Source organism: Osmerus mordax, chromosome 4 (genome assembly GCF_038355195.1).
Source record: "Osmerus mordax isolate fOsmMor3 chromosome 4, fOsmMor3.pri, whole genome shotgun sequence".
In the NCBI taxonomy this organism is placed as follows: domain Eukaryota; kingdom Metazoa; phylum Chordata; class Actinopteri; order Osmeriformes; family Osmeridae; genus Osmerus; species Osmerus mordax.
The window spans coordinates 9,947,496-10,008,443 of NC_090053.1; the positions used below are offsets into that span (position 1 = coordinate 9,947,496).

The window sequence follows — 60,948 nt, forward strand, 5'->3', positions numbered from 1 at the left end:
TTTTCCAGGAACAAAAGCTCACAATCATCTATTCTTGTACACAGCTAATATCTTTTTCTTTTTTTCTTACTTTCTTGAGCTAATACAACCATGGATCTACTAGAGCATATTTCAATCTCTGCTTTCCACACTCAGCTCCAAGAACACCTTTAGAAACATTACTTTGAATTGTGTCAAGATCACATTTTCGGCATCAGCAGAAAGAAGTGGCGTTGGAAAAGCAGCTCGTGCCACATTGTTTAACATTAATTACTCAGATGAGAAGTTATGCAGACAATTCCTCCCCGAGTCACGTTGTGCCATGCCTTTCATATCAGCATCTGGACTAAATTGGTGCTGTGCAGTAAAGCCACAGCTGCTCTGCCTGTTAGGGCAATAAATTATCCCAATTAGGAAGCAAACACAGAGTCTGTCTGACACTCGTGCCGTTCGCTCTGACCCACAGACTGGGACGTGTTGGAATGAGGCTGCCATGGCGTTACGGAGCTTCTTCCAAACACCTGATCCCTTCCTCTTTCTACCCAACCTTCAGTTCCACAGAAGGTCAAATTTGACGTGGACAGGGAGAAATAGATCACAGTTGCAGAATATTCATTTGAGAACATTTAAATGCAAGACCTTGTGCCATGGTGTGTAACCAATTTAAAGTACGTTGGGTAATTTCCAGGGATGATTAATCGCCTTTAGATGACTGATTATTTCTATTTTCTGTTGGACCGAGCTGGACTAGAAACTTTTGCGAAACTCCACAGTTAGTTTGCTATTAAAATACCCATTACTCTTCCAATGACACTATTCCCAAACAATATATATTGTCAATAATGAGGCTAGGTCTTTCGAAGACAGAAAAACTTTAAGCGGATAAAATGTAGCCAAAATACTTGAAACAGTCTGCAGATTGAAATTCACATTATGGTTCTTACCCAGGAGGCCTAACCTCTCAGCTGGTCTCCTTTTGAGCCTGAGTAGTCTAAATGCTGTAGGCTGAGTAAAGGGCGTCCATCCTGAGTGCTCTCCCAACCCCCAACCCGCACATCTCACCCCTCCACATACTCCTTAGTCTCTCTACTGTCTGTGAACACGCCAGCGAGCCAGTGCAAGTCCGACAAGAAAAATGAAGTGTGCCACTTCCTGTGGCCTCGAGTGTCTCTCTGAATAATGAGAGGGCGTCTCGGACCCCCAAACCCTCGCTTTTCATCCTGATTTCCCTCCATTCTCCCCCGTAAAGACCCAATCTGTAAAGCGAAAGACAGGGATGAGGGCCTCTGGGTTTGTGGTCATCTTAGGGAGAAAGTGTTTTTCTAAAACCTGTCTGCCTGAATCTGAACAATGAACGAGAATGAACAGGATATAAAGTGTTTATTTTGTAGGTCAAATTTGCAGTCTGAAAAACGCAGTCCTGCATGTTTCTTTCTTTTTTCCAAGCCGATAAACGGGAGTGTGTAGAGAAGAACTACAAAATAGAACTTGCTTTGTGCTCAATTTCCTGTCCTCGTTTGCAGCGTGACCAGTGCGTGTGACCCTTCTCTATGACATGCCGGCTCCGCCTAGTTGCATTTGTGAGTAACAGGGTCTCTTTGCCTATTGTGATAGTAGTCTCATGGTTATGGATCAAGCGGTCTGTGTGATGGTTATAGGGCCAAGGGAACCAAAATGGAGTCCATTAGATTGCACTGTATGGTAATAACAATGACGAGAAAGGACGTCCCATATATGTGAGAGTGATGGTTCCAGGGGACTGAATGGAGTCCATTATACATTACTGCATGGTAATGGTAATGGTGAGAGGGGGCATCCTCTGTGTTCTGAGGATGATGCCTGGGGAATAGTGTTATCCTCTATCTTATGGTGATAGTGTTATAGCAGAGGAGGAGGGGAGCCCTTTCCGTGTGTTATGATAACGGCACTGAGTGCTGACCCGTGTGCAGGAAGCGCGAACATCCGGCCGAAGGAAAAAAAGCGAGGCCGCATGCGCGTGTGCTCGCATAAGATTAACCCGCGCCGAGCGGCAGCTGAGGGTCGGAGCTGGCGGATTAGTTAGCTGTCGGCTTGTCGCTTCGCCGCCCATGTGATGTATGTTTATGGCCCATCATTGCAAGCCAATTACTCTGCCTCGCTGTGGGAGTGCCGCCCCAATGTCACATCACCACCGTCAGTGTCTCTGTGGGGAGAGAGAGGCAGTACGACAGTCAGGAGTGTCTGGGCATCCTTTGCAAATCCAGCTTTTCCAATGGGCTCCTGAGATTGGATTGTGCCGTGAGCCACTGAGTGGTGGAGCCTGGTGGACACCGCAGCTGCTGCGGGAGATGAGGGACTTGTTTATTGAACATTGTGCGATAGTGCAAACAAGTAGACTTTATTGCACACTCACTTGCACACAAAAGAATGTGTGTGTGTGTCATCGATGTGCATACTGCAGGATTGGGAGCACTCGTGTGCATATCACACACGCACACACACGCACACACACGCACACACAGACACCAGTTTACACGAAGGTGCGCTACACGTCAAAGTACAGCACAGAAAAATGTGTTTGCCCGGTGTTTGAAATAACCCTGTCATGCTGATCGCTACGTTTTCTTATCTACCTAGATGTTATTGAGGAGTATGGATCCAGCCCATGATCATCTGCAGCTCCAGCAAACATTCTCCCAGACATCTGTCTAACTTCTCAACCAAGGTAACTACTGCCCTGTCATGCATGTACAGAATTGCCTTTGTTTCAAATGTTTGGCTCTTCCTACAGTTCTTCTTATTGATAGCTCTAATGCTCACACTGTATCAGATGGTCAACGTGAAGTCTCACGGTGATATCACACTGTGGAAGGGGAACGCACTCAGAACTGTCGTCTCACGGCCACATTGTGCACATTTATGCTCCCCAACAATGTCTTCTGTACAGAATGGGACCGTTATCCAAGTGCTGTTCTTCGTCTGGTCGTTCCCTGCGGAACAATGCATGTTCTCTGTGAGAATGCAGACACTCCAAGTTGCAAAGGGGAGGTTGTGTCCTCAGCCCTTCAGCCACACACTGTGACAGATTCCAAACCACAAAGCTGTGTTTGTGTTGGCGAGCTGAAGGGGCGTGCTTGCCCGGAGGGGTTTATCAAGAGGATAAATATTGATTGCCAACATTTACACTTTGTTGGTGTCAATGCTTTTCACACTTCTTTGGTACAGATGGTACAGTTACCAAGCAGAACAACTGTATACAGGCCTTCCTATTGACTTTGTGCTGCTTTGCTATTCAGGATAGCAAGTAGCAACTTGTTCCGCAAAATAGTTGACAAACGGAAGTGTTCTGGATAATTGCCGTATTTCAAATGTACAGTTGCTCTTCTTGTCAGCTCGATGCACCAGCCCCAGTATTTATATCTGTGACTAAAGATTACATAAACTCTGGTAGTGAGTGGTAGTCTACACACTTAAACTATAAAGCATAGCAACTCTCTTCTTCTGTCAAGCAGCTCTCCTTGTGCACGCCGACTGATAAGTGAAGCACTCAAATGAATTAGACATTTGACATTCGAAGCGAGGGAGAACTTTAAACGAAATTCAGTCGAGACGGAGGTGATCCACGCCAGATCTGCATCTGCTGGAACCGCAGTCTGACGTGGGCCTTTCATTAAACATTCATGCAAACAGCTGTTCTTTCTACAGGACAGCATGAACCGAAAGCTGTGTGCTCAGATTCCAAATCAGGGAAAACGGAGGAGGAAAGAGGCTTGAAAGAAGATCACAGGCATACTCGTCCCAGCTGCCCCAGCTGTGCATAGCAAAGTGAGTGTCCGTCAAGGAGAGTTTGCGATAACCATCGTTGTCAGGACGACTTTTATGTAGATCTCCTCACGTGGAGCTTGAGATGGATGGATAAAATGACTTCTCGACTGAGCTTTAACTACCTCTTGAGTGGTTCAATGATATGGTGCTGTGGCAAGTCATCTTTCGTGCTGTTCTATTAAATGCAATACGAAATTATCACAACATGACTATAAAGCATATCTGTAGACGTTGAAGAAGTTAAGTGTAACAACCGTCTTGTTCAAATTAATTCCGTGGTGTTTCCACGAGAAATACACAAGGATTTTGTCATTCCCCGTAGTGTTGTCATGAATATGACATGATGTGTGCCATAGCGGTTTATGACTAAAGACTGAAACCCCCTGATGGCGCATAAAAGCCAGTCTGATTGATATAGGTTCAGCAAATATGAAGTCAATACAGGCGAGGCAGGCAGTGTAGTGGTCGCTCTCTCTCTCACTCTCTGGGTCTCCCCCCCTCATGCATCCTGATCCTGATCTCTTCCTAGGCTTTTAGGCAGACGACGTATGGGTGAAAGAAGGGGCTTGATTAAATGTCCAGATCAATGCTGCGTGGAAATAGATTGGACATGCACAGTGCTGGGGAAAAGGACTCCTCTATTTTCCACCGTCCATATAAATATACTGCAGATGATCTCTTAAGAGAGTAACATGATAGCGTTCTCTCCTCCATTGAGAAGCGCAGATGACCCTCCCATACCGAAGCGTCAGAGTTGCCATTTGAACGCTAATGTGACAACTGCGATTGCCAATTTACGGCACACACAAAAAGTGCTGGCCCGTCGAATCAATGGACGGGTCGTCAAAATGAAAAACACAAACAATATGGTCGGTCAAAACCAAATGCCATTTTAGATTTCACCTCAGAAAACAGGTACTAAAATGTGCGATGTGAATAATTGCTTTGCTGAAGTCCGTAGAGTCTGTCCGGCTGAAAGAAAAAAAATGTGCATAGTCTCATTAGCATAGTCACACCTTTCATCGGCTGCCTGCCATGCAAAATAATGCAGTGGCAAACTATTCCTTATGGAAATCATAGTAATAAGCAGATGATCCCCTTTAGAAATAACAGCTGGCTGTGATTTTCTAATGGAATAGCCTCATCACAGGCTGTCCCTTCTCATCCATCCCCAGCCACTATCTTCATATCCTTTGATGGCAAAACCTTTTTCACCACTACCTCTCTCCACATTATGATACAATTTATGGAACATACTGTTTAGGTGAAGTGCACTTACCACAGTACCTAAGGGGACATCCTCTCTTTTATGTGTTCGTTTTCCCAAACTTTTCACTCTCTCTATGAAACCCAAGAGGAGACACTGGCAGTTTGTAATTCATTTAAAATGTTACGCAACTAAACCTATTTGCTTGGAAATTAAATTAGTGTGTTAGTAGTTTGTGGTGATAGATTGGAGGAAAATTCTAATATTCTAAGAAAATTTGAATAAAAAAGGCTTTTCAGGCACTCCATTACTCTTTATAAAGCTTTTCAACTTGCAGTTCATTTTGAATGCGCTCATGGGATCTGCGTGACTCAAATGACCAGAAGAACACATTGGGATCTACATTTTAGTTAGCAATACATAACATGATTTCAGAAACACAACAGAATTTTATGGAAACTTGGAACACTGTTAGATGGCCCCAAGATTCACCTAAGCTATTAAAAACTGAGATCAAAAACAGAAAGAACAAGTGTCTCAATCTCTCAATAGCGCTTAAACCCTTGATCTATGGGTTTAGCATCCCGAGTATGTTTTTTCCTCCTAACCAAGGCATTTAAAACTTCTCCAGTATTGGGATGTATAGAGAATAAGTAAAACAATATACCTGATAGCATCATCCCTCCAAACAAATGGACTCTGCTCTTGTGTCAAGCAAGGGAGAGAGATAGAGAGTAAGTAGGGGGGGGGGGCAGTGAGATTAATGTAGATCATCTGTCATAACCTGGCTTCAGATCAAAAGAGAGCCTTGGCAGGAACCGAACCCACTGGAGCCTCTTTTATATGCCAAGCACCAGCTTCTCTGAGGTAGACTGGCACACAAGGGCCTGGCTCCAGGCATGTGTGTGTCTGTGTGTGTGTGGGTGAATGTGTGTGGGTGTGTGAGTGTGTGGAGGTGGAAGGGTGTGGGTACGTGCTCCATGCCCCAAGGCAAAAATGTGGTACCAGAATTTCTGAGAAAAGAATGGAGAGTGTGTGATGCACAGACACTAATGGTGTGAGGGGGTGGTGTGGGAATTAAAGTCCATGGAAGGCAAATCGAGGATAGGCAAGTCCACCATAAGAAATAGGTATTGCCTTTATCCAGTCTTACTACCTTGTTAGCATCTTAAATTATCAAATGCGTTTAAAGTGCATCTACAAGAAAGCTCCAACAGCATACATTTTTATATTGTAATATATTAGTTATCAAATAATTAAACCCAGGCTACCAGATTAACTCAAATTGTGGATTAATGGGATTTGTCCTGGTTTTGTGCAAGTCCTTTGGAAAGACTAATATATTTTACACAGTGTTCTTCTCGCTATCCTACTGAAGTGAGCTGTAGTAAAAAAAAATATATTACAGCAACCGAACACGCACCTCTATTCAATAGGTTCCTTACAGTACAGAATGTGCGCACTCCTTCAAAATCAAGGTCAAGCCCATTTCCAAAGTACTGATTCAGCAAACTTGATAAGATATGTACAGTGGAGGTGCCAGTTCCAACCTTTAGAGATTAAGTTGACATTAAAAGGGGGGAAAGGGGGGACACACCAAACTACCTAGTTCCTCATCTGATGCAAATGTCCTCTCTCACCTCTATCAGCCAAAGTAATTATGGAGGACCGCTGTGACATATCCGGCTGCAATATAGGGTGGGGAGTGCCTAGTAATAGGTCATAGAAATACACCCATCTCTCTGGGGTAGGGAGGGAGACAATTATCTTTGCCGGTGGAAAGCCTCGGCACAGGGGAGAGTATTCCTCGACACCCTAATATTCCTACCTCCATTTCAAAGTCCTCCTCAAGTTAAAGTATCGTCTACGCTGTTCACAGCCTTGAGGGACTCAGGTTGAGAAAGTGACATGGCTGTGAGCATGCCTGAGGCTGTATGGTTGCGTTGGTTGTTGCTGTGTGTTCTCTCCGTTTTGGCTGCGGGAGCTCCATCAATTTATTGTTAAACAGATGCCCCATCTCTGCATTGTAGATGCCATTATCTTGTATGATAAGGCTGGTGATATTGAGTTTTGTTGGATCATTGAAAGGGTGGGTATTTTGCTCACAACGCTGCAGCTTTAATTTTTTCAACCCAGTAAACACATAGCAAAGCGATTGCCTCTTCTCATTTTTCCATATTGGAATGCCACTTTCCATCCTTGGGAATGAGCAGAGATGTTGCATGGGTTTTTATTTTCCCACAGCTTAAGTGCCATTTCCTGCAGTCGAGTTGATGGCACGCAGGGGATAGTTTGTGTGCAGGAGTAGGTTCATTTCAGTCGTAGAGCTCGACCCATCTGCCTGGAGTCAATGGGCTGCAATACCAGAGTGGCTTACGTTAACCTATGGCTTTTTGCAGTGGCTGGTGGGTTAGCACCCACAGCGTATTGGCCAATTGGGCTCTCAGCCCAGTAGCGTGGCCCCACAGAGTGCCCTTTGCTGCTCATTGAGACACAGAGGGCCCCAGGGCCAAACTGTCAGATTATCCTCAGCACTCCGTGATGCCAGGTCACAGCAGTCACAAAGTTAGTTGCTGTGCTTAGACTCTAACCAGCAGCGGACACTGTACTAAATTGTCTTCCTTGTGAAGTAAAAACAGGAAAAAAAGGCATTTGGGGTATTTTATCAAAATGTTAGTTGAAATCGTCCCATTGCTTAAAGTGGAGAAATAATATATTCCAGGCTTGCAATTACCTTTTCAGTGAAACAAGTGAGGTTGAGAAATATGCATTTGTTACTGTAAGTGTAAAATTAGATATTCCTTGTGAACTGTAATAAAGGCTCCCAATCGTGGTAAATTTGACAATTAATGGTCTCATATATCATTCAGATGATGTGCATTTAACAGTTGTTTTTTGCACAAATCTTTGGATCTTAATTTGGTTTCAAGGATCTTACCCGCATGCAAATGCAGGGTAATTAAGATAATTAAAGCTTTGATGCTCCACATATTGTAATCTCATGCTCAGCAATAGAGAGGATTTGCAAAAGGTATTGCATCGCTTTTTAATGGTCTCTTCACAGCCATTTTAATTGATCTTAGTGAACATTTTGAGAGTCGGTATTCACTTCTGGTGTTGGAAGAGGGAAATTATTCTCAATGTGTATTGACCATGATCTCCATTTAAAAAATGTGCAATATGCTGCTGTTTGATAGCTGATTCAACTAGGGATCCTCTGATTGTATGTCACACAGTATCTAGGTGATTTTGAACCAATGAACTCTTTGTTAGGAATGTTAGGAATTTTACTGTTGTCAAAACAGTTGTTTTTCAAGGACAATCTAAAACCACTACAGATGAACCAATCCATCATTAAAAATCATACTGGCGTTGACATTGATTAGCACCAAATCCAACTTTCTTTCCAGTCAGTGAAAACCAATACAGTATGCGGATCCCTGGTGCGTGACAGCTTCGGTCAAATATCTAACAAGGTAGTGCTCTGGTTGTATGTGGAACAGATGTGTGTAGATTGCGTGTCTCTACATCTACAGTACATCTAAAACATTTCCGTTTTCCTAGTGAAACCCATCTATTGTGTGCTGGGTAGCCTATGTAAGCTTATTGACCATGCCTACGCTATATTAACAGTGCTCCCATATAAATAGATTTTTCTTCAAGTATTTGCTATATGCTTCTTTATCTTGAGATCATAAAACTAAAAATCTTATTTCCATTCCCACGAAAGACTTCCAAACATGACAGCTATTTCATAGTAAGGAGTAGTGTGTTCTGCAGACCAACAAAATGTCTGCATCTGCATTATGCATGATGCATGTGAGAGAGAGAGAACGTAATAGAGAGAGAGAGAGAGAGAGAGAGAGAGAGCTGGCTGAGCTTTTATCATCCTTAAATGTACCAAAATGAGTCTTGGGGAAAAAAGAAGCTGTGTGGCTTTTGAAGAATTAATAAGCCTGTCTCATTTGGAGTCTAGCGTCTCAGACAGCCTCTGGAAGCCCCAGTTTCACATTTTCTTGACAGCATCTTTGATGATAGCTGATAACGTACAGCGACTCCCAGGCAGCAGAGCATCCGACAGTGCCTGCAGAGTCAGTGGAGACTGGCTCCACTAATCCTGACGGAGCTTTCTTTTCTGGCCCTCTTCCAACTAAGCAAAACCCATCAATGTCTAGGCATAGTTCTATTCTCCAAACAGAGGTTATCACACACGTTAAGAATTGCCTCAACAAAACATCAGTGACAGTCACTAGGTCATCTTCAAAGTTTCTTTATTTTTAAAGGGACACTAGGTCAGTAGCCTGCCAACTTAGATGGATTTTTTTTATATAATATGAAACTGCTTAACAGGGTGACTGTATAAAGAATTCTGTGTAGTTTCTCAATCCCCGTTGCAGTAAGACTCATTCATGTCCTCGTAATGTGTCCAGTTGTTGCATAAACTGTTTTATTGTGAGTAGGTTGTCTGAAAAATGTAATATGTGCATGTGTATCAATACATTGTAAAGTATAACATTCTACATCAATATCCTGTACTGCACCTAGTTTTTAATTGCAACCTATCCAAGTTATTGAAGAAAATGCCTTCCTTTCTAAAATTGTTGTGCGATACAGGGATATTTGCAGCCTAGAAACAACCCTCCTAGAATGGGGACCCTTCACCAAGCATAGATGTTACATAGATATCAGACCTCGACAGGGAGCATAGTAGAGCTGGCTTGTGACCCTGTTTTAATATGATGCCTCAGGCATATCCAGTGCTCCAATAACATGCACTCATCCATTGACATGGTTACCTTGACAGCAGTGTAGATGCTCAGACAAACAAAAAACGCATTGGGACTGTAAAGAGAATTCCGCCCCAAGAAGAAGATAAGGGAATAACTTTAAACACAAACCAGATGAATACCACTGTCACCTTATGCAATGTGGCATGTTCTTAATCCAAGATCAGTTAAGTTCTGTCCAGCAAAACCTGTGGACATGTTTTCTTTATCAATACTCGGTTGTGAAAAAAGAACCCTGCTTAATGGACATGCAATGAAAGTACAGTGTTTTCTACCTTTTCTTGGGTGTTTACTGAGATCACATGCCTATTAAGAGGTCTCCCCCACAACACATGGCTGAAGGACTGTGTGACAGGAAGGCTGCAAATAAGCCTGAATGAAACAGAACCTTAAACAGGTTACCAACATTCAGGACAAAATTAGAATTGATTTGCTGAGAAAAGGGAGCTGCAATGACAGAGAACTACTGCCATGAATTTGCAATCCTGCCGTCTTTGAGGAAACCTCTGTGACAGAACGGGGCTCTCATTACTCTCTCAGACAGGCCTTCAGCCTGTAGCAGATTGAAAACCAGACAGACATCAGGCTGTATTAAGATTCAGACCCTCCACAATGCTGGCAACAAATGATTGAACTGAGTAGAGGGGGTTTCTTGTAAACAGCCTCTGCACTCCAAAGAATGATTGTAAACAAGCCATTGCACTCCAAAAGGATTCGAGTTATATGACTGTTGAGGTAGGAGAAATGAGACCAAACGACAAACTTATGAGTTGCATCTACAAATGTTATGTCTAATAGGTAACAACCACTTGTTTTTGGCTTGATATCTGGTCTTATTGATGCTGGAAAGTGATGTTCAAATGTCACCACAAAAGTGTCAGTGTAGAATTTGGTTTCACACTGTGTATGGGCACAAAGCTGAGGCTTAGAGTCGCCTTTTCAATACGAGGGAAGTTTTTAATACATCTTCCCCTACATGGTTAATAGGACAGTGGTTTGAAAATGAAAGACAGAACCCCACCATGGGAGCTTTTGTGTGAAGCTGCAGGGAGGTGGTGGAATCTAAACTGAAGTGACACTTAGTGCCTTGGCCGAGGCTAAGGGAAAATTAGCTTTTCCGAGGGAAGGGGGAACCTTTGAATAAGCAGTTTGACAGGTTGAGCAGTCAGAGGAGATGGGAAGCGCTTGTAGTTCTTCAGCGGTGCCGAGAGGTCAGGAGTGTTGGCTATGTGGCCGTTTTGGCTGTGCAGTGGCGGTTGTGCTGTGACACCCTGTCAAACGTCTCTACAGTAACATCTCAGAGCAAACACAGCAGGGTTGTGGTGGTTGAGCTAATTTTCCAGGAACCCAATCATGTTCTACTTTTGTGCCTTGACATGTTGTTTCCCATAATAGGGATGTAGAAGCCAGATGGATTAGGACCGTTTCTTAACTACAAAATTACAGGTTCTTCCACAGGTCTCAATAGATACTTAAATGCTTAAAGGTGATGTGGGCAAGTTTTGCGAAGCTAGCTATTTTAGCTTCTATTCCAAACAATTCAACCCATAATATCTCACCTCCTCCCTTCAAAGCCACAAACACATGAACTGCTGATAGACTAGTCTAGTTAGTCCACGAGGGAGAGAGAGAGCTTTTGAGAGAGCGGCATCTTTTTTTCGACTAATTACTCCATGTCACATTCATATGTAAGAACACACACAACACTATCATAATGAATATAAACATGGCTAACGTTAGTACTCACTACTTTTGTCTTTTAACTTTGAAATCTGGAACTGGATTTATCGCCTGATCTTTATCCGCCATTCTAGCACCTCTAGCTTGGTTTAGAATACCTCTGCCTAGCCTGGTTGAAAACTACAGTAATGCGCAATGAGTGCAGGGGCAGACTGCGCACAGGTAGGTAGGTAGACTGACAGGTAGCCCATCCAATCATTAGTCTCGGAACGGTCTTATTGATTTGTTGTCTTTATTCCTGCGACGACCACAGATGTTGGATTGATTTCATATTACTGTCAAACCAGATAACTGCAGCATTTGTTTTATTACCATATGCATTATTCTTTTCCATTTGTGAACTGTTGCAATTATTTGTGCATGTCCAATTCGCAGTATTATGTCTAAAATGTATTCAGAAGAGAACCAACTCTTATTCACAGCTTAAGTCTCCAGGATAATTAAGTAATTATCATCGATATAACCGCCAGTGCCAGAAAGTGGTTTTGTTAGGAACGAAAAAGGTAAATCAATTGATGTAATTGGGTCACCGTTTCCATTGGAGGCTGGACACAAACAAGATAATTGTGCTTTAGTTGAGCTGCTAAACAATGTTTCCGCTGGACCCAGACTCTGAGATTCGATAAGCAAAACCAGTCTGTTTGCTGACCTCTTCCAAACTAGGAGATGGCAAAGTGGAAGTTGTCGTCATTATTTATAAAGTCTCTTTTATGATGCACCCTTGACAGGAGGTCCCTTGACATAAATCTGCTGGCGACGCTGATAGGTATCATAACACAATTCATGACGCTCAGGTAACACTTGAATTTAGTTTAGATGTTTTCATCTTTATATTTTGATGATGGGCAGTGTGCGATTTATGTTCTCATTAACTGCTGGGACAGCCAACTCCTTCATGCTGTTATGCTGACTTGTGAAGACGAGACAAAATTAGCAAGAACAATAGAACACAGTTGCAAAGGATATTTAATTAGAGCATATTTTCATGTATGGTTGAGATATAAGCTTGTCACCATTTCAGCCAAATCAACCGAAACTGTTGAACATGAGTTATTGTCTGTGACCAATTTTTATAGTGTATTTCTTCTTTTGATAGTCACTTGGACACCAAATTGCATTTTAGTTTGTTCCAAATCAAATAAGCCACTATAAAAGCAAGGGCCATGGCTCAGGCATTTAATAGCACAATTAAACAATGGCAGAGTATCTATTGAGCAATTAACCTTTGGTAAGCCAATTATTATTTAGCACTTCATGACAAAAGTTAGGCCCTGGAGGAGCCATGTCCAGGTTTAATAGTTAAAGGTTCTTATGCACAATAAAAGATTGGAATGTAAAGCCATTTTAGTGGACGATTAGTAGAAACTGTGTGCTTCACAGCAAGTATTGATTAATTGGTATTGAACTGTGACACTGTCTGGATTGAGGAAAGTACAAATGGATGAAGGGGGTGTCTTAGGCCTGGTGATGAGTTGGAAAGGGATAAGGCACAGATCCTCAGATGGTCCCAGGCAGAATGTGAATGTGCTTACTCAAGACCTTGAGACCCCGGTTGCCTGTGATGTCTGTGAACCAGATGCTTCATTGTCGCTATCTCATCCTATCCTGTTGCTAGTGCTCAGGTTGCCAAGGAAACCACATGAAATTGCCCAAATCAATGCTCAGTGCACTTTTTTATGTTTTCCCAGTTTATCTAACTTTGACAGCATTTCTGAATATACCTTTAAGACCCCTTTTGCACACATATTTAGCATCATTAGAAAATACTTTGTCATGTGAATGTATAAATGGCATTGTTGACTGGAGGGCTAATAGCCATTTTTATGTGGCTCAGACCGGTAGGATGATGCAGGTCTTTATTTCCTCTACAGAACATAGAACATTTCAACCATAAACATGTCACAAGCCATACCATTACCCTTACCTTAACGGCCCTCAACATCAGGGATGCAAAAATACAGAATAGATTTGATCCCATACAAAGTACAGATAGTGGCATGCTGCCTCTTACCAACCATTACATAAAAAATGAAGTCAGGGTTAAATATGAGATCTACTGTACTTAAAGTTAAATACACATAGATAGTTACATACTTGGTGGATCTTTAAATATTCCAATTGTGCTATTGTCTGGCAGTAAAACTGTAGTCAGAGTATTACCCGAGGAGAAAGATTTCCAGTCGTCTGTTTTGTGATCCATGATGCAAGTCAGCTTGTGGTACTTTGCCCCTGCATTACTCCAGGAACTCTGATTGTCTGCGTTAACAGACAAACTTAAGCATTGGCTTATTTTGATCTCCTTGATTCATTCGCAGGAATCAATAATGATAATGCAGGGTGATCGATAGCTTCCCCCTGGGAACCATAATGCTCAGTCGTTGCCTGTTTGAAATGCATTATGTGTAAGATGTCCTCCGGAATATTGATATGAACACTCATTTCCTGTGTACCGCCAACCCATTGGTGACGGTATGAGCTGTTAATGAAAAAATCAGTGGGGCTTGTCAACTGTCATCACTACCAAATGAGGCAGAAAGAGAGACTGGGGGGAATAATAAAGGACACATTTTGTTGTGCGCGCAAAGAGAAGTCTAATGAGTATATTTATAAAAGACACATGCGATTTTCCTATTTTGAAGGAATTAGTGCACAGGACTAATAAAACACATTTTGTCTGTCAACACCGAAGAATAACCAATCAGAATATTTATGTAAAGCTGATACCACACATTACTTCCTGTCAACACAAATTATGACATACAGTAGTGTAAATTATATATTTTGTCAATTTAAATATCTAAATTTAAAACTTAAAAACAATCTCAAATATCAACACAAATGTAATCTTTCCTTAACCTTCAAGACACTCATACGTCAAATACAGTCACTAAACTAAACCAGTGGGTACTCTTGAATATGATATTTTTTTATGGCTATTCCATTTAAAGTGCTCCTCTTATTTTGCCATGTTAATCTATTGTTGTCTACAGAGCTGCCGCAGACAATTTAGCTTTTATCCTCTAATTATCTGATGCATGGTACAGTAAGGGTAGAAACATGTCATTCCCTGCTGATTTTGAAAACCGCAGTCTCCTCTGCTCTCCCTTGACCCAAGGACTATCCTCCAGACCACACAGATGCTAGGTAACATTCTTGTCACACTCTTGGAAACTTTATTTGCACAAAATCATTTTTGGCTTGTTAATTACTGATTAGTGTCAGCCCACTAATAGAGACACGGTCAAGACTGTGGTAAAAGGTTTCCGTTTGCTATTAACAGTATATGGAAAACCAAACTTTACTCAATCTATCACTTAAGCGCTGACATACAGTAGTTGAAAGAAAAGACAGCTTGTTTAAAAGAGCCTCTTCAAAAATGTCTCCCTGAAAGCCTTTGCTCCAAGGCTGGAATCCCTACATACACTGTAAACATTTAGAAGTTAACTTAATTTGAACTAGAGAGTATACAATTTCTGGGGAAATTGTAGGGTGTGCTTGCTTGCGTCGGTTGCACAGGGGTCTGTATATTTTATATAAAAATGCATCGGGCTATACTATTTATAAAGATTACATAGATTTAAAAGCATCTTTTTTTTGCTGCTCATTTACAACTCAAAATACGAGTGAAGTGTAGAATGAAATATGATGTCTTCTCATTTCCCCTGCAAGAGGCAGCTGACAGGCTGAATCAAAACGAATACATTTGGCAGACCGGTGTAAAAATGGACCTAATCTCTATGACTTAAACGTCCTTTTAAGTTGTCCCTTCTAGTGATATTTTCAGGCATTTAGCCTACTCGTATTGCATTCATTCATTAATAAAGAACCCCCTTTGAAGATTATTCTACGACTTTACCGGCAGAAGATAGAATCGCGATTCAAACAGTACCATCTGCTAACTGAAAATATGCCCCCAAAAACGTAAATAAGCTTGACATTTATTTAGTGGAAAATCGCTCATTCATAAAAAGCTCACTGGTAGCGATCATTGTCAGTAACAACGCAAAATGCGATATAGCCCTGTGTGGAGAAGCTGCCCCGGTAAATTCTACTACTACAGTACAGTACTAGACTACTGCTGTGTTCGTCTTGGTAGCGATTGCGTTGGTTGAATTCGATTTAACGTTCCGTTGTACGGTTTAGGCTGAAATTAATTATTTTCATGAACAGATTGACAAAGTTTAGGCTGTGGCAATGAAGTTCAGGTTAGTAGTCAGATTGTTTCAACTATTGAAAGACTTTTGAGTAAGGGGAGTGCCGAACATGTTCTGTCGCCGTTTGACTTGAACAGCTGAGGAGGTTTTGTTAGCTACTCACACTATTGTCTCGGGTAGGCTACAGCGTTGCAGTGAGCTACACTGGTTTGAAACCACAGGTAATGGTAATTTCACCAACAAATCGTTTACTAATGTCAGAATAAATCATACAACGAAAATGTATATGTGAGGAATGTTTATTTTAACGATTGAAAACAGGTACATCATAGACCACTGTAGTATGTGTTGCCCGGGCAACACAGGCTAATGTCATGATGCTAATACTTCAGTGAAATAGTAGACTACTGTTTCCGAAAGTAGATGTACTTCCTTAATAATATCAGCTTATATTGTACATTACACTTCACAATTGTGTGTCATATCACAAAGTAAAATGAGTAAATAGTTATCACCCTGGCCTCTTTTCTTGTGGCGTTTCTGCAGCTGCCTTGCAGTAAAGCTAAAGTTAGCCTAGCTATCCCCCAAGTTAACAGATGCGAAACGAATGTTCTGCCAAAGGTAGTCACGCGTGTTTTTGTGACGTTAGTGACGCAGTGACGTTAGTAACGTCAGTGACTGTGGCTAGCAAATTAGCCACCGTTAGCTTCACTTTTCGCCACAAAAACTTAACTGAAGCCGAAACCATGCAACGGAACGTAAATTCCAATAGAAGCAACTCAATCGCTACCAAGACGAAACTTTTGACACCTACGTTGTCTATGTAGGCCAAATATTGGCTGAGTTTTAGGGGGGCAAAAAGAATAATAATAATAATATATATGAGCACACCCAATAAACAAGTAACGTAGGTCCATTGGCTTTTTAAAGTTGAACCAACTAGTTGGGTTAACTAATGACTAATAACTATACTGGCTATTAAATTAAGTTGTAATTTCCCATTTTGTAACTTGTAGTTCAGTTGGCTCAGTATCCCTGTGCAAATACAACTTTTAATACTGGATGGACTTGTCTACGTTTGTTAATATAATGAAGTTAAATTAACTGAAAACAAAGTTGACTCAGACCACTTGAATGTGTACAAGCATTTAATTTTAGTTTTGCTCAACACAGAAAAACAAATTGGGTTGACCAAACGCAAAAAAAAAGTTTAGAGTGTAAGATGAATCCACTCCTCCTTGCAAATCCATACCATCATTACTGGTTACCATCTGCCCAACTCGAGCCTCACATTGCCCATCTCCTCTCCTTTTTACCCAGCATGCCCACAGAGGCCTATCTCACCCTCCACTGCCACCTTGGCTCATGAGTCTGCATTGGCTGCCATCTTGGCACTCTGCAATGTCACAGTTGGCTGTCATTTGCCCCTTATTATGTCCCATACACCCTCAGCCTTGAGCGTCTACTACACAGTCAAGCCTCATGTAAACCACTCTACCAGAAACCTGGGTCACTAACCTTTTCAGCACCATCTGATTTTCTGCTTGTAACTGACAAACTTTGGCTATTCCCTGTCTGAACGTGAAGCGAGAAGGATGTATAGAGGCAGTCCGCATCATCAATTGAGTGACAATTTGCCACAGACTTGTGTTTGAGTGTGGCTCCTGAGCCAAGCAAGCGCTTGAAAAGAAAAGCATTGAAACAACCTTATATTTATGAAGATATCTTTCCAAAGATTGTATTTGTTTCACAAACTGGTGTGTGATTAGGCTGGGCATCATGCTGAAGAATATCTTGATTGTTCTGACATTGTCCAAATTTCCACATCCACACAAATAAGAAAACTATTAACATGTCCTCTAGCACAGCTCCTATTGATATGTCAAACACAGTTTTTTGTGTCTCAGCTTTCTCAGATCCTGGTGGTGATCCACAACTCTCCTCCCCGAGCACCAGGTGTCAAGTGGACACTGATGACAGCTCTCGCTGTGGTATCAGGAGGAGTGTCTTGACAGATACACAGGATTTGGTGTCTAGCAAGCTGAAGATCGTCCAAGAGAATTTCTGAGAGAATTACAACTGGCAGTCAATGTTGGACTGGGTGTTTGTGAGAAGGTTTAGTGTGCCGATGACTGTGAGACCCCTCTGGCACGTTAGTAATGCATGGAGCTTTCAAAACTGACACGCTCATAAGGTTGGAAATCTTAAAACGTTTTCTACAGTAAAGCCAATGGGTGGAAAACTTGAGACTTTCAGAATCCTAAAACATAAACGGTGCCCAATTCAATGGTGTTCAATTTGTGATTACACTGAATTGACATGCCCCTAAGATTTCCCCTTCGACATAATTTACTTTCACTCAACTGTCTTTGCAAGTACATAATTTGACTGTTGCAGATTGTATTTATTTCTTGTCGGAGCGGCAGCACATTAAAATAAGAGTTTGTAATTGCGCAGAGAATGGACATTTGTCTGAGGTACAATTCACAGCTTACACTGTTCACACTAACCATCCCATCGGGACTTCCGTTTAGTTCCTGACCTTTATTCTCGTCACAGTTTGATTTGAGGCTCACAGGTCATCTTGTGGTCTTTGTTAAAGGTCGGTGTGTCTTAAAGTGTACCTTGTAGTTTTAAACATGTGGGCTGGATGAAAGCCTCAGCTCTGTCAAGCACTCCCATCTGTGGTTGGTTTTCCAATTTTTTTTTCCAGGTGGCGGTTGGTGTTGACATAGGTTCTTGGCAAATCTTGGCAATCTTCGAATCAACAGATACTAGTTGCCTATTGAGTGGCACCACATTCAGGCAAAGAGTACGGTAGTGGACGTGACAAGCAGTCAAGCTTCTTTGTGGGTATTCTAACTGCACTTAAGCCATCACAAAAAAGTATGGCATCCAGCATTATTGACTGGTATGCGTTTGTTTGATGTGTATCATTTTCGCATACTACCCAAGACAACGGAATTACATTATATTTGTAAGCCAGCATCAGCAATGTTCTATCCAAGGAGCACTGAGGGAAAAGTGGATCAATGTCTATTTCTTCTGCCTTCCCAAAGCCCAGATGTAAATCTAATTTAGAGTCCTGGGGGATTTTCTGCAAAAAGAGAATGAATTACAACACATGCCAATGGGAACATAGCTAAATAATTAAATTACCTAAGTGTGGACTGACATTTATCTGATTGTTACAATTAATGGCAGTGTGGTCAAACCAAAAGAGAGCATGCGGCTAGTAGTTAATAGCAGCAGACATGTAAATCTTTAAAAGATTCTGCACAGGAAGAATATCCTCTGTGATTCATGTGAATGAAATGCTGGTAATATATTCCGATCTTTGTTTGACCAATCTGGTGCCTTTGAGACTACAGAAAAGAATCTTTCAACCAACTTCTTCTGGGAAGATGGAACCCATGTTGAGTCTGAAACAAAGTAAAATTCTGAATATTTTTAGTAAATATCATAGAATTTGGATCACCTCTGTGTCGAGATGATCCATAATAAAATAAGACCTAATAACATAAAATTGGATGAGAAGTATAATATTTCCAGTATATGTTTTACTTAGACATGCACAAATTGCTGTTTACAATTGAAAGAAAATCTAAAGATACATTAGTTTAGCCTACCTCCATGTTCTTTGCCCATTTATCCAAAGGGGCCTCATGTTCTTTTATTCTTTGTACAGTCACAGCTGTGAAATCCTAAAGCAGAAAATCACCTCCATCTGACATTTCTCACCGGGGAAGTAGCAGCCGTAACTCCTAACAGAGTTGGCATTTGTGAGTCTGACGTTTTTGCCTCTGGGATAGGAGTCGTGGGTAGGGAGACGACAGTTGGGGAAGGGTTTTCTGTCCCTGGAGAGGAAGAGCAGAGCCGTCCTATCAGTCGTTGCGTTTGCTTAACTCCCTTCCTCTCCACTCTACACTGTGGGGAGTCTCTTAAAATAGAAGACAATAACACGCATAGGAGATTCTTCAAGGAGGCAATGGAACACCTCATATGGCAGAAGAGACATTTGGACTTTGTTTTATGTTGTGTGTGGCAGACGTTGAAGCCTAGACTGTAAGATGTTCACTGAGTATTCATCTGATACTATGTATCTTACTTAAGGGGTAATTAAATGAATGTTGTATTATGTCTTTGGATTTGAATCTCTATAAATGTGTGATAAAAGAGTGATGACAACCACTCAATCCCCACATTATTCTTTTCCTGACATTCAGGCTATATTTCACAGCTTGTGGTTCACTAACAAGACAAAGCAGACTGGGCTTAGTGCCCAGCATCACTCATCCTAAACACGTTGCAATAATCGCCCATGCATTTCCAATTTGGGGCTAAAATAAAGCAAGGTGACAAAATGGACACTACATCAGCAGCGCTGGCAAGGGAGAACATGTGAGAGGACACTCAATGACACTGTGACCACTCTTAGCATCACAACCAAAAAGAGGGGCTTGGGTCGAGGTGCCCTGACATCCATTACCAAGCTGAGAGCCTGATGACTATGAAAAAGAACAACGTGATGGCCTTTGAAAGCCATGTTAATACATGGCTAAGTCATGTTGGTGTAAGAATATACTTTATGGAATGTATTTATTTAGCATATACTATTTTTCAAGGCAATTTCTAGACCAGGGATGAGCTGTGAGCTGCAGTCAAACGCTCTAATCACTGAGCTATTATCCACAAAGAACCCCCACATATACACACCCCTAGACGATCAAGGAAGGCAAATGTTAGATTGAGCAAAAGGGTGACACGTTGTGTCATTCAATAGGTTACTTAATGCTGTTACACAGAGATTTACTGCCAATGTCACCTGTCATTTATTATCTTGAGTAATGAAGCATAAAAATAGTCTTACTGGCTATTTTGAGACTCCCTAATAATGTATTATTAGTTGGGCGAAATGCCTTGACTAAATCCAGAAATAAATCTACTGTATCGCAAAAAAAGTAAGCCAAGCAGGTTTAAGCGGTGGACTCTCGATGCACACCGATCACAGTCATCAGCAGGCATCAGAAATGGCCTTCACACACAAAGCCTGATGGAGCGACCTGTTTAAAGAGAAAGAAGACCATACACCAGGAGTTGGCATGTTGTCTGTGAGTATGCACAGAATCCCAAAAAAACACCACTGTCCTGAGACATTCCCCTGAAGATTGCACTGACAGTGGGGCAGGCTTGGACATTTGAGAAGGCCTACACAAAACTGGTGGAAACCTTAAAGCTCAACTTACTGCCCCCCATGCATCTTTCATAGGGCCTGCCCCTACTGTCTAGCAGCAAGTAGCAGGTAACTGTTTGGGCTTGTTGTCAAAGATACTAGCAGGTCTTCTCCTCCTTGATAAATAAGTAAACACATTCAACTGGGCATAGATGCAGTCGGTGAGCTTCCAGTCAATAACAAGCAGATTTGTTTTCTTCTAAAAGCAGGGCTGTTCACAGGCTACCGATTACCCTTCAAACCCATTCCTTAACAGAGGAATCCACAGAGCTTTGACAGCAGTTTTCTCTGTCAGAGTTTGGAATTAGGCCACACGCTTCTCTTCCCTTAGGCCAGTGACCTATTCTTATTGGAAAAGAATTGCACCATGCACATGGCAAACAGATTCAGAAGAAACAAATTATTCACTTTTATGAAAAATCTTCACCTGATTTGGTAAATGTTGCTGCGTCATAAAAACCTTTGGAAAGGCTCGTAGACCCTCCCCTGAGAATAAGGGATAACACATTGATATTTTATAATAAAATCTGTCTGCATGTCATGATACAATTGAACAGTAGTGTTTACCAACTGGCTTTGTTGTACAACATACTCGCTTATTAAAATGCCATCTTATTAGACCCATTCAGCATCTGTTTTACATGAGATTAATTGTGTGTTTTTTTACCACTTTCTGCTCATTATCATTTTGTCTTGCAAATGTATTTGCTGCAAAGATGATGCATATTCATTTTTTTCTGGATGCTTGAAAATTGTTCGGAAATTAGCCAAAGGTTGAGCTGGGCTGGTGTGCTGGCACATGCTGAATTCTAAACACAAACTCCTTGTTCCTGAGGCAAAAGAGGTTCGGTTGCCTGTACAGAATACATTTGAGCCTGTTTGGAAATTTGGAGCATTTTGGCATTTGTTGTAGCTTTTCTAGCTAATTTTTCACCTGTTCATTCATTAAAGCGTTTTGTTTGAGTTTGATTATTAAACCATGTCAAATTCACAATGCCATACATCTACATGCTTTGTTGATTTTCAAAAATGACAGCCGACAAGCTCTCACTTTGCTCTGATTTAATTTTTGTTTCATATATTTCTTTCTGGGGGCTGCCAGCAAAGTGGAACATTTTTATAGAGCTGGGGGTTTTTCACATTGGATTATAAATTATGTATGCCTATTCATATGATTAGTACTGCATAAGGTTTTAGCAAAACACAAATATTTTCCTCTTTGTGAGGTATACTAAAGAAAAAAGACATTCTTTAACTTTAAGTCTTTTGATGCACTTCAAAGGCATATGGCATCATCTGAAACACCCCCAAATAGAAACAACTGGTAATAAATGAAACACTACCTTACTACTACTGTATAGGATGTTTCATACTTTACGCCATGACACACACAACTTCTTGTTGTCCTCTGTGACTGTTGGTGTCATTTGCCATTAATCTGATTCTAATCGATTTGCCAGAGGGTGAAAAGGGGACTCAGACAAGGAAAATTAGCCAATGTCATCTGAGTAGAAAAGTTATTAGTCTTTGCTCTGAGCATAAATGTCAGTGAACAGTGACGCACCCGTTAATTAAAGTCTAATTTCGCTACAGTTGGTTGTTCCCTCATTTGATTGGGTTTGATTATACCACAATAAAAACAACGGAAAACAACTATAAATCCAACATTACATTTTGATGCTATATCAAATTCAGTTATACTGATTAGATGATAAATGTTCAAGATTGTACTACAGATTATTGGACTGTTAAACAATATACATTTCATATTTATGCATCAGATTTCAACAGCAAATGATGTGGTTGTTTTATTGTTTCTTCCTGCAATCTACAGTAAACCTTAAACGTCCAACTACACTTTGCTGAGGATGCTACATTCTTTTTTGATATTGGGCATAGCATTACATCCAAACACACGTTCAGTGGTATTTATAAAATGTCGAAAAGGAACTCATGTGTAGATGAGATTATGAATGTGATATTATCACACATTCTGGAAAACATGGCGATGAACCATACAAGATACGTTTTTTTTTTTTTTACTCACATTTACAGAGTACAATCCTGATACATTCACAAATAGAATGTATCTCCTAAAATGAATGTAGTCTTCGATCTTTATGTACTGCAAAGTGCCTGCTGTATAAGTACAAGGAAAGACTGACAGTAGGCTACAGACAAAGCAACATGGGACCCCCTACGTGCTGTACAGTACATTCTCATATGAAGCTTAACCAATGTTCCACACATGCATCAAACTATTCATATTCCCTTAGAAGTACATCATTTACCCATTAGGTTTAAAACTATGTCTTGGATAGTGAAAATAATGTGTAGTTATTATATATATATTTATTTACATAAAAATACATGACTAGTGTATTATTGTACATCTAAACATGTAACCAAGGCTGCTTGGTCTGGGACATGGGCATTGGGCAATATGTGGAGATGATGTCCTAGTGGTTGCCCGACCCACAAGCCCCTCATCAAATATTCATATAGAGAACTTGGTAAGATTCAGTCTGGCTTTGTGGGAGAGATCCTCATGTGCTGCTGCAAAACAGCTTATTGACAACTCCAGTGTTTTCCTCTAAGTTGATTTGGCGGCCCGCCACGGCTAAATTTCTGCCGCCACGGTATCAGAAATCGGGCTGTACAGAATTTTAGGCCGTCTATCAGCAGTGAATGTTAGAGTGCATGTCGGAGAATAGCACGGACACGCACTTCATACCGCAGTTGAGATTGCGTGTGTGCGTCCTTGAGAACTGTAAGTCGTATAACTTGTGTTTTCAGTTAATTCAAGCCTGCTATTGTATTAGTCTATAGTTCTTGCAAATTTAAATTAAGTTAACTGGTGATTTTCGTTGCTGAACACTGCTGTAAAGTAGCTTTAGACTTTCTTTTGCAGAAAGAATGAAAACATTTCCTGAGTGACTGGACTGTACATTTCACTGTGCCCATTGTCAAATTTGAGAAATATTCCAAATGCTCTGAATGTATGCCAGGAAAACCTATTTTTGCATTTAGTTTCAAACAGGACAACCTTACATTCAAGAATTCTTGTGAGTTGTGTGATACCAGTGCCCACACCTGCACAACATCATTGATTTATTTGACTCTTTGTACCTCAAAAAGTACTAAACCTGATTGTGGAAGCACTTTTCATTCAGCGTCTTGGTTGTCCACTCTCCGCCACCCACAAAGCTCATCCACTAAGAGGCCTTCTATGTATGTGTTCATATACGAGGTGAAACTGGGCCATCGTATTGTGTCTCCACTCCTCATTTGAACATCGGCCTTTGAAAAGCCTGCCAGTGCCCTGTCCTGCCTGCACCAAATGTGTGGAGAGGAGATAGTGCATTCTCATGTTATCTGCCACCGGCCCCTTGCCCCTTCAGCCATTTTCTCATTTCACAGATTTGACCAAGAGGTGACCTTGGCTTTTTTTTAGAGCTTTTAAGGCAGGTCCAAGAATCCACCTCCTTTTTTTGGGGGTCTACCAAATTGATATATTTTTCTCCTCTGCTCTCCTAAATTACAGTTTATATTTCAACATTGCAGCATCCAGCAACCTGGCCATTTTATATGTAGATTACTTGTGATGATGGCCAGGCAGTGTTATAAGAATACACATGTGGTTTATACTTTTGTTCTAAAACACAGATGGTTCCAGGAGAATAGCAGCATATGCTTATAACTCATAACCTGACACAGAGTGTTAGGTTATGAGTCATTGAGGCACAACAAGAGGAATTAGAGAAATATTTTTACACAATGTAGTACCTTGGAATTATGCAAATGTGGCGCACCACGGTAGGACATCATTTACATCCCAGGGTGCATGCGTACAGTAGGCCTGTCTGTTTATCTTAGCCATGGGAACTGTGTGTGTTTGCGTCCATGTGTCCACATGTCCGGTGTGTATTTCCCCTGGAAATGCGCAGGCAGTATCACAGCCCTTCATCCGCAGCCCTTCACAGTGGGCCTCTGGCAAAGCGCTAATCTGGGTCAAAGTGCTAACTGCTGAGAGGAGCCTGGGAGAGGCTCGCTCACACATGAATCATTTCTCACGCGTCCCATCCTCATTACACTTGCAACTGATGGAACATCAAAGACTTTCGTGTTTCCCTCTGACCTTAAAAGGTAAATGCCCAGATAACACTCTGGGAAATGGGCTTGTCTTGCACATCAGCCTTTACATCCCCATAACAGAGTCATTTTGAGGGTGCTGCCAGCATGTCCTATCAAACTATGACTGCACTAAAACTGAAGCATATTCTTTCAGCTGTCCATTGCAAAGTGGCAAGTATGTCAATGCCCCTTAAGTGGCACTATATAGGTCCCTTAATAATAAATTCAATTTATATTCCAAATCCAACATCACAGCAATACAGTTAGAGATCAATTTTCCAGTTATGGCTTTAGTCCATTAGTGGCTTTAAAGAGAAAAGGCAACATTTTGCTCTATCTTTGGTGAGCTAAAAAGAAATCAAAAGCGAGCAAATATGGGCCTCTCTGAAGAACCGTTTTACGATCACGTTTCAGTCGTGGCCAGAGCCAGGCAATCAGCACAATTGCAGCATAGCCAAAGAACCACCATTTTATTTAAAGTGTTTTTAAGCTTGATTGCTCTGAAGCTAGCATCAGTAGGCACGATGTTCAATATTTAATGAGAACCTTTTCCGCAAGCTACACCACCTGTGCTACTGACACTCAGAAAACGGGGCCAGGATGGCACCAGTTTAAAGGGCTTTGTTCGTGCATCCAAAATATTTTCGACTTGAAACCAAGCATCCACCTAGACGATGGGAATGGGCGTCTAATATGCAGTCTCTTGGAACACGGAAATCCTGTGGCTAGCTCAAGAGTTTGATTTCTTTTTTTTTCTGTCCGTCTCGCACAGCATCTCCTTATGGAAGAACAGCTGGAGCACTCGTCACTGGGAGCTGGTTTCCCTGGGGAGGGTGGGGTACTGGCGGTGGTTGAGGAGGGCCAGCTTGAACAGTGTGCCCAGGGAGAACATGCACTGCACACCCTGCACCCCTCCCTCTCCCCCTCCCCCCCTCTAGTGTGAGAGCTCTGACTGCTGACAGCAGTGACAGGCCCAGAGTGATAGTGTGTGTATGTGTACATCTGTCTGGATCCCTGGCACCAGCGCCTGGCCTCTGGAGCTCTACACAGCTGGTTCCGGTAACCGGTTGACGTTGAACACATCTGATAATGTGTTGACAGCTAAATGAGTACACAGCTCCACACAGACAGACAGATAGACAAATACGAAGTGGACAATTGGGCAGCTTTGATCATAATACAAGCCTTTAATAATGAGTTGTGTGCTTGCTCAAAACGGGGTCACACTGTGACTGACCCACATTGTGATTGGCAGTTGTGATGTCGGATACAGACATGTTGAACACGTGAAAATCCCTTGCGTAGTCTCCAATTGAGCTCAGCAATAACACCAATTCCTATAGCGTGATTATATTATTAATTCCATTAGTATGTATCTGATGGGATCTTCAAGTCTTTGTAGATATCAGATTGTGGCCCGTTGTGTGACAAGCTCCAGAAGAATGCATAATTGGTAAACCGTTTGACCACTTTGAATTCGTAACAAAAAATATTTTTCTAATAAAGGGATTTATTTTTCTGCTCTGTCACAATTTTGTTATCACCAGAAGCCTCTATTTTTTTCTCTTTGTGGAGAGAGAAAATCCATTGAAAGTGGCTGAAGGCCTGACACAAAGCAACTGCGAATCCCTGCAAATCTGCAGGCTTAATTGATTATTTGTGCAGAGCTTTATATCTGTGAGGTGCAGGATACCCAGGGGAAATAATGTAAAACAGATAACAAGATCAAATGTGGGAGAATTGCTTTCTGCTGCCAATTTTATTAATCTTTTTCCCCTCTCTCAGTCACATTGACTTTTCTATCCAGGCTTTTCCATTACAGAATCCTCACCTTATTGTTAAAAGTGTGGGTAAATAGAGAGCTAAAAGTGTTTCCAATTCAAATGAAAAGTGTTTGTTAAGGGCCTATTTTGATTTCTGAATAACTAATCAGGAGACTCAAGGTAGTCTCCAACTCAGACTATCAGTCTTTCAATATTCTACATTCCAAAATGCTGTGCCTGGCACTAAAGTAGTGAATTTATTATTTAAAGTGTACCCAAGCATTCTATTAAATACGTTTTCAATTCACATTCTTTTATTGACATAGTTTATACACTGCGAAATAACATAGATGTTTGCTTCTGCATCACTGTGTGTTTGTTGAAATTTGAATTATGCTCTCAAAACAAAAGCTCCTGAGAAGAAAATCCTTGGGAGGAGAAGTAGGAGAACATTGTGAAATGTGACTCAAATCTGATACAAGATATTTTTCCTTTATTCTTAACATAATTCTTTAAACAAGTATCACCTACAGAACACTTGAAGACAGTAATTCCTAGCTATAGCAATCACGCCATTATACATAAAAGGAGGTGTGATCTGTTTTGCGTTTCTGTTCCATGTTTCTGCTTCATTGGCACATCAGACGGGCTGTAATTGCCTTTCTCTCGCTAGGGAGCTCCTTGTTTTTCATTTTAAAGGCTGCTCTCATTGTCTCTGACTCTGACATTACCAATGGAGAAAGGTGATGGCACCCTGAGAGCAAAACCAATGTCTGGTTGTGTCATGTCATCAATGATGCAAGGTAGCATTCAGGAATACAGGTTGTCCACAATGTACATACAGTGCAGTCTTATTTAGTAGTATTTATCATATTGTTATTGAAGAGCTACAGTTAAATCGCTACAAGGTATAATAAGTTCCTGTAAATCATCGAGTCATTGTATTTTTTTCAATTGAACAAACAAGAATGATCCGGCTCATGGGTTAAGACGCATGAATGTTACGTTGACAGTAACAGAAGTGAGTTCATCTTAAAACTGTACATCTTGAAACAGGTTAAGTAATTTATTTATTCGACCACACAGAGTGAATAATGAGTATTTCCATTGAAAGACACTTACCCCACTACAGGCCATAAACCTTTACTGGACTCAGGCCAGTGAAATACGCATGTTTGCATGCACAGTCTCTTTCTCTCTCATTCTCTCTCTCACTCAGACTTTTGGACTATACAGTGAGCATCCATCAGCTAATTGTTGTACATCTATAGCAAGAATGGAGCAGTTTCACCTGCTTGACCTCTTACACCACTGACACTGTACATTACAGGGTCCGGGTTCAAACTCAGCAATTCAAACAAGCAGTCTTCCAACCACTTTTATTTTAACAAACTTCTCTGTGAAAATTCTATCCAGAATATTCCAGCTGAATGGAGCTGGTTTTAGCACTGATATATGTTATACATGTCGGGATAGTCTATGGTAAGTACCGCAAGGTGCACATCTACCCACAATCAGTGATGTCATAAATACAAAGAGCAAGATACTGTCTATGGATACATTAAGTTCCATTTTAGACTCGTGAACAAAGAGGTATTGACCAGCCTATTTCCAGGTGTGGCGGACCCTGGTGTGGGTGGTCGAAGTGCATGTGGTCATTGAATCAATCCTTAGAAGTAGTTTGTATTCCATTAAGCATCTCAGGAGGGCTTTGTAGCAGTGGCAAAAATGGCCACAATGATGCCTAATTGTTGGTCACGATTGACTAACACTGTCGTTCTGTTTACATGTTCTATTGGCTGGCACTGATAGATTGCTGCGTCTGTTCTGTTTCCACATGTGGATATGGTGTAGCGGTATAGCCGCTACATATTTTGCAAGCCATGTGTTGTGTAATTCTTTATCAGTTCATCCTTTCATTCTTTCATGTATACATTTTAGGGTTAGGGTTTGGGTAAATGGTCATGCTTCAATGGAATGTTCATTGCCTTCACCCTGTAGAGACAGTATTTTTGGCTTCTTCCAAGTTATCAGTGAGTTTTGTCACCCTCTACCATAGAACAAAACACCATATTACATCTCATTAGGAGTGTATTGAAAAGTAATTATGATTCCGGTTGAAGATTAGGGTAAATGAACATCAGTGCATCATTTAATGTGATTTTCAAAGAATCTATTGAAGCTTTCAAAACACTTTTTAAATGATTAGCTTGCTCTAGCACCAGCTGATATATGTATGTTACCCCAAAGAAAGATGATTAACATGGCTGTTTCCATGTGTGTCCCATCCAGATCCCAGAGGGAACCTGTGAATCATGAGGCTGGTGTGGAAGTCCATGGACAAAATGAGGTGCTTCAGGAAACGCTCTACCATTCCTTTCCTGGGATTGCTGATCACCTGTCTCCTCTTTCTCAACCTGTACATTGAGGATGGTTACGTAGTGGTGAGTTCTCTTCATATACTATGTAACAGGACATTCTACCTCACCTGCACCATTTAAGTATTTTTTCTGTATGTGTAATTAATTCATCTAGCCAGAGCAGACGGCTTTGTTCTGAATGGGGTCTGCAGGAGAACATACCATGTTTTTAAGAAATTACAACCTGGGTAAAATCGAAGTACAGGGATCCAGGTTTTACTACATACATGTATACTTGCATTTGTACTACTACAGTAGGGGTGGAGTACTACTCAACATGGCAGCAAACTTGTTTATATTTATCTCTTGCAAACCGCTCAACTTGACATTCAACACTACACATCCTCAGGTCATGAGCAATTCAATTAATTAATATAGTGCCCAGTTCTTGAGGTAATTGAACCACAGACACACATACAAGCACACAGATTCCTGCTTTTATAATTTGATCAAACCATGTTGTCTCTTTAAAATAGATTCTAAAGGCAGTGTACATATTTTATATTTGGACCCAAGTTTAAATCATGCAGATGATCTTTGTGTTATTCATGATGCCATCAAAACCTGGCTATCAAAACGCACAATCTGTATTTGTTATGTAAATTATTAAAGTGTTGCAAACATAAGTATCTGGCACTCTCTTTCAAAGTCCATTTGCTTGGCAATAATACCAACCTCAAAGTTTAAAGATGTGGGTTGGCTAAGGTACATAAGAGCATGTATTGTTTTGAAATTGTACTTGTTTTGGACTAAAGTTTCCAGAACAATTTTTTCCCACTGTTGAATTATTTAAGTAGGAATTTGAAAACTGTTCAAGGAGATTACTTGACTTTGCAGTCTCTTGTCTATAGTTGTGATGAAACCTTGGGTTGTTCAGGATTCACAATGTGTGTCTTCTATTGTCTTTGTTCTTTGCAGGAAGAGGATAAAAGACAGCTGAGGGAAACATCCGTACATCCTCCAAACTCAGAGAGCTACGTTCACACCTTGAGAGATCTTACTAATTTCTCTGGGACCATAAACGTCACATATCGTTACCTGGCTGGAAACCCTTTGCCTCGCAAGAGTGAGTTTAGCTTCATAATTGTCTCTTATTTCAGATGGCAATAACAAATTATAGCAGTAAAAATCCTTATAGTATGACAGTGAAAATAATATGCCAGATACAGTATAATAGTTTGCATTTTGCTGTATTATCAGCAGCCAGCATAAATGGCATTCGAAGTGCATAAATAACTCCATAAAACACAATTAAAGTTGTTTGTCACAATAAGATCTGTATTTATTTTGTACATGGAAAGTCAGATAACTTGAAAGTAGATTAAGACTGCAATATACAAATTATTCTTTAGATTTGTGCTATTTTGGATTCCAACCACATGCAATGTTTTGATAAAGGACAAGTCATGTTGTCAAAATACAATATATAATATCTTTGAAATATGTGTGTGTATGTAACACTATTGTTCAACTTTCCAGTAGCAAGGCTACTAATGCTAACTACAGCAATTAAGAACATTTGTCAGTGACTGAGGTGATCTAACCAAACCACATAATTCTGCTACTTATTTACAATTAGTCATTTAGCAGACGCTCTTATCACTTATCACTTAGTAGTTATGGCAGCTATAGTAATGTAGTACGAGTGCACCCGGTGAAAATAAAATGCAGCCTATTTGAGGCATAATACTTTCATCTCCACACACACAGGTTCATATCGATCCGCTAAGGTAAAATTGGTTCCACAGTTAACGTCTCTCCTGCTGTGTAGAGGTTTGTGGGTTGAAATAGTGAAAAATCATGGTGGTTTGCGCATTGTAGATGTTACCAAATGTAAGACTTAATTATTCCATTATAAGCATACTGCATCAGGTATAATATACTGTAACAGGGCATACAGTAAGCCTACTAAATCTTTGTCTTACATTCTACTATATAGTGTGCCAGTTGACATTGCAGGGTGACTTTGTTTGGCGCTTATTCTTCCACATTTCACAAGCATCATTTGTGATCATGTATTGCCCTGTATTTGTACGTTGGTTTATTACCTTGGGGGAATTTTGTTTCACAAAAAAAGCTCCCATTAAAGACCCATATTGTATTTTTATGTGGTTGCTATATGTAGGTGCATCCCTAATTTTGACTAATTTATATTTTTCTATTACAGAATATCTTACTATTGGGTTGTCATCTGTCAAAAGAAAAAGAGGAAATTATCTAATGGAAACGATCAAATCCATTTTTGACCAGTCCAGTTATGATGAGCTGAAAGAGATTGTGGTTGTTGTCCACCTGGCCGACTTTGACCTTACCTGGTGTGAGAATCTTGTTCAGGAAATCTCCAGGAAGTTTGCTCACCACATCATAGCGGGAAGGCTTCTGGTGATTCATGCCCCTAAGGAGTACTACCCACCCCTGGAGGGGCTGAAGAGGAACTATAATGATCCGGAAGACAGGGTCCGTTTCCGCTCCAAACAAAACGTGGACTACGCCTTTCTCCTGAATTTCTGTACCAACCTCTCTCATTTCTACATGATGCTTGAGGACGATGTGCGCTGCTCAAAGAACTTCCTGACAGCCTTAAAGAAAGTGGTCACCTCAAGAGAAGGTTCCTATTGGGTGATGCTGGAGTTCTCCAAGCTTGGCTACATTGGGAAACTCTACCACTCTAGGGACCTGCCACGCTTGGCCCACTTCCTTCTTATGTTCTACCAGGAGATGCCCTGTGACTGGCTTCTCATTCATTTCCGGGGCCTGCTGGCCCAAAAAGACGTTATCCGTTTCAAACCCTCCCTGTTCCAACACATGGGATACTACTCCTCCTATAAGGGGGCAGAGAACAAGTTGAAGGACGATGATTTTGAGGAAGACTCCATTGACATTCCTGACAATCCTCCAGCCAGCCTTCACACAAACATCAATGTATTTGAGAATTATGATGCATCCAAGGCATATAGCAGTGTAGATGAGTACTTCTGGGGAAAGCCTCCTTCCACGGGTGACTTCTTTGTCATAGTGTTTTACAGATCCACCAAAATTAGCAAAATTAAGATCACCACAGGAACGGATGATCGACAGAATGACATCCTTCACCATGGAGCTCTAGAAGTGGGAGAGAAGTTAGTCGGAACTAAGAAAGGGACACAGTGTTCTTCATACATAACATTAGGAGAATTTAAAAACGGCAACATTGAGGTACAAGATGTTGACCACAAGATAGGCTTTGACATTGAATGTGTGCGTATTGTGGTGACTGCTAGTCAGAAAGAATGGCTTATCATAAGAAGCATAAGCTTGTGGACTACTCAACCACCAAGTCAATGATGACCACACAAAAACACAGTACGTCATGTTACACCTGGTTATTTATTGTTTAATTACCATATTTACTTGTCATTGTATTATTCAATTGATTGTTTTTGCACTCGTGCAGTATTTTTACCTGTCTTATTTAGTATTTGTATATAAAAGTCATATAATATAATAGTCATAAATGTCAATTTACATATCATTCCTGAAACACTGTTTTGAAAATATTTCTGCATTACTCATCTTAGACTCACACATAACATTTTACGTCAATACAACCTATAGAGAAATCCAGTCATTGGGTCTTCAATAATGTTACTCAACAGAACATCTTTGGAGAACAGTAGACTTTGGACAATACTTGTAGCATAATTTCAATATGTTTTCAGAATCTGATTCTGATTCTGAATCACAAATGCCACTATTTTACCTTTTGTCATTCCTAGCATTACCATTTCGAAATAAAATAAGTCACTGTGTTTTTTTTAACATAATTTACCTCTTTATCATTGTTACGGTGTCTTGCCTGAGCTTACTTTTAAGGGCCAGCAGTGGACTTTGCCATTTTATTGGCCCTGTATGTTCTGTCAGAAACACTGATAGGTGAAACATGTTCTCCCATCTTCTCTTAGAACAGAGATTGGGTTGCACCTTGAAGAATGGGGTGGACCTAATCGCACCCTCTTCTCCAGCACAGCACAATTTTGCCCAAGTAAATTGGTCTGTGTTTCACTCGCTCTTTTAACACCAGCAAACAACAACCCCCCTGGAGCTAGGATCTCAATTCACTCCTCCCTCATGTGTTTCTTTGTTTCAAACAGGGTTTTTTTTTAACAATGTTTCTCTATGTTACTGTGTAGGAAAATATGTGTTTGAACAGTGAAGAAGCTTTGCATCTCTGTCTCTCTTTATCAAGTTCCTCAACTCATTTGCCATATTTGCGCGTTTAAAAACATGACATTTTCAGCAGACTTGCCTTGGTACTGCATTTGTGTTAACAACATTTCTCAACACCGTTCATCAAGGAGTTTGAACAATCATCTTGTCAGTTCCATTTCCGCACAATTATGTTATCTTATGAGGCAACACTCAGTGACAAATTTGCCTAAACATAACAGCACCAACTAAACCATTCATGTAAAACAATGCAATAAAGTGATGAATGTTTACAGAATACTGACATTTATAACGCACAGTGCATTCATGATATAATTTGTTTCATTGCTGTGACTTACTGGTTTGGGGTTTTTCCCACAAGCCGATCAAGACCTTGGTCATTTCTCTGTACAGTTCTCAGACACACCCCAGTGTGCCAAACAAATTATAATAACAATTCCCACACCCTAAGAAGAGTTGTTTTTTCATCAAGCATTACATCTTCTCCATAGAAACCCCCAGAACTCATTCAGAATGTGTCTTTTCATTTTTACCAGGATTTTGGGGACCTGGGTGTGAATCAAGTCATGTGAGAGCATGTATTTTCAATAGATGCTCAGTTGTGCACAATATCACACTAGTAATTTCTGATACATGCCATATTGCCATTAATAAAATGAAGCAAGATTTCTGTTACGTAACACCAGGCTAAGGGGAACATAAAACTGCAAACAAATGTTGCTTGCTGATATGACTTGAGGAGAAATAGTTGTTATGGGTCCATCAGAAGAAATCTGTCAAAACTAGCTGAGCACTGCAGAATCATTGATGTTTGAATATTGGCGATAGCAACAAAAGGCTGAATTTAATAGTCAGCTGCATATCAGCATTCTTTGAAATGTGCTGAAAATGGAAATCTATTTGGGGACGGAAATTGTTACACACACATGCTAACAACCGTCTATCCAGCTATTCAGGAAGCGATTCTGTTTTCATATATCAATTATAGCAGATACATTCCCACTGTACACTTAACTATTAAACCCATGTGATTGATCAAATACTGCAAAATCATGGGATCTAGAGACATTGGTAATAGTTTGTGTGATGTGGATGTTGTCTAAATAGGCTTTTATGAAACTTTCTTGAAATGAAAGCTAAATACAGGACAACTCTCACTGACGAAGGATGGTTTAGGTCCAAGCCTACAGAAAGGTGGATCAAGCAATCACATTAACTTGTGGAGCACATTCACAGTGTTAACCAAAGCCGTGTACAGTTAAATCAGATTTTGTACATAGAGCACCAAATCCAAAAAGACACACTATAAACTACAAACTCTGTACACTTGACATGAACATAAGGCAGCAGTTGACAGTCATTGCAGCACCGCTGCCTTTATGCATACTCATAGTACAAGGAAACTGATCCCAAGACGGGGTTTATATGTGTCAGTATTACGGGAATACCTGACGAAGACTGGCCATAATCTCGGGGCAGATCATTGGACATCTCACCCACCCAGGGTCCTTAAAGCAAGTGTCTGTAATTGTGCCAGGTTTTCCTAATCTTTTGGTAAAGCTGCAGTTCACAGATCACAATAATGAAATACAAGTCATTCTGTGGTCCAGTGTAGCTAAAACTAAAGCTTTGGATTGTTGGAAAGTTTTGCTGTCTTCCAATGAAGCATGTGCAATGATGCATGAACATGTTTTCAGTGGTTAAACAAAACCTTTTGTATGTCAGATTCTATAACTTGTTGTTCAGCATCTGCTACAGAAGATGTTTTAGATTTGTTAGTAGATGCCTACAAATACCACTTACAACAAGTGTTAACTTGTGCTGATTATTGTTAAGAGGAGAGAATACTGTATGTTGAGATGTTCTGTGTTGTATTTTCTCCAACATTGTTCGTTCTACGGTATTGTATGTATATTGTAAGATTATATATTTTTTTACATGTATCAAGTCAAATGTTGTATTGTATATATTGTATTTAAATTCAGTCTAGATTAAACTAAATGAATGCCAATTGTTGTGAGTGATCTGAATTGCAATTGTCTTATATACAATGGTTATTATAGGTTGATGTACAAGAGAGTAAATCTGTAGAAAAACAATGCACTTCATAAAATTACTAATCACGTTATTATCTGCTTTAGGACAAAAAAACTGAGTTCAGTCATCACAAAGAAATAAGGAACTAATGAGAAAGAGTAAGATATATAATAGTAAATACGATGGATGTATACTGTATTTAAATACATATACACATCTCTGGAAAAAAAATAAGACCACTGCAAAATTATCAGTTTCTCTGGTTTTACTACAGTATTTCCACATATTTGTCAATTCAATCGCAGCTTTCATGCGTCTTGGCATGCTCTCCACCAGTCTTTTACATTGCTGCTTATTGGCTTAATACTGCTCTTGGCACAAAAAATCAAGCAGCTCTGCTTTGTTTAATGGCTTGTGACCGTCCATCTTCCTCTTGATCACATTTCAGAGGTTTTCAATGGGTTCAGGTCTGGACAGTGGACAGGCCATGACAGGTTCTTGATCTGGTGGTCCTCCATCCACACCTTGATTGACCTGGCTGTGTGGCATGGAGCATTGCCCTAAAGGAACAACCACTCCTTTTGTTAGGGAACATTACCAGAGCAGAAGGAAGCACGTTTATTCCAGGTTAACATTGTACTTGGCAGATAATCACCAATCCTCCACCAAATTTCACAGTGGGTTTGACCATTAACATGTTTAGCAAAGCTGAAAATGTGACTCATCAGAGAAGATGACCTTACTCTTATCCTCTATGGTCCAATCCTTATGCTCTTTTACAAACCTCAGCCTGGCTCTTTGCTTCTCAGTGATGGACTTTAGTCTTGCTTTTCTTGACCTCAGCCCAGCTCCTAGGAGCATGTTTGGAGCCTTCCTTGCTGTGCACTTCCCGCCAACTGTCGTTTGTCATTCTTTTTAGAGGTCACTTGATGTCATCCTACAGTTATTTCTGCCCCTTTGCCAGTCTATGTTGTCCCCAGTGTTTGCTGCTTGACCTTGTTCTTATGTACTGCCATTTTTTCCAAATATTTTAAGGATGGATGGAACCTGACCCTCACTGTTTCCCTCTGTCAGTAAAGCCAGTATTGAACCCTTCTTTTCCTCACTCAAAACTTTTCTTTTCAACTCTTTTGACATGGTCAGGTGTTTGATTCAAATACTTTAGAGGTTATACTAGCACTGTTTTGGTTATCCAGCTGGAATTCAACAGACACTGGAATGGATTGTCTGCCATACATGTAGAGATGCTGATTTGAGAAGAAATTGGGAGTGGTTTCATTTCAATGCTGTCTATATGTATATACTGTATATGTAGGCATATGTATAATCACAAATAAATGTACGGTATACATTTATGGAAAACCTGCTCCAACTGGGTGCAACAGTGTGACATTTGCAGCTCCTAGAAAATTGTAGCGCAAGTGTGTTTAACTGAGACATCTTGCAGTAGCCAAAAGCAAAACCTGTACATTATGTGTCTCAATATTCATAAGTTCTCTGCCTTTTTACTGAATAATGAATGTGTGGAGCGGGTGCCTTTGGGGAGAGGGTACTGTTTATACCAATGCTTCATCTTCCTGGATTTGGTTTGGCTGTCAGAGGAGGTCATGCATTACATCATATTTATTTTGGATCTCAGGAGGATGAATAAATGAGAAGTGGGTGAAAAACAAACTAAGAGGATATTTTGGCTGTGGACAGTATAGGCAATAATGTACACTCTCCAGCTTTCACCTTTCCTTCCTTGCCTTCCTCTACATTGAAGTATCTGATCTAACATGATTCGATATGTAAAAGGATGGGTGTTTCTTTAAACATGTTGCCAACCCACTTATGTCTGATCAGAGAATATGACTTGACCTATACTTTTTGACTTAAAAAATGCCGTACATTTCAATCAATTCAAGACTATTTGACTGTATGAATAATTTACTGTGAGGAGAACTACGTGGATTATTACAGTCTCAAGTGAAATCATTAAGCCGTTTGCCATTATGGTATGTAAGGCAATAAACAAAATTAATAAAATGATTGAAGCAGAATTGACCTCTCCTCTGTAGTTACAGAAATTCAAAGACTTCAAAGTGAAGCAGAACCAAAGCAAGGTGAGTTTACAAACCAGTCAGTATATCTTGGAAACCATACCTAATGCACACTCGAGGTGTTGGAATAGTGTGTAAAAACCAATACCCCCTCATATAACAACAACTGCATCAGACAGCAGGGAAGGCATCACCCAATCGATTGCCAGTTTCCATGGTTGCTGGCAAGCGCATAGATAGAAGAGCAAACAATCTGGTGACATGGATTTCCTTGTTTGCCCTTCGATCTGTTCCACTGGAGTGCATGCACCTGTGTGATTATTGCACAGGTCATGTTAATTCACTGAACATATGGAATGGAGCAAAGCATAGGTTGAATTATAAAGGATTGACTTTTAGGGCTCAGCACATTTTAGTTTTAAAACTATGGTAAACTTGGTTGCAATGGTTTCATCCTTTGTTTCAAGGTACACTTGCCACAGAAACTAAATCCTAAAGCAAGATGGATGGAAGGGGGGGGGGGCTTGGCCAGAGGGGTTTGATAAGAGTGGACAGTAAAAATTGGACATAAATTGCAACAGAGAAGTGCAATTAACAGACAAATGAGTAATATGGGCTTTAACATGTGTGCCCAAGGGAGAGTCAAGATGAGGGTAGGGAAACAAGCGCAAACAGACGTGGGTGATGAATGGTTTGTAATAAGCTGGCAAGCTGGTGACTTGCTGCATTCACAAGCTCCTCGGACCATCCCATTTCATGAGTTGGTTCTACTGACTTCGGTGGGTTTGTCTTTGGCGTGTTACGTTTACATAGATTGTAACAAACACCGACTTACTAGGCTACTAATTAAAACAGACGGGCAAAGGAGAAAGTTGTAATTATTGATTGTTTCTTTCCTTCAGCTAAATACGAAGGGTATGTGTAAACAGAAATTAGGCAATGTGAAAAAATGCATGACAATCAAGGCCCTGCTTAAAGTACTCTAACATACATATAGTACTGTTGTGAGATAGAACTGCAAATTCACTAACAAATCTCAAGACAATTAGGTCTTTGTGAGGAGTGGAGATAAAAGAAATGAGCTGGAGGCATTGTTGGAGACTGCCACAGTCAGGGAGTGTGTAGTCCCTAAGGCAAAAGAGGCTTTAATCGTTCCCAATTGCTTCGCCTCACAAAGGTGCAAACCCCCACATCTGTCTTTTGGTTGCACCAGCACTCGTATATTGCCACGGGGGGAAACGGTACAGCGTTTGCTACCTTCCCAGGTCCCCATTTGCCACAACTCGACTTCAAGCGAGCTATACGGCCCCAGCCACCAGGGAAGACGATGGAGTGATCAAAACAATTACTCAAGTTCTGTTTAGTTCTTGGGAGAGTTCCTTAATCTGTCTGATTCTTCAGCCAAAATGAAACTTGTGCCTTGGGGCCTTTTAGTGGAGCATCAAGCAGCATCTTTCAAAAGATGCTGAAATCATACCATTCCCCTCAATTTGTATAGCTTGTGTCCCTCCATAGAATATCTAAAACATGTGAAGATACATCAGACACTTCGATGTTTCTGAATCCAAACAACAATCGATTACGTGTCCTCAGCAAGCAATATTTAACAATATAGTGAGTCAGGTGGCTGAGTGGTTAGAGCATCGGGCTAGTAATCAGAAGGTTGCTGGTTCGATTCTGGCCGTGTCACAATGACGTTGTGTCCTTGGGCAAGGCACTTCACCCTACTTGCCTCGGGGGAATGTCCCTGCGTCTGCTAAATGACAAAATGTAATGTAAATGTAGTGTATGCCTATGAAACACATTGAGTTGAGAAATAAAAATCGGAATGGACTTTAAAGTTAAATTTACGCTTTAAAATATGACTAAAACATCTTCAAGAGACGCACGACTCACCATTTGTTTAGACCTCACTTAAGTCAAGGCCGCCCTCACAGTAGTAGATCAGTGTCTCCTGATTAACTAAAGAGCTTAAAAAAAGATCTTGTGAACGCCTTGGCAGATCAATGAGGCCTCGGCTTTGATGAGACAGAATGAGCTCACCAGAAGATGTAATGGCTACAGCCCCTCCCCTTTCCGTGCCCACTCTTCATATGTAGCACTTCACTCTCTGACTCCTCTCCGCGGATTAAAAAGGCCTTAATTAAAGATTAATACCGGGGTTCCCTGCATGCAGCGGAAAGATAGCTCGTTTCCCAGGGTGTTGCGCTAAAACCGTTGAGCCAGGGTTTGGATTCTGTGCTCTTGGAAACAAAACCGAAAGCCCAGCATGGATGTCCCCCCTGTTGAAGGGCAGGCAATAACACCGACGCCGTTGTCTTCGTCACCTCCCTAGCAAGAACAGAGGGAGGACGAATCATTTTAATTATCACAGGCAGGCGAAGAGACACAATCAGCCAATTTAGGTCCCGCTGCATCGGCTTCCTCTCCCCACTCCTCCTCGTTACAATTACAGCTGCTCATCTTCATGGGGCCTGTTTAGAATGTCAGGGCACGCTGGCGGACTGGGAGATCTGTCTGCGGGAATGAGCGTTGCCTTAAATGTCTCACTAGAATTGTGTGTGTTTTTTTTGTTAACTGTTTTGATAAGCCATGTTGCTCTCATGCATTTACAGCATGACAGCATGCTCTTGTCCAGTGACACTACTACTACTGAACAACACTGCGGTGCTTTAATCTTGTTTAAACTGATTTTATGTGCCAGGTCCGCTCAAATCCAGCGCTGCTCTTGTATCCAGGACTGGAGTTATTAGAATAGAACAACAATCTTGCTTGAGACATGCTCCACAACTGTTTACTTTGGGCCCAGTTTCCCAGACATGGATTAAGCCTAGATGTTACAGTAAACTTTAATTGTTACTCTAACAGTAGTCACCAGTCTCTGTCTGACATGTCATACTACCATCCTAGTATGTGAAAGTGTTAGTCTAGTATACCCCGTTATGTAACAGTACTGCAAAAATGTCAGGATGATAAAGCCTACTCTAGCTACCATACAGAGTTTCATTTCACAGCATGCAAGCCAGCATGTTTTCATGGTTACTCAACTAGCACTAATGGTAGTTGGTATAGGTTGTAATACCTTTGGCTTGTAATTTATTATAGACTATATATGTATATTTAAGTTTCTAGTAAACTGATTTAAGTCAGTTTACTAGAAAAAATAACCGTGGTGGTAAGTTGATAATGTAAATTAAGCAGAGGCCAGCTTTGCATTTTTTTGTTGTTACAAGATGTCAACTGGTATTAAATGGCATGCATTTGAATTGTTCTTACAGTTCAGAACTAGTTTTAACTATCTTTATCCATTTACCAGAGCCTTCATCAGCTGTCTTAACCAAATGGATGGACCAGTTTAGACAGACTGGGTAATTGAAAAAACATTAACACACTAGTCTTCACAGAGTCAAGATATCTAGTGTTTACATTTACATTTAGTCATTTAGCAGACGCTCTTACCCAGAGCGACTTACAGTAAGTACAGGGACATTCCCCCGAGGCAAGTAGGGTGAAGTGCCTTGCCCAAGGGCACAGTGTCATTTTGCACAGCCAGATTTGAACCGGCAACCTTCTTATTAATAGCCCGATTCCCTAACCGCTCAGCCACCTGACTCCCCTCTGTGGAATAAAAGTATACCCTTTCTCAATTAGTAAGTTGTTGGCATCATTCAAAGAAACTGTCGTAAACGTTACCTGTGACAGTAAACAGATCTGACATGGCCCATTCCCTCGTCTCCTATAACACACCCTATACACAGCCGTAATTAGCAGCACAGCAGGCCAACAAGCAGCAGGCAACAAGGTCATACTTGTAATGCCATCATCTCAGTCACACAATCGGATTTGTGCACAAAGAGAACTTATCTCAATCTTTCACAAGCCATTATCTTAAACTGACTGCCTGGTTGGTGCTTAATTTGCAGAACCACTGTTCTCATAAAAAGAACAACTTTCAATTAGGAGTTCTAAATATGCCTCAACAAGAAGTTTGAGCCTTTCAGTCAGCATCCCCTGCTTCAAATTTTAGCTAACTTAAAGTAGCATAGCATTGGATGTAGGCCACAATAAACCAGGCTGGAACATGTATTGCTCTAGCAGGTGTTGATGGAGGATTTAATGGTGTTGAATCAATTGGCACAGTTAATATTGTGTGGTAGGTCAGAACCGAACAGATGCAGTCTGTCAAGGTTGGTCTTAATTATAGGTACTTATGCCTACTAAGGGAGAATTAAATCATAACTTCAAGCTCACTGACACCTTAGTGAGACACATTGGTTACTGGAAGTTCTGTGTTTGTGATAGTGCCACAGCGGTAGAGGGAGTGGCCTTAAAGGAAAAACTGTGATATCTTTCTTAAACTTAAATGCCTCTCATGTCTGCCTTGATAGTCAATATAATGTGATGTTGTTATATTGGCAAAATAACGACAATATATGAACGCCGTCCAATAGCTTACTATAGGTGGCATTTTTTTCTCAGTTCAACACAAAATGCCACAGGTTGGTATGGTGGAAGTCAGGTTGGGTATAATTCTTGGGTCACATTTTCAATTCGGAAGTTGTATATACATTGTATTACACTGCCATCTGCTGGTTACTCTATAGTAAACACAAATAAATGAAGCAGGCCGCAACCCACACTGTATGCTTGTTTTATATTCATACTCTTTATATGTTTGTGTTTGTTGTATATTTATTGTATGTTAATTCACATCAGTGTAAGATAAATTATGACACATTCAAGCAATTCAGATTATTTGTTGAATATTGCGTACTGTGAAAATGCTGTACTATATTGAGAAATCAAATATTCCAAGTTTTGAGTAGGTTGGATAAACAGGTATCTTAATCCCTATGCTTGTCATAATATGTCATAATAAAAAGGCATAATAACACCACAATAAAGCAGCTCCCCGGAAAAAAGGGTTGTAAGTTAATTTATGGTAAGTAGGTGAATGGACATGTACTGTCCATATATTTACAAGTCTGTAACTTTAAGTGGAAAATGTTAAGCAGGGAGGATGTCTGCTGTGTGCTTTTAAAAATGAATTAAACAGCACTTGCTCTTCTGTTGCCTATGACCCTGACTCATTTACTCTGAGTGGTTGTTTAATTTCTCTCCCTCCCTGAGGGAAACCATCATTCAAAATAAACACAACAGACATGTCAATGTGACTTACCTCACCACAAAGATATGTGATGTGATACTGATACATTCTGTTTTCATCATTGCAATTTCTTTGCTGTTCTTAGTAGCAGCAAGATTCTCTGCGATGGTTTGTAACTAGGTTCTTCCTTATCTTCTAAGTATAGCACATTCATTGTGTCTGTATATTATGGCTGTGTGAATCCCCAATGCCATCTGCTGTCTAGTTTCTGCACTCACAGTATAGCTTTGACACATTACTTGACATTTCCCACCAAACACAACACAGTACCATGATTCCACAGGATCACAACAATGTGGTTGAATGTAAATTGTGTGGAAGAGGAATAAGCAACATTCAAGTATTCTTGCCATACCATATTTATTATAACAAAAAATATAACAAGAATTTTATGAGGTGCTTTACAGTAGCTGAAAACTCAGTCATTTTATGCCACAATATCACTTGCAAGTACAATTTGTATAATCTTCCTTGGTTTACATGAAAGGGGCTGTTGGACTTCTTGTTTTTCTATATCATGTTGACCGTTGCTGTTTCATCCAGACAGTGTTTCAATCACATTAACAAGAGTTAGTGATTAGCATTGACACAATTAGACCTTAAAATGGTAGGATGTCAATAATGGGATGAGTATTATTTATAATTTTTTATGGACAAATTAAGCGGACATATTTTATGCTTATTTTAGATAGATTTATAAAGAATGATGTATTATGGGAAAATAAACAGCCTAGGAATTCTGTCTTTGAGGTTTATTGAAACAACTTTTAAAGGAATGTAAAAGGAAGGAAACAGGCTGTTACATCCCAGTCTTGTTGAATGTGTGTTGTATAAAGAGACCATAAAGAAAATAAATGTATTGTGCACTGAACAAATACATTAAGCATAACTTCTCTCAAAGATACATGTTTTGCTTTCTTTTATTTACAAGATCCAAGGATCATGGAGTAGAGAATTGGCAGCCCACGCTTTTGTCACTGGATGGACATGTGTACCAGATTAATACAAAGGAAAACATAGAAAGCACATTCACAACCGAGCGCACAGTCACATATTCACAAAATGTATAGAGCGCCTTCCCTCCCCTCCCATGCCTGGGTCAGTATAATGTACTCCGCTTGAGGATGTACGGCCTCCGAGTCTTGGCGGTGTGCGCTTGCCTCTTCAGGATGTATGGTGATTTCCTTTTGAGTGGGTTATCGCTGTTTTGCTCGGGGTCTAAGTAGCCCTGTGATTCGTGGAGTAACTGTAAGCACAATCATCAGCATGTGAACCTCTACTCTGTGGAGTAGAACACACATGTTTTGTCATGGAGGGACACAACATAATGAGTGGTTTGCACCCCTGCTCCTGTGATTGTGCAGGAGCTTTGGTGTGTTCTAACGTGCATGGGAGGAGAACAAGGTCTAATCACGCCAAAAGAGCTCTTGGTCCTTGGTGTGAGTGGAGCTGACAGCCAAATAAAGAGAATGGAATATATTCCACACACAGGGTGAAAGGGCTGTATAATGAGGTATGTGCGTACTTTTCTGTGCTTGATTGTTTGATAATATGTATTTGTGTGTGTGTGTGTGTGTGTGCGTAGGTGTGTGTATGCGTGTGCAAAATGTATATGTTCTTACCCTCTCTTCACGGGGATGTATTACTCTGCAGATGTGCTGTAGGTTGTTGAGATACTCCAGCGGTTCAGGTAGCGAAGCCAGTCCATCCCTGCTCTCCTCCTCACTGTCCCAGGCCTTTTGCCACGGTCCACTAAGGCTGGTTACCATCTTGCACAGGTTGATAAGGGATACTTGCCAGTAGGGGGCGCTCTGCTTGTTCTGTTTAATCTAGAAGCAAGTGTGTAGACGCTCTTTAAAGTAAAATGTGTGTTGGAATGATTTTTCATCCTCACTTTCTTTCTTTCTTTCCCTTTAGTTCTCGCTTTCTTTCTCTAAATCGAGCATGATTCGTACAAGAGAATCCAGAAAAATAACCGAAAACTGCAGGTGTGTACTGCTTGCCTTAAGCTTGGGAGGAACATGGGGATTCCCCATTTGTTATTTCAAATGGTTTATGCATCCATGGTGCAATTGAAATAAAATTTAAATAAGTGGATGGCCTGAAGACTGTAGATACGATATTTTTGCCAAGAGTCATAGATCAGTGAGGTCTAACCTCATACAGCTCCAGCCACTTGGATTCTAATCTGGTTTGAATGTGACGTGAGGCCCTTGCCCCAGCTTGGGTGAGGCCTCTATGTGTGTACTGGTTGGCTAACACCACACAGTGCAAATCCATGACGGTCAATGAGAATGATAAAGAGAGGGAAATTGGTGAATCACCACAAACTCCATCTTCTTTATTATTATTCTTTGTGGATAGCAAAGCACTACACGTACTGTATAGTCTCAGGTGTCTTTGTTGAAAGAAAATGTTTTATCGGAATATGATAGGGGTTTATATGCAAAAAGAAGAATGGCATTCCATTTAAGGCTTCTAATCCTTCTAACACCAAGTCAAACAGTCTGTTCAGTTTGTTTGCTATTACAATGACTTAAATAAAGTATACAGGAGAAATTGATTAACTTTAAGGACACTTAATTGTGCTGAAAGGTCATCTCACATATCTTTTCCATGTAGGGTCCCCAGTGACCCAATTAATCACTTTCCCCAAAAGTCCAATGAGCTATACAACCTCAAAAGCGATGTTGACATTTTATATTTTATGAAACGGCCTATGTTGCCACTTTGACTTCTGAAACCATTTTTCTCCCCTCAGATTCTCGTACTCTATCAGTCATCTTGCAACGTCTTATTCAAGTCATTCCTTTAAAACATTATAGGCTATAAATCACAGCACTTATTTGTTGTGTCATGACTCAGTGTGTTCCCCTCATCACAAATCATTTATCTTAGAGAAAATAGAGTGGGGGAGCAGAAAGCGGACATGTCTGCAAGGCTCTGATGTTGTCAGGGCCATCTGAATCCAATTAGCTCAGGTAATCAGTCTCAAGGCACCAGCAGTTCCAGTTTTTAATCTCATTAATTCCTTCTGCACTGCTGTGGTTATCTTGCATGATAAATTGTGATTAAAAAAAAGCAATACAAATTCTGCATGAACACGTTCCCAGATCGATTGTCTCTTGTTTTCGTTTTCAGTGTCCGTGTGTACCGTACAGTATGTGTAAATGTGTAACCTATGTAAAAGGATTCTGCTACAGGGGAAGTTAATGGGAATGTTTATCATACATCCTCAAGTGTTAACGCTGTATAATGGAAAGAGTATATATTTAATAGAAATAACCCTAACCAAGGGCCTACCTATAACCCTGCTAAAACACAACCAAGAGGGTAACAGTGTTAAGGCTGTCTTATCTGGATGGCAGGTCTATATCCAGACTCTATGAAAGAACACCTGCATAGTTGGCAGTTGAAGGGAGGCTAGCTGGATGGGTTCTGTACACATTCACACCCTTCAGATGTGACAGGTGCAAAGAGAAAGCCATAGTAGCCTACCTTTGAAGTGAAGAGACTGCTCAGTAATTCCTCTTCTATCGCCCGCTGTTCTTGGTCAACATCTGTCGGGCGCATCCAGAAACATGAGTCATTTCAATTTAAAACCCAGGTTCATCTGGTACAACCCAGGTAGAGAAGTAAGCCCAAGAACGTAGAATCAATATGGTGAATACAGCCTAATGTTTAGCTCTGCTGCCTCCATTTGTGGACTTGGAGTAGAATTAATGATGTATGCTTTTTTTTGTTAATTGCAAGACTCTTTGTCCATCAGTTGCCATACTCCATCAGGGGTCAGGTGGCTGAGCGGTGAGGGAGTCAGGCTATTAATCAGAAGGTTGTTGGTTCGATTCCCGGCCGTGCAAAATGAGGTTGTGTCTTTGGGCAAGACACATCACCCTACTTACCTCTGGGAGAATGTCCCTGTACTTAGTGTAAGTCTCTCTGGATAAGAGTGTCTGCTAAATGTAAATTACTGTCTTTTTTATTTGTCAGCAGAAATTATGGCAGGCTGATCATCCACAAATCATTTGAGTCAACTTTATCCAATTTACTAGTTAATCACACCCATTAATCCCAACCAGCCATTCATGGAACCCAAGCATTTAAAGTTCCTTTTTGTACTTTTTGAGATTTTGTATGTAAAACACTTTTAGGTACCTTTAAATGTAGATTTGATTGATATTTTCGAGAGTCAGAGTTCATGCAATTAAATACTATTGTTTTGAGTTCAAGAACCTATATTACTTTTAACCAAGTTTTGCTACGACAAGGTTGCTTTAGACCACACGACCCCAGGGCTAGAAATAACTGTCTGTTTTGGGGATTTATATAATTGAGGTATCATTTGTTAGGATCATCAGACAGTCAGGTGCCGGAGGGCGGCAGGACTCAGGATAATAGGGTGGAAATATTTAAGAACACGGGTGAGTCATAAAAAAGGACTGCAAAGAGACATGGAGACACTCTTTAGAATAGATAAAAAATAAAAAATACTAGAATGCCCGGTTCATTATGCAACCTCTATTAATCCCACTGTGTTCAGTATTTTTCTTGAGTCTGCCACTAACACACTGAAGAATAGGATATGTCTGCAAAAATATATTCATTTTGCTTCCTTTAATTTGTATCAATAATTAACTTTTTGATAGTTTATTGGGCATCATTGTGATCTCAAGAACCAATAAGCTAAATAAGCCAAAAATGATTGAAAGTACAGTTTATATTTCTAAATGCATAATGAAATTAGAAATATCCATGCTGTTGTCTACATTTAATATGTATAATGGTGTGGAGTTTTCCAGAATAAATAATATAATAAGTACAATGTTTGGTACACTGACAATCTCCCCTTATTACACTTTAGGGTACGAAACCAATATGTAGGGTTAAATCATGTGTTCTTTCTGCAACCCCATTTACAGAAAAGGCTTCTATCTGGATTCGCAAGATTATATCATAATTATTAAACATCCTTTTTGAGTGTTTCAGACGCTTCATCCCTTGCATGTGTTATGTAAAATATCTGCAGGCAGCAGCTGTTGATAAGCACCATACACTTGCCGCAATTGTACTAGACCAATCCATGTGAATGAATAATATATCAATAGGACATGACTAAAATGCACCTGTTATTAACCCTCAAGTGAAAGAAAACTACCTCTATCCTTCAAAACATTGACCAGATGTAACGTCCCTATCCCAAGGCTGTTCATCATTCAAAGAAATCATAGTTGCATATGAGCAGAAGGACGCCAATGCTTACCTGAGCATAGACCTCCACATGTGAAACAGAGGAGAAGAATGCATGCCACCTGTGCCCACATCTTTGAAAAATTCCACACTGTAGAGAATCCGCCTAGGCAGAACCCAAGTCCATAAGGTAAAAGGGCCAAATATGTAAGAACAGGGAGAGAGAGATGTGCACAAGAGAGGTAGCGTGGAACTCGTTCTTCTTCTTTCCCCCAGTTCAACCAGTGTTTCCCTTGAGTCTTCCAGGGGTTGAAGTGAAGAGCTGTGGGATCCATTCTCTCAGTATATAAGAGCCAACGTGATGTCAGAGAATCACTCTCAGTTTCTGTCCCCTCCCTCCACCCTTCTCCTGACACCCATCTCTCCTTTCTTCATTCCCCTCTCCTTCCACCCCCGACTCTCCCCCCAGGGCAGCTACCCCAGGACGTCAGACATCACCTCAGCATCACCCAAAGGTTTCTGCGTCACAGAACCTTTTATCTTCCATTCTTTTATCTTTCTCTTATTATTGCACCCGTGCTGTGATTGTGAGGGCAGGAGAGGAGGATAGAGATTGGGTAGACTATAGATTCAAATGTATGGGGTGACAAGAACCTGATGAAATACCATGTGAGGAGGCTCCATCACAGCCCAGTATGACCACACAGAGCATCATTAGGCTCATTAAACATACCAATCTCAGCACTGTAGATAATATTGTTATCTGAAAAAAACACAACACAAATCTGATTTGGTGACATCAGTGTTCGAGCAGCAATGTTCTTTTATGAACAATTTTAACAGTTTGAGTAGTAACTGATTAAATACGTCATTTATAAATGGCCCATTCTTGTGGATTTCCGCCAGACGTCACTATATCGCCAGTGTTGACAATCGCGGATACTTAAATTATAAAAGTAATGGTAATTCATTGTATTCCATCCACGTAAAGCCCAAACTCAAGTGCAACCATACAAGGGCACATATGGACAACCCACAGTGAAGGCCACTGTCTGATTCCTGATGAGTTATATAGTCCGAAAACCAGATACAAAATTCCGCACGCAGGAAGTCATAAAGAACTTGACGCCTGAACTAGCCTACAACGAAAATAAAGTGAAGTGGAGATAAGGAGATAAACGTGTATAAACATTCGTTTATACACGTTCTTATTTTTATTCTGGTATGCCATTTTTCTGTTGACCAGTGGAGAAGTGGTTGAACTCTTAGTCTTTCAGTAATTTTTTTGTTTAACACCACCCTCAATTTCAGTGTGGGACGGCCTCCCACTAAGAGCGCTTTGCAGTTGGGACAGCTCTCAACTTTGTCAAACACAGATCATAGCCCAGCAAAATTATTAGACAGCTGCATACGGAAAGAAGCTTTATAACCTTCTGTGTTTGCAATGCAGCGAGTATAGCAAGTTTTAGACTGTGTCTCGAATTTGTGACTTCTTATGGCTCCGTTTGGAAAAAACTTTCTGAAAGCGCGCTTGAAAAACAGGTATTTTACATTTTTGTCTCTCTGGAGTTAAAGCCTATAGAATATTGTTCTAGGGGTCTGCTTCCAGGTTTACGTATTATTACAGATGCTCATAGTTCTACAGACAAAGTTGTAGATATAATACTGACTGACATTACACATTCGACAGAAAATGCACTGTAGTTAGGCTACATATTTTAGTATCCATAATTTGACATAAATGTCATCGTTTGGAAGGATTGATGTAACAATTGATTTTTCTGTTGCTATCGTCTTATGGATTTTGTACTGGATCAGTGTGTACGAGTGTGAATGTGAATGTACAGCGTGTGTGTGTGTGTGTGTGCGCGCGCGCGCGCGCGCGCGTGTGTGTGTGTGTGTATTTGTAAGAGAAAGGGGTGTTCTCACAAGTAATTGGCAAAGCCATGACGAAATGACAAACCATCATTAAGATATTGATGATGTGAATGGGACTGGTGGTGCGATTCAGTCTACTTTCATCTGAAGCGTTAGAAAACAGCGGTTTTCTTGATATTCACACGTCTTTCATTCAGTGTACGTCAAGGCTCTGACAGATTGATGGTTGACTCAGATCTTCAATGAGACGGATTGCTCGCCTGTGGCAGTTTCATTTTATTATCAATTTCACTACAGTCAAGACCAAAATATACTGTAGAGGATAGCCCACGATTTTTATCTGATAGGCTATGTTGGGCTGAGAACAATATTTAATTGGTTAAAAAACAAGTTAAAACCTGCAGTCACACCTCAGCCTAGTTTGTAAACGCATTGCATTACTTTACTATGTTTTTACGTTCAAGTTGACATAAATCCACCATCTACACTTGAATTACTTGTGTTGGCAATATCCGTGGTTGAAGTTCCATGGATTCATATGGGGCTTTGTAAAGTGATAACATCTAGATACAGTCTGCCACAAGCAGTGCTATTTCTTTTAAAAAGACAAAATCTTATATATTCTGTTTGGCGGAATGCATGGGATTATGACCCTTTTAGTATTTCGGATTTGAAAAAGTCTAGGCAGTGACATTAGTCCATGTACAGTTCAGGGAAATACCTTTATCTGTGTAGTCTAACTGTCTGATAATTTCAGTAACTTCAAACAGTCTAGCTGGAGCTACCTCAGTAGATGCATTCGTCTTATTTATGTAGTGTAGTAATTATCCTTGGGCAACTATAATTATCTCAAGTGGATAGATCTGTAGATATCGTATGTCAGTGGTGATTTTGTTTAAAGCCTTTGCAATTTACTGTTTCAAGGAGACATCAATGTGCTTATACTGTTATCATTCGTAAACAGATATATAAATGTTGCCCTTGTAGGCTACTAGAATGAAAGACAGGTCCAAAATGCGAGTCAGGTGGCTGAGCGGTTAGGGAATCAGGCTAGTAATCAGAAGGTTGCTGGTTCGATTCCAGGCTGTGCCAAATGTTGTGTCCTTGGGCAAGGCACTTCACCCTACTTGCCTCGGGGGGATGTCCCTGTACTTACTGTAAGTCGCTCTGGATAAGAGCGTCTGCTAAATGACTAAATGTAATGTCAATGTCTAGGTAGGTCACCTACCCTATTTTCAAGCCAATACCAACACGGGGCTGGCAATGGGCCTATTGAGACAAAGATTAGTATTGTACTCCTTATTCCAAAAAATTTGAATTGTATGGATTTGTATTCCATATCATGTATACTTTTCAAAACACAAAAAAGCTCATTTCTAGAACTGGACATTTTCTCCAGGACTGAATCAATGAGGAGCAGCAGTTGCATCTTCTCCTTTGAAGCCAGGTCTTAAAACATGTGTGTCTGGTCTCTTAGATGCCTACAATCTTATGTGGAACCATTCTAGAAAGTGTTGTTATTTCTTTTTCCCCCAAATCGTTATCCTCCTCAGGCACAGGATAGAGACAGGAAGCCTCTATCTTGCAGCGTTGTCCCATGAACAGGCCCTAGAAGAACGACAGTTAAGACTGGCTAGTTGGCTTGCTGAGGAGTGTGTTTACACAAACAGTATAAACCACACTCTAGATCTTCCACTCAAATCCTCTCCAGATTGAGGATCTAGGTTGATGGGAAACAAATTCCTGGCAGGTTTCCATGGTATACTATTTTCGATTTGTTTGTAGTACAAGCTCAAATTCACCTTCTGTAGAAAGGCTTGACTGAAAATGTAGCCTATGGGTTTTACACAGTGAATGTAGAGGTGTAGCTACCAAGCTAATCTTTAGTGTGTCTTATCAACAACCCCCGCAGAAACATGTTTGCGTATATACTATCAAAGATAGGAAATTGTCTTTCGGTATCAGGATAACTGCATACTTGGCTGATAGTGTCTCTGTCAACAGGCAACACGATGTGACAGCAAAAAAAGACCTGCAAAGTGATACTCCCTGTCATGTTTGAACTTGTTTGAAACTACAATTGTGGGATTCTATGCTGTCATTAGAAGTCATTTTCAAGTTTGTCACACAGGTCTGTTGTTTATATTCCATTATTTTGAATGGTCCTATAGGTTTAATTAGGGTTAGTGGAGTTTTTTAAAGAAAAAATCACATTCTTTAAGACTTCCCTTCTTAGTTCACTTAGAGATCAAGTGTGGTTGTTTCTGGGACTCACTCAATCACATATACCCCATTGGCAACAGGGAAAGCTTTTTAAAATGGAATTCAATAATTTATGGAAATTATACATATTTTATCAGAATAATTGGATATGATGTCCGCATATGGATATGATGTGTCTGTGTTCTAAATAACACAGACAGTTCTGTAGTTGGAGATTGTCCAGTTCACATGCTTCAGTTCATCAGCATGCGAATCTCAGATTTGTGTAACAATTTAATGAGTGATCGCATCAGACTCATAATGCATAATGCATTATGCCTTGACCAATGTATAAGGGCACCCACATGTATACCGCCGAACACATTCTATAGCATTTAAATGTCAAGTAGCGCACATTTTGACAACCCTCATAAATATATATTACTTTTGATTTCCTTTGTAGTATTTACCTAGTCAGGTTTGATGATTGCCTGTTCTATTTAACTCACTGATACCACCAGTTGAAGGTATTGTTGGTCCTGATAGAACAAGCTAGCAAGCTGTCATGCTCTGTTCCATGAGGACCTAATAAACATTGGTAAATCAAGAATTTAGTAGTCAAGTTAATAGGATGGAAAATCTCAGGTTATACACCCATCTAACCATTATGCTAGTGCTATTTTAGAGCACTGAAACTCTCACCTAATGTAATACCTAATAAATTCATCTTTGCATATTACCTAATTTTATCGGACTTTACCTTGATGTAGTCAAAATGGGGTACACAACTCAATAAATCTAGTTACAAAAAAGTTTGTGATTTAATTTCCCCTCCCCCATCCATGGATTCACAGGATGTGTCTTGTGCTCCAGAACAAACACAGGTGCTTCCCACTACTAGTGTAAAGGGGGCATCCTGCTCAGCTGAGTGTTTTGGTCTGGTGTGGTTGTGTATGTGTGTCTTCATAGTGTGTTCGCATGTACATTGAAGTTTGAAATTCAGTACTTCAAACGCTTATGAATAGGCTACTTGACTACTTAGCGATTTCTTGCTTGGCATCTCTCAGTCTCAGATGACATATTTACTGTAGTGCTCTCGAGATTTAAAAAATGATTGGGGTCATTATTAAGTCGTCATGGTCATTGTCTGTGAATGCTGAAGGCATGTTGGGATTGTTTTCCCTCTACATAGCTCTATTTGCTTAGCCATTTTCGTTTCCAAGGTCTCCATAACCATTAACCAGCAGCTTGCATTGTTGCATGTGTATCACATTCCTAGGCCTCATTCATCAACAGTGAACACAATACTCTACTTGTGTGTTTTCACGCTGGGTGGAAACCAAAACAATCTGGAATCACACTGTAAAATCAGCTATCTTGAAGACCTGGCAGGTGTTTATACTCCAAAGGTTTTCTATCCATAGACCAATTAATTTGTATGTTTTATAGTATCATAGAACTTCTATATATATTTTTTAGTACAGTCACTTGGGACTTAAAGGGACTTCTATGAACATGACATCAACAGTTTAAAAACGTTTTTAAGTTGCCTTATTCATCGGCCATATTCATCCATACTCCCTGCCTTGTGACATTCTGAGACAGAAAGTACCTCATAAAGTAGAACTACTCTGCAAAAAAACACATTTAAGTTCAGTTCACTGTACCCAAGGCTCTGATGCAATGTGGCATATTGTTTATGGTAAACTAAAGCCATCCAGTACAAGGATCAATGGCAGTATTGGTTATGAGGTGTGGATGGAAGCCTACACTTCAAGTAATGTTCCAAAAATAAAAGCTGACTGAAAAGCCGAACTAAACTACAAACCAAACCTTTAATGTGTACACAAGGACTGATCACCTGATTACAGGAAACGGAAACATCTGACATTATAATTTGGTGAATTATTTGATTATTGCTTGATGTCATAGCCATCTGCATTGCCTGTCACATAGGCTATGGTATGAACTGAATATGAACTTATACAAGACCTTTACTGATCTCATATCTAGACATTAACATTACGGAAGTAAAAGGATGTAATCAAAAACCTATTTTGAGGTCAATTTATGACCATACTTATGATCCAGACCAAAAAGTAATATGGACTTTGAAGTTAAATGGCTCAGAACGAAATCATAAAGTAATCTTGTCTGATGAGACAGACAATGAGTTACCATTAAAGAAAAATCAGATTGAGGCACTGTACAAAGCTAATGTATTTCTCATTGGCTTATTGGAAGACCACTATAGGATGTATTTTCTCCCAAAAAGTTATATTTGGTTTAATAGAAAGATGCATTCATGTGATTCATGTGAATGAGTAAAGGAAACCGAGACTGAGCTATGCTCAAATCTTTCTATGATACAGTACACTGCAACCGTTTTAAGGTTTTAAATAAATATTCCATATCGTACTATGTATATATATGTTTTGAACATATATCTACCAATACTTTGAATAAATATTTCATCAACTGTATCTTGGTCTTAGGAACAAGGACATTGAAGCTGTTCCAGGAAAGGAGATCCAGGTGTCCGTGTTTGATGAAGAGAAGGTGGTCTGTGGAGTGACCAAACACACAACATGTGCAGACATAGTGCAGGCCTTGCTGGACGACCATAAGACCATCCCAGAAAGCAAGAGGCTCCTACATGGTGACTGCAAAGACTTCTGCCTCCTGGAGCGCTGGAAGGGCTTTGAGAGGGCTCTGCCTCCTCTGACACGAATCCTCAGGCTTTGGAATGCCTGGGGTGACCAAAAACCATTTATTCAGTTCATTCTAGTTAAAACCAGCGATGTTGTGCCCCAAACAGGCAAACGGTGCAGTAAATCCAAAGGGGCCAAGCCAAAGACGTGGGAAAAAGGTCCCACTCATTATTCTCAGTCCATGCCTGTTGAGAGACAAAAGCGCATGGTGAAAAAAGCCTTTCGGAAGCTGGAGAAGATCCACAAGGAGAAGGAGACCACCCCAGGTGCTGCGGAGATTGACAGGATGGTTCAGCTCATCATCTCACAGGACCACACAATCCGACAGCAGGTCCAGCGAATGAGAGATCTAGATTTGGAGATTGAGAGGGGCAAACTGCAGGTGGGCCAGGAGGTTGACAACTTGTCAAAGTTGTCAACACCTCCCACCCAGAGTATGGGCTTTCAGAATGAGGATCCGTTGCAGGACTACCTGTACTCTAGAGACGGAGTGGAGCAGCTAGAGTTGCAGTTGCAGAGGCACCAAGACCTCATCCTCCAGTTGTCTCATGACATCAACGCAGAGCTGATGAGTGGCACGTTTGCCTGGCCAGAGGTTCCAGAAGAGGAGGTGCAACCGCAAGGGGCCACGGCTGCTGCACTATCCCAAGCATCTTTTGACTTGGATCTATCCTCCCATGTCCCGGAACTGGAGAGGCTACAGTCAGAACTGAAGTATAGCCTGTGCACTGGCGTGTCCCTTCACAGCCAAACAATGGAGCTGGAGAAAGAGCTAAAGCGCTACGATATGACAATAAGCTCCAAAGACCAGGAGTGTTGGCAGCTGGCCACCCAGCTTTGCTCACTGCAGTTGGAGGAAAGTGTAAAGGAAACTCCCAGGTCTGGGACCCTAAAAGGCCTGGCTCATTGCAGTGTTCCACAACACGTTAAACTCAAACACAACTTGTCCCCTACTGACATAACCGACACTGACTCCGACACCGGGATTAGCTCCACACACAGTCAAGACTCCCTCTTGCCCTGTTTGGATTCCCTGCCTCCTCTGGACTCAGATGTTTGAACAGGAACTTCAGGACTTCTGGATTGCTCAGCATGGGTGAATATTTCAGCAATACATGCTGAATGTTCACTAGTCTAATGTTGATATTCATCATTTAATCATGCAGGAATATTTAACATTGCTTTTGAATACTCTGAAGGCACCGTTACTATCCCAGGTGTTAAAAAGACTGGCATCTTCACAAGACCTTTTTGATTTACTTTCAACCAAAAGGCTTGTAATGGTAGAATCTGGATGTTTTATATTAAAACATTTGGGAAAGGTGTGTGCATAAATAACTACAGTGAACCTTTATTTTACATTGTAAAATGCAATTTTCCTGAGCTACTGCATTATATAATAGCCTATCATGTTACATCACGCAACTTGTATCTATCACACGAAAGACAATGATTTCAAAGTTATTTATTTAGACTAAAATAGCACAAGGTTGTATGTTATACAAGGACATTATCTCCTTTTTAGGCATTTTTAGGCAAACCCTTATTCAAGACATTGCAGCATTATGGAACTATTGATTATATCTTTATGACAAGGCAATGAGTCATAAAATCATTCAAAGTCATTTAAGCTAGGAAGACGTATATTACTTCTACTTCAACAATAAAGACTGATAATTTAAATGCCACAGACAGTTGGTTCACACATTGACTAGTCTAGCAACTGGTAAGACACGGGGACATCATTTTACCGCCTATAAATGAAACACATTAAAGCAGAGCAATAGGTGAGTTTCTAAAAATATCAATATGGTGAATATATGAAATGCCTCCAGAAAAGGAGCGAGACTCAAGCCACAGCAGCCTCGGAAAGTGCCCTGTATTATCAGGGGAGACAGTCGCTAGGCAGACCCAAACAACAGCAAGCACTCTTCTCTTGCCATGGTGATGCTGAGAGTGTAACACGCTGTACTGAGAGCAGATCAGGCCTGGTGGTGAAGCAGGGGATATCCATTTCACAAACTAATTGCCTTCTTCAACCCCTTTCTTTAATCCCCTTAGTAGTTCCAGCATACATGAAAGAGCACAGTGTCTCACAATGTAGACTGCCTTGCATCAGTGCCTCCCAGTTGTAAAGAGTAACAAGGTTTAGCTAAGGCAGGTTTGCTTGAAAGCAGTTTGTACCAAATGGTACCAGATTTGTGGTTCATGGAATTTATTTTCTAATGCAAATAGTCCCTCAGTCATAGATGTTTCGATAGAAAAGAGGTCACCTTGTTAGTTCTTTATTGTTTCTCTGAAGCATGCTGATGCAGTTTCTTCTTTGATTTGGTCTCAAGCTGTGTTGATTACCTATTTTCTTCATCAGCAGCACCTGACACTCCCTGTGGATAAACATTGCCAAAGCCTACATTTCCCAGCAGGCCAAGCAGGAAGTAGCACTCAGACCCTGTAATGTCGAGTAAGATGGAGACTTGGTTATCCAGTCTCTGCCTGACATCAGCAAGAGTTCAAAACCCTTTCAAGTCATACGCCTGTTTTCAGACAACAGTAATTACATGGGCCAAAATGACTGTTACTAGAGCCTGTTTTTTGTTGTTGCAAAGGTGTAATTCTGTGGCAGCAACCTTGGGTTAAAGACACTGTATGGTCATTTATGTGATTCGGTAATGATTCTTTTGTAGTTTGATACATGCTACAATCACTGTAAAATTATAAAATAATTATTACATTTTGTCACAGATTTTTTTTATCACTCACCACACTGGTTAGTCATGTAACACTGTTGATAAAAGAGCTTATAATTCCAATACCTCAGAACCTTACAGCATGGCATGTCACTATCACTTGGACTGCTTTGCTTGGACATGCCACCAGTAGATAGACCCCTTCGCTTTGTTATTCATTTGTCTGGTTTTCTATATAAATGTTTCAGGCATTTCTGCTTTTTTTAGGACTGAGCCAGTGAAGAGCAAGAGGACATTTAAGGGCGAAAGAGAGGCTAGGACGTGCAAGAAATATCAACCAGGCTGGATTTGAACCTGGGCCTGTAAGGCCTTAGCCTACACAGTACAAGCACTTAACTGGTTAACCACCAGGGCACCCCGCTTTCTTATTTTCAAATGCATTCTCTGTGGGACCAGAAAGAGATGTCATCAGTTATTGTATTCCATCACATGTTGTCATGAGATAAGTCAGCACAACAAGAGTATATCATTCTCAGCAGTTGTTCTTTTAATGACATGGATACCGAACCAGGATCTCTTAAAGACACCAGTACAAATAAGCCATAAAAAGCCTTACATAACCTGTGAGTATTACAAATACTAGTACACTGGTGAACCTACACCCAGCAAATGGGGACAGCTAACATGACCAATGACAGCAACCACCCACAACACCACACATCAAACAAAGAGGGCTAGGTAGCAACACATGACACCTGATGAAGGCTGGCCTGGAGGGTATGTCCTACATGGGAACATGACATCTCTGGGAAAAATGTCTCATTTGTCTCATTTGTCAAGAGAGAACACCTTTAATAACATTACAAAGTTGTTTTCGGAGACTACAATTGCATTTTCCAATTCCTTAAGTGTGCTGATTTGAATTCACCGTAAATTATAATAATGTGATGATTATGAGAGTGCAGTGTTAGTTAGATGCAGAGCTGTGTCATTTCAGTGAACCATGAAGTTTTTCCCTTGCTGTACTTTGACTCACTTCATTTGTTATAAAGAGAACTTGATCATGAAAAATGTACGCAAAAAGCCACAATTACAGGTACTGGAGCTGCATGTCACATCATCTAATGACAGCATCAGATGGATGCTATAAACAGCAGATGTGTTATCTGAAGCATACTTTCAACAAAAGTGACAATAAGCGCAACACATTCACACACAGCCCTTACTCACACAACACATGTTGTGAACCTGCCTGTTTTGTAAATTGTTGGTTTAATTATAGCATGACTAGCCAGATTGAACCTATTATTATTACATTTTATAGTTGTGGAGACAAAAGGAAATGGCCAGTATAGTAATTTACATCAGAGAGAAAGAAGCAAAATGTAATTGCCATTTATAAAATGTTATGCAGCACACACCAAATTGTTTTAAAATGCGGACTAAATTCAAGTAGCATTATTAATTGTGCATGGACTATATTACATTAAGTTCAAAGCTAATGAAATTGAAGGTTTATTTGAAGATTTAATTGGTTTATTTGCCAATTACATTAGTTCAACAATCATCTGGTAGTCAAATTCATTATTTTATTACTTTGTATGTTTATCCATTTTTTGTATATTTTATGATTCATTTTGATGAAAGCTTAATAACTTGTGGTTAAAATGTTGACTTTTGGACTTTGTTGTTCTATTTGGGCAACGTATTTTAAGATGACAGAGAATTGTAAGGACAGTTTAAAGTCCTGGAAATTAAAGCTAGGATGTGTAATCCAGAGAGGCAAGCAGTTAGCAAGCTAGCCTTGAAAACATAGAGCCCGCCCTCGCTTCAGAGGCGTCTCCAAAGCCACGCCTCTTCTGTCACACATGAACAAACACTTAGAGCAGAGCCTAAGCGCCAGGAGAAGAAACGTGTTGGTGAAATCAATCACTTCTCGATTGATTTAGATTTATTTTCTTGCTTTTTTTTACTGGTGGTTCAGGAGGAACACAAGGTAGCTGCATTTCACCTTCCATTCTCGTGCTCGCTCTGCAAAGCGACAAGGAACCTGTGCTGATGACGTGTGACCGTCTGCGCCAACAAGTTGTGCGGTGCTGTGCAAAAATCGACAGATAAGAAGGACATCCTACATTCGGCCCGAATGCAAGGATTGGTCCATAATTGTTTTGTCCTGTCCCATCCACACAGTATACATATACATATTTTTACATTTAGACCACTTAAATAATCGATTGCTATCAGGATGTGAAGAGACTCAACCAGTAAAACAAAAAAAATATGTAGAAGAAAGATGGTGTAGATCGATTAAACTCACTCCTCAGGTATGTACACAGGCCATTCATGGAAGTGAATCGCTGGCTTTTCATTGGCGTAGCTGGTAGTGGTCGGCTTGCTGAGTCGGTGGTGTTGAGTTTGAGTCCAGTCACAGGCGGTTAGGACATTAGTGCACTGCCGATGAAGTTTGCGTGGCCATGTCTGTTACACTAGCTTTAAATGTTTCAAGCACTCTTGGCTAAGAATATACAGTACACATTTTGTTAAGAGGCTTTTATGTTATGAATTCAAAAAGAACTCCACGCACTTTGATCTCATTAAGAGCTTTTGTGTTCTTCTAACAAAATGGTGCCATACTAACATGTTGGCAGGCTTTAAGAGCAAACAACCCCATAACATTTTTCAAATTTCTCCAAATTAGCTCATTTTATGTAATTTTCACTTCACACATCATCTAATTCAAATCAGTCTGTGTGTGGTCGTAATAATTACATTTGCCTGGCTCAAGTCAATCACATCTGAACTAAACACATTTGGAAATTGTTGGTGTGTTGAGTAAACACTTGAGTTTCATGATTTGGCTGTTAGCTATTTCTCTATATTCAGATGTGACTGCAGAGGACCAGCCAATCATACTACACATTCTCTTCCTCTCACCATGGGCATGTCAGAACTGCTCCAGGGCTGGGACTTAATTGCCTCAATCAAAACAGATGTGAGGTTTCATCTTTGGAAGCAACATAAATCACCATAATAAACAGATAAAAAGGAACAACAAACACCGCCAGTCAGGTAGGAACAAGAGCAGGAGGGAAAAATGAGAAATGGTAGGGCAAAAAATCGTATTCAGTATCGTATTTCATTTGATTCATAGAATCAAATGAAACATACTGGCTAGGTGGGCTGACTGGTGTTAAAATGGGAAACAAGGCTTTTAGTTACACATTCTGTTTTACATGACAGACTTCAGACCATGATTGAAATTATATGATTTACAAATGTTTTAGTTGATAGAAAATTTGCCAGATTTGCTTACAGTGAAGCTTTCATTGCTCACATGCTAATGTAATGATGCTGTGATCAATCAAACAACACACATTCTCTTTGTCATTCTCTGTTTCCCTCTCTCAATCGCTCTTTTTCTCTCTGACACACACACACACACACTTCAATTGACACTTTCATCTCTCCTGGCTTTCTGTCTTTTATTATTTCCCTGTAAATAAACAGGGTACATTCTGGCACCAATGTTAATTTCCCCCCTCTTTATTTATTAGTGTTAGTGTTCTATCTGAAGCTGTTTGCTTTGCCACAGGTGTTCTCTGATGCTCCA

General features: G+C 40.4%; 3 protein-coding genes across 3 annotated transcripts; 2 read left to right on the forward strand and 1 right to left on the reverse strand.

The window, feature by feature from the left end:
* Positions 1-29,107: 29,107 nt before the first annotated feature.
* Positions 29,108-32,635, forward strand: mgat4c (mgat4 family member C). Its single transcript, XM_067235247.1, has 3 exons — positions 29,108-29,245; positions 30,140-30,287; positions 31,389-32,635. Exons 1-3 carry the CDS (start codon positions 29,117-29,119, stop codon positions 32,543-32,545), a joined length of 1,434 nt encoding a protein of 477 aa, XP_067091348.1. The 5' UTR covers positions 29,108-29,116; the 3' UTR covers positions 32,546-32,635.
* Positions 32,636-43,021: 10,386 nt separating this feature from the next.
* On the reverse strand, positions 43,022-48,280 carry nts (neurotensin). Its single transcript, XM_067235369.1, has 4 exons — positions 47,934-48,280; positions 46,172-46,233; positions 44,296-44,502; positions 43,022-43,919 (listed from the first exon to the last, which is right to left on the reverse strand). The coding sequence occupies exons 1-4, from the start codon at positions 48,193-48,195 to the stop codon at positions 43,773-43,775; spliced, it is 678 nt and encodes a 225-aa protein (XP_067091470.1). The 5' UTR covers positions 48,196-48,280; the 3' UTR covers positions 43,022-43,772.
* A 1,010-nt stretch (positions 48,281-49,290) lies between these two features.
* rassf9 (Ras association domain family member 9) lies at positions 49,291-56,287 on the forward strand. Its single transcript, XM_067235011.1, has 2 exons — positions 49,291-49,402; positions 54,436-56,287. The coding sequence occupies exons 1-2, from the start codon at positions 49,356-49,358 to the stop codon at positions 55,709-55,711; spliced, it is 1,323 nt and encodes a 440-aa protein (XP_067091112.1). The 5' UTR covers positions 49,291-49,355; the 3' UTR covers positions 55,712-56,287.
* The last annotated feature ends 4,661 nt before the right edge of the window (positions 56,288-60,948 follow it).

Coding starts and splice junctions, on each gene's coding strand:
- rassf9 (XM_067235011.1), top strand. CDS start 49,356: ATGGCTCCGTTTGGAAAAAACTTTCTGAAAGCGCGCTTGAAAAACAG. Junction 49,403..54,435: donor AAAGCGCGCTTGAAAAACAG/GTATTTTACATT, acceptor TCTTGGTCTTAG/GAACAAGGACATTGAAGCTG.
- mgat4c (XM_067235247.1), top strand. CDS start 29,117: ATGAGGCTGGTGTGGAAGTCCATGGACAAAATGAGGTGCTTCAGGAAA. Junction 29,246..30,139: donor TTGAGGATGGTTACGTAGTG/GTGAGTTCTCTT, acceptor TGTTCTTTGCAG/GAAGAGGATAAAAGACAGCT. Junction 30,288..31,388: donor AAACCCTTTGCCTCGCAAGA/GTGAGTTTAGCT, acceptor TTTCTATTACAG/AATATCTTACTATTGGGTTG.
- nts (XM_067235369.1), bottom strand. CDS start 48,195: ATGGATCCCACAGCTCTTCACTTCAACCCCTGGAAGACTCAAGGGAAA. Junction 46,234..47,933: donor ATGTGGAGGTCTATGCTCAG/GTAAGCATTGGC, acceptor TGCGCCCGACAG/ATGTTGACCAAGAACAGCGG. Junction 44,503..46,171: donor GCAGTCTCTTCACTTCAAAG/GTAGGCTACTAT, acceptor ACTTGCTTCTAG/ATTAAACAGAACAAGCAGAG.